This window comes from Papio anubis, chromosome 3, assembly GCF_008728515.1.
Source record: "Papio anubis isolate 15944 chromosome 3, Panubis1.0, whole genome shotgun sequence".
Classification (NCBI taxonomy): Eukaryota; Metazoa; Chordata; class Mammalia; order Primates; family Cercopithecidae; genus Papio; species Papio anubis.
Window position 1 is genome coordinate 48,686,136 of NC_044978.1, and position 72,089 is coordinate 48,758,224.

Genomic DNA, 72,089 nt, shown 5'->3' on the forward strand with positions numbered 1-72,089 from the left:
GTATGTGCATGGTCTGTGTGGCATGTGCACACGATGTGTCTGTGTAGCATGTGTGTACATATGTGTGATCTATGGTATCTATATGTACATGGTCTGTGTGGCAGGTGCACATGGTATGTGTGTAGCGTGTGTGTACATATGTGTGGTATATGGTATATGTATATGCATGGTCTGTGTGGCGTGTGCACATGATGCGTGTATGTAGTAGGTGTTACTGGTGTGTGTGTGGTCTTCCAGCTGGGTAGTCAGGAAGCCCTCTGGGGGAAGCTAGTATCTCTTCTTTCTCTCACTTCCCTCCCAAAGTACCTCTGTACTCAGCAAGATCTTGAGAGTATTGCCTGATGAGAGTCCATTTCCCAAGTAGCTTAGAGGCTGCGTGACTCCCACAGTCGTCCTTGACAGCGGCTCCAGCACCCCGCCTCCTGCACACACTACACCGCCCAGTATTGCGCCAGAAGCTAACCAACCGTGATATTGGCAGTCATGCTCTCGCGCTCAAGCCACCCGTGTGCACGTGAGGAACGGCGCGGGCGCACGGCTGCACATGCCGCCCAGTCTGGGCTCCAAACAGCACTGCATTCTAAATGAGCGGGCTGGCTCATTAGAGGGAAAAGCAGTCTATAATTTCATGTTACATCGCCTTTTGGCTCTGCTTTGTCTTTGCAGACACCAGATCTCATCTGTTGGAAGCTGCATATGGCTTGTTAAAAGGACAGAGTTTGGGAGGGGCAACAGTGGGTCTCGCAGGCCAGATGCCACCACCCTATCCCTCCCTCTGTTTTTTTCTTTTCTTTTTTTTTTTTTTTTTTTTTTCAGCCTTTAACATTTTTCCCTTCCTTGGCTTAGCCTTCTTTCACCTACCCGGTAAAAACGGTGGGCTGGTAATAACTACCATTTATCAAGTACCTACTCTATGCCAGCCACAATTGTATGTGATCTCTGATCCTCACAACAAGCCAGCAAGGTAAGCATTCTTTTTTTTTTTTTTTTTTTTTTTTGAGACAGAGTCTCGCTCTGTCACCCAGGCTGGAGTGCAGTGACTCAATCTCGGCTCACTGCAACCTCCACCTCCCAGGTTCAAGCAGTTCTCCTGTCTCAGCCCCCGAGCACCTGGAATTACAGGTGCCCACCACATCCGGCTAATTTTTGTATTTTTAGTAGAGATGGGGTTTCGCCTTGTTGACCAGGCTGGTCTCAAACTGCTGACCTCAGGTGATCTGCAGCCTCGGCCACCCAAAGTGCTGGGATTACAGACGAAAGCCACCACGCCCAGCCCAGCAGTGTAAGCATTCTAACACCATGCTGCAGATAAGGAAACTGAGTCTGGGAGATTGGAGGATATGCCTGCATAGAGATGCACAGATGCAAACCAAGTCTGTCCGGCTCTTCCCTCTGTGTCAGTTAAACACATGGCCACTGTACTAACTGCTTAGCAATGTCTTGGTTCATTGAAAATGGGAAGAGATTTCTAACCTACCTAACCTTTATTACAAGAGAAATGCTGCATTCTCACTTAAGTATCTCCTGAAATTGTGAAAAGCCCTATTTCTGTACTGCTTCTCTTGGCATCTCCATAATCCAAAAGACAAAAGTTATAATCTAGAGATGCTTACAAAGTGTCCTAGCTTTTTACCACCCCATCCTAGAATACAGTGAACAAAAGCTCCTGTCCTGCCAACTTTGTCACTGGTCTTTGTCTTTGAGGTACTGGTCCCTTGGCCATTGCTGGTTTTCTATAGCAGTAAACCATACCCCACATCAAATAAGTACACTCTCTCCCATTTATTTTAGTTCAGTCATCTGATATTTTCAAAGGCTTGTTTGTGACAAAGATGTGCTCTGCCACAATTTTCCTCCTATCATCTAAATTATCTCTTCTCTCTTTTGGCTCCTTAAGAAAAACCTGCTCCTGATTACAAGGATATGTCGATTGCAGGGAGGCAGAGGAAGAAATACAACATGATGGCTATTGAACACAATTCTGGAGTAAGACCTTGGGACCCAACTCCTGTTTACTTGATATACAAACTGAGACGTGATGAGTTTGCCTCGATTCTCTGAGCCTCAGTTTCCTCATCTGTTGTTGTGAGGAAAATAATGCATGGAAAGCTCTTGACACAATGGCTGGCACACAGTGACAGTGCAAGACGTTAACTATTATCATTAGAGTTTTCAATTGGAATGAATAGGAGACTTAAATTTGCATGATTGTACTTTACAGTAAGCCATTAATGATGCATTCATTTAGTTTTCTACTCCCAAAGAACATAGATTTGATTAATTATAACAAGAATTTAAAAATATTTCCATTATTCAGAAATAACCTACAGAGTCTAAGCCTGTCCTTTCCTTCCTCCCTTTTTCCCAATCTTTTTTTTTTTTTTTGAAAGAAATAGCAATTATGTAGTCAGGTTCACTGGCTCTTTCTTCTTCTCCCTGGTAACAGGCTAAGTCTTAACCTTGATTAGGCAGCATCACATCTGATCTAAGTTCTCCCCAGCTTTCAGCCCAGCCCCTGCTTCCCCAGGCTTCAGAGCGCAGCTCTGCACCACCCTCTCCACCCCTGCTTAACATCAGAACATTGCCAAAGCTAAGCATCTATAAAATGTTTCTTTTGAATAGTTGTCTACCTACTTGGATTATCTTTTTCCTTCCCCCAGAGGCAAAAATTGGACCACTTAATCTATACTGTAGGACAGTCTTGCCCCTCAGAAAATACTTGAGCATATTAAGTTGTTTTGAAATGGATCTGAGAAGCGGAGTTCTGAACCATGCCCACAAACTTCCTAGCCTCATCACACTGGCATTCTTTCATAGCCCCAAAATACTTCCCACTTGCCTTTCCTATGAATGCAAGTAAAGCAAAACCTCTTGACAAAGGAAATTAAGAGTGATCAATTTTTTTTTTCCTGTGAAATGCAAAACCTATTTCTCAACTGTAAAGTACAAAAAGAGAGCGAGCAAGTTGACATTTAGGAAAATTGAACATTGATAAGTAAATTGCCTTCACTCAGTCTCTTAGGTTCTCTCTTCTTTCCCCCTACCCCACCACACCCCATGGCCCCGCTCTCTCTCTCATACACACAGCTGAAGGTATCTTTAAAGGGTACCTATTTCCTGCAGATCATGCTTATGTTAATCTCACTTCAAGTACAGATGCACCGAGGACATTACAGGGTCAGTCATTCTTGTCCACAAAGCTTTAGATTCCACTACATTATTCAAAGTGGACAAATGGACAATGGACTTTTGTGCCCAGACCTGCTCACTAATAGAGTGACCTCCTTGTTATGGGTGAGCATATATTTGATGCTAAAACTGCTGCAAATTTTTATCAGCATTTAATCTTGAGACTGTGAATTACTACATCCTGCATGTGTTGGTACCTTACTTTGATTAAAAATGGGATAAATCAGTGAGAGAGTCTTTTTATCCAAGGCCATGTTCCTTTCACATGAAGGTCATATACGGGCTAATTGGACAAAATATAAATCATGTTTCTTTCCACATTCAGTTTTAGATCCTGACCTGTTTTGTGTCAAGAAATCACAGGGAGCCCAACCTGTATCATCAAGATTGTTTTGATTCACAGATGATTTCCTTAAATCATAGTGTGATGACATTCAATGCAATTCCAAAATTTAAAATGGAGCGTTCAGAAGGACATTTAAAAAAAATGCTTGTAGTGTTATAGGAAAAAGTAATCAGAACTTTGACTCCATTTGCTTTCCTGTGTCATAGAAATGTTGAGGACAGGAGAAAAATATAACTCCCACCGGTAACACCAGTCATGCCCTCGCTGGGAGAGGTGATGTAGAAGAACTTCTATCATTTTGATCAATTGAGCAGTTGGTCTCTTCTTGCTTTAGGGTTCATTGGTCTGCTCTCCAATTTTTATAAGGTATAGAAAATTTGGCCTTTAGTAAAATGGGCAGATCTCATTTATTTTTTTCATGTTAAATATTTATTTTGAAGATTTCAATGAAAATTGTGCTAGGATAGTTTTCATTCCAAGACATCCATTCTCTAAACTTAAAAATAAGATGGACATGCTTACAGAGAAAGAAAATATATAAACCTGTTTCTTGAATGCTAGATCCAATCTTGATGGCAATAAAAAGAAACAAACTTCTTCTACCTCAGCCTTCTATCTCCCAAATGCAGGTGACCCCAGGTAGGGTTGCTAGATAAAATATAAGATGCCCAGTTAAATGTGACTACAAAGAGCAAATTTTATTTTTGTATAAGCATGTCACAAATATCGCATATCCTTTGCTGAAGTTGGCCACCCAACTCCAAAGCCTTTAAGCAAATGTTCCACAGCTGTCCTGGGAGTCGGAGCTTAAGAGATTGATAATCCCACAGAATCAAGAGCAGGGAGGTGCCTGAATGTCATTAAATCAACCTTTCATTTTATAGATGATCAAACAGAGGTTAAAGAGATAAAAGCCATTTTCTAAGAACACACAGCTGACGATGAAGAATCAGGTGGAGCTGCATCCTCTAAGGAGCATCACCTCCTTATACTGTTACTTGAGGAGTTAGACTTTGACTTTAGAATTAGCACATGGGCAAGCATGTTCTGTGTCTCTGCTCATCTGTCTAATAAAGCAATAGGAACATAGCACAAGTAAATTCTATCACCTCCATGGGAAGGGAAACAGAACTGGCTACCTTCATGGGGGATGGGGGTGGGACAGGGGAGGTAAATTACAGAGAACAAAGCACAGATTAGTATCTCAATAAATTATCCTGCCACATAGGCTTTCACATGTCAGGTTTTCTTAAAGTAGGGCACATTCATGTTAGCAATTCATGATTACTGTGGTTCATTATGGAATCTTCCCCTGGAGACCTTTCAGAATCAGATAGAAGGCCATTTGTCTTTGTTAGCCAAGTTGCAGCCCTACCAAGAGACCTGCAGGAGGATGAATTTAAATGACTTCCCAGAACTCTTCTGAACCATGGATGCTATGAAAATTTAAACAACTAATAATGTTCAAACCTAAGACTAAAATAAATGCAAAAGTAGCTTGGTGTTATAACAGAGCTTCAATATTACTCAAGGATTTACAGAATCATGGAAAATCCCTCCAAAGGCCATGGGAATGCCCGGGTTGCTTTCCTGAAACATCATAAGGGAGCAGTGTAGCCTATTTGGTCGATGATGATTAAGGGTGTTATTTATATGTATATAGGATACCCAATTTCCTCACTTTTTACATGAGATGCATTCTAGAGAGCTCTTAGAACAGGAAAATGCATTTTCACTGAGATACTAATGTCCCCCTTTGCCCCTTGAGTTCCCCAGAGGCTCTTCCGTTGCTCACTGGCTGCATTTCCAGCTCCCATTTCCCATTTCTCTTGCTTTTCCTAAGTAAGCTGGTGAGGTAGCAGGGAGAAGGCTAAAGTGAAACTCCACACGCCCCCTGCCCCAGGTGGTCCTGAGTTGGAGATATAGGGGAGGCCACCTGCTCCCCAGCACCTGCTCCCAGCTGGGACCTAGGATGACAAAGACTGAAGCCACAAAGCAGGAAATACAGCACTGCCTAAGTATGCTTCCCATATAACCCAAACTATCAAAACTGTAAGCCATGAGTATTAGGACTGGAAATGTTTCCCATATGTGGAGGCTGGGGAAGGCTTTGGAGCTTATTTCATCTAACCTGTTCATTTTTCTGTGGACAAATGAGGGACTCATTACCAGAAATCAGTCTTTCCATCTTCACTGTTAAGGGAGAACCCTTCTGCTCCACACCTGATGTGTCCCTCCAGGTGGAAGGAGTCTCATTAACATAAAACTCCTGGCCTCTCTCCCCACACCTCTCCCTCATTTAAGGGAAGAAAGAGTAACCTAATACGATGGGGACTTCTGGGGGAAAAACCTGGGTGAGTGCCACCTCGCCTCTTCCTCCTCTTCTTTTCTTCTGTGGGGAACAAGTTGCCCAGAGGGACACGCTCTGCTTGCCTGCTCCAGGACAGACTCTGTCTCCTGTAGAGAGAGGATGAGATGGGATGCCCAGACCGCGTGCTGTGGAGTGAGTAAATGTGCATAAATCTAGTATTCAATATCAGGAAGACCACTTCTCAAAACATATAAGCCACATTTCTTGAGTAGCAACTTTTGTAGCAATATAGATGAAATTTGGCCTCCATCTGCCTCGGTCTTTCGCCTTATTTGTCCATTCTGAATTTCTGCAAATGTATTGGGAGCCCTCAAATCTCCATATCCATGTCAGGGGTTCTTAAACATTTTCAGGTCACAAATTACTTTGAAAAATCTCATGAAGCGTCTCCTCAGAAAAACACATTTCCTAAAGCCCATATGTGGATCTCAGTTAAAATCTGTCCGATGTGTTTTCATGATGAATTTTATAAGGTGATACATAGAGAGCAAATCAAAAAGACTTAATTAGCTCTTTTTAGGAGTTCATGAAAACACAGGCATTTGACAAACATCTGCCTTACCAACATTTAGTTATTCTAGACACACACCAAGTTTGATTTACTTCATTAAATAAGCAGTGACTGAGGGACTGCTCTGTAGCAGGCTCTCAGGTAGACACTAAAGGGAGAGAGAAGCATAAAGAGGAACAAGACAATACTGTTGACCTCAAGAAACCCAGTCTAATGGGAAAACACAGTGGTCAGTAAAAAAATCACAACATGACCAGGCGCGGTGGCTCCCATCTGTAACCCCAGCACTTTGGGAGGCCAAGGTGGGTGAATCCCTCGAGCCCAGGAGTTCAAGACCAGCTGGGACAACATAGTAAAACCCTGTCTCTACAAAAAAAAAATGCAAATACAAATACAAAAATTAGCAGGGCATGCTAGCGTATGCTTGTAATCCAGCTACTTGGGAGGCTGAGGTGGGGGGATCACTTGAACCCAGGAGTTTGAGGCTGCAGTGAGCTGAGATCATCCCACTGCACTCCAGCCTGAGCAACAAAGCTAGACCCTGTCTGAAAACAAACTAACAAAAAAATCACAACACAATGTACTTTGCAGCTCCCTGTAGCCATATGATTCAGCTCTTGCCAATGGAGTGAAAGTGGAAGTAGTATGTGCAACTTCCAGTTCACGTCTTTAAAGGGAAATAAACAACCTTCCCCTTCCATTTTCTCCCTTCCCAATAACTCAAATGTATTTGCTACGTTGAAAGCTAGAGCATCCGTCTTGGGCCCATGAGAGAAGCCACATATTGAGGATGGCAGAGCAAGAAGATACAAGAAGCCTGGGTTGCTGACATCACTGAGTCAATACACCTACCCTGGAATACTGGCCTGGGAGAGAGAAAAATGGGAGAGAGAGAAAAATAAAGTTCTGTCTTGTTTAAGCCCTGCATTTTTAGTTCTCTTTGTTACAGCACCTAAGGTTTAAACTAATACACTGTGAAATGCACTGAATCACGGGAGAACAGCATATTTGATGGAATGAGGCTGGTGGCAGCAGACCTTTTTATTCTTAGGTTATAGACATAGAAACAAAGGCAAATAAGTTACATCTTCCAGAAAGTCACAAGAATAGAATCAAAGCTCAAATTTTCCTCTTATGCTCCAAGTCTAGTACTTATTATTTAGCATGTTCACTATACAAGGATAGTCCTTGAAACTAATTCTTTTAAAAAATTCCAAGCGGTTGACTAGTGGCTGCCATGTGCCAATCACTTCAATGAGCACTGAGGATGAAATACAAAGCAGAAACAAAGTCCCTGCTTTCACGGCCCTTGTAGTTGGTGATAGAGTTTGCTTAATCACAAAAAAATGAGTATACTATTACATATCCATGCGAGTTCTCTTGATGGAACAAACATGGACTTAGGAGAATATGTCACAAAGGAATCTGACCTGGATGGGTCTCTGCAAAGGCTTTCCTGAGCTCATGTGCTTGAACTGCACCCTAAAGGAATAAAAGAACGAAACAAAGTGGAGAATGAGAGAGAATATTCTCCAGGTGGCAACAACAGCATGTGCAAAGGCCCTGTGGTGAGAAGCAGCATGAAAAGTGTAAGGAACTGGATGAGGCTGGGTGAAGTGCAGAGGAACAGGGAGAGATTGGTGCAAGATGAGGTGGAAAGGTAAGTAGGGCCAAACTACACAGGATCTTGAGGAGCATATTAAGGATCTTGGTCTTTAACCTCAGAGTACTTCACCCCTGGAGAAGGAGAAGGAGAGGAAAGGGGAGGACGACATGATTGGTTCTGTTTGTACTACAAAGAACAGATGGGGTAGGGGGTGCAAAGTGAATACGGGGGAGTGATTGCAGCTGCCTAGGCAAAACATCATGATCATTTGGACCGACAGTATGACAGGGAGTGGAGATAGTTGTCAACTGGAGGCCAATGTCCTGGCATAAAAGGGAATCTCGCCTGCTATGATTTGAATATATGTGTCCCTCCAAAATGTATACATTGAAACCTAATCAACACAGTGCTAGTATTAGAAGGTAGGGCCTCTGGAACGTGACTAAGTCATGAAGGCTCCACCCTTGTGAAGGATAAATTCCCTTATAAAAAAGGCTTCAGAGGCCAGGCGCAGTGGCTCACGCCTGTAATCCCAGCACTTTAGGAGGCCGAGACAGGTGGATCACGAGGTCAGGAGATCGAGACCATCCTGGCTAACACGGTGAAACCCTGTCTCTACTAAAAAGTACAAAAAAACTAGCCGGGCGAGGTGGCGGGCGCCTGTAGTCCCAGCTACTCGGGAGGCTGAGGCAGGAGAATGGCATAAACCCAGGAGGCAGAGCTTGCAGTGAGCTGAGATCCGGCCACTGCACTCCAGCCTGGGCGACAGAGCGAGACTCCGTCTCGGAAAAAAAAAAAAAAAAAAAAAAATGGCTTCAGAGAGCTGCCTCCCTCTTCCACTTTTCCACTGAGAGGACACAGCAAGAAGGCATCATCTTGGAAGAGGAGTGTGAGCCTATGCTAGACACCAAGTCCTTGATCTTGTGTTTCCCAGCCTCCAGAACTGTGATAAATAAATTTCTGTTGTTTATAAATTATCCAGTCTGTGGTACTTTGTTATAGCAACAGGAGCGACTAAGACAACACCTTTAGCCAACTATACTTAGTTCACCTAGATAACTCAGAAGCAGCAAATATACATAGAATTATATGAACTGTGTGAATTGCAAATGTTTCAAGCTTCCAGAATCCACTATGGCAAAGATTTGCTTTTGCTAGAAGTTTTGCCACCTTTGCTTTCCTATTTTTGCATTTGTTTTACCTTCTTCTTCTTCCTCTCCTTGGTAGTGAAAGAGCCAACAAATCTCTAATCATATAAGTTACATCCAGGATAATTTCCATTTGGACCTTTCCCTAGACACAAACATGCATCCTCTGTGTGTGTATTTGTTAAGTGACTAATACGAAATCAATGGCCATCACATTCTCTGGGCATGCCCCTATTGTTTTGTTTTGTTTCAGACTTTGTTTGTTTTTATTCTGCTTTTTACTAAAAATTGGAAAATAATACTCTCTTTGTCTGTCTAAAAATATCTCTTTGTACATATTCTTCAAAAGCTTATAAGCTACTTAAGAGAACCTTTTTTCCCTCCCTTTTCCACCAAAAGTACAGAGATAAGTTACTCCTTGATGAAATTATTGACTATACATCCCACAAGACTTCCTTCAATAGCAAGTAAATATTCCCTCCATAACAATGGACGTGGAATGGAATAAAGATGGAATAGCATGGAGAATAGGAAAATTCTTAGAGTTTTAATAAAAGATTTCTGAGAGGACCCAAGGAAGCTGGTTTTACACAAAAGAGACTTGGTGATTCACAACAGCTCCCCCTACCCCCAACTCACAGAGTGGGGGAAGGGGGTTCTGCAGCCTAGTTGTGGGTGGCCTCTACCTGAAAGTGATAGGCTTACCCTATTCCCTCTTGGCCTGTAGGTCATAGGCTTGAGTCTTTGTTGAGCTCTGTCTCTTTAAGCTCACAAAAGAGAAATCCCACTCTGAGAAGTGAAATCCAGTTGCATTTCAAACTCTTACTAATTTTTACTAGGGGAAATAACAATATACTTTTTTGAAATTAAATTCTGAAGAGCTTAAAATTCAGACTGATTCACAAGAACTTTCTTTTAGTCCCTATCAAATATACAGAAATTCAGTTTAAGTTTGCAAAAGTGATCCTTAAAAGACCTCCATGAGGAGAGAGGGTAATATTAGCATTTACATTGTTGGTATGTGCATGAGACTTCTTGATCTGCAGTCCAATACTCTGCCTCTGAGCTATGGCCCCTCCTCATATGTCTGTGAGACTTCTAACTAAGCTGACCAACTATCCTAGTTTGCCTGGGACTGAGGGGACTCCCAGACATGGTTCTTTTTGCTTTAAAACTAGGAAAGTGGCTGGGCGAGGTGGCTCACGCCTGTAATCCCAGCACTTTGGGAGGCTGAGACAGGTGGATTACCTGAGGCCAGGAGTTCAAGACCAGCCTCCCCAACATGGTGAAACCCCGTCTCTACTAAAAACGCAAAAAATTAGCCGGGCGCAGTGGCAGGCAACTGTAATCCCAGCTAGTCAGGGGCCTGAGGTAGGGAGAACTGCTTGAACCCTGGAGGCAGGGGTTGCAGTGAGCCAAGTCTGTGCCACAGCACTGAGCCTGGGCAACAGAGACTCTGTCTCAAACAAACAAAACAAACAAACAAAAACCTAGGAGAGTTTGGCCAGGCAGACTGGCTCACACCTGTAATCCCAGCACTTTAGGAGGCCAAGGCGAGCGAATCACTTGAGGTCAGGAGTTCGAGACCAGCCTGGCCAACATGGTGAAACCCCGTCTCTACTAAAAGATACAAAAATTAGGCCAGGCAAGATGGCTTACACCTATAATCCCAGCACTTTGGGAGGCTGAGGCGGGCGGATCACGAGGTCAGGAGATCAAGACCATGATGGCTAACATGGTGAAACTCCATCTCTACTAAAAATACAAAAAATTAGATGGGTGTGGTGGTGGGTGCCTGTAGTCCCAGCTACTCAGGAGGCTGAGGCAGGAGAATGGGGTGAACCCAGGAGGCGGAGCTTGCAGTGAGCTGAGATTGCACCACTGCACTCCAGCTTGGGCAACAGAGCGAGACTCTGTCTCAACAACAACAAAAAAATACAAAAATTAGCCAGGCACGGTGGCACCTGTAGTCCCAACTACTCAGGAGGCTGAGTCAGAAGAATCGCCTGAACCTGGGAGGCATAGGTTGCAGTGAGCCGAGATCATGCCACTGCACTCCAGCCTGGGAGACAGAACAAGATTCCTTCTCAAAAAAAAAAAAAAAAAAAAAAAAAGGAAGAAAAACCTGAGAGAGTTCAGGGGAAACTGAGATAAGTTGGTTACCCTCCCTAATATATGCAGTTCATTAATTTTCTGAAGGAATTTAGACATCAATCCCTCAATACGTATTTATTAAGGACTTACGTCTGCTCAGTGCTCTGCTAGGCACTGTGAAAGATAAAAAGAGTATATAACTCGTGAGCTCCATCCCTTGTCTGAAATTCTGTGACTCCCTGATTGCTTCCCAGAAGTTCATAATCTAATTTTTCAAAATATGCAACGACCGCTTACTAAACATTACTTGTCAGGCACTGTGGTTGGCACTTAGGATGCAAACATAAATGAAAGACCAAATTTGGCTGCAAAGAACTTACTGATTTAGGGGGAGATGGATGATACAGGTAATATGTAATACAATACAACTTGGTAAAGGCTGTCATACATCTATGGCAAAGCCCCAGGCACAAACAGCATAGCAGGATGTGACTAACTGGTTGCAGCTATGTGCAAAGACAGTGATGGTACCAGGCAGCATGTGATACGTTTCATGCAAGTGGTTGTCTACAAACTGCACAATAAACATTGTAATAGTTCAGAGACAGAAAGAGCCCTCCTAACAGGGTCATTATATCGGTGTATACAGGGAAAGACCTTATTGAAATGAGAGGATTTAAGGTAGACTGGAGTAAAAATTTAATATGTATGGATAAATATAAAAGAAGACTTGCACGGACCAATCATACTAGTTTGTTAGGAACCAACAATTGTGTTATATACAGTCCAGTGCATCTGAGGTGCAAAAACCAACCAATCACCACCAACAAAAGATTAATTAGCAGAGATGGGGAAGATAAAATTCCATGTGAATGTACCAGAATCACCAAAGATCAAGACTAGAAGCAAGAAAGATTAACACCCTTTAGCATTAGATAGATTTAACAAAAGAGAAAAGTTTTATGTAGAAGAAAAAGATAAGAAAAAATAGGCTAAGGTCAAATTGTGAAAGATCATGAATTGCCGAGAAGCTTGGAATTCCTTCCTTAGACACCTTGAAGGCTTTTGAGAATGGAAGTGCTAAGGTGAAAGTTGTATTTTAGGAAGCTGAATCTGGAAAAAGTGATAACCCAGGTCTTGCATGAATTAGAGAAGATTCTGAGTTAATTAGTTAAAGCCAAGGAATTTTTATCATGCATGGAAGGGAATATTAAATACAGTTCTCCCTTTTTGCAGCAGAATACAGCTGCTGGCTGAAGGGAGGGAGAGGTTCTTGGCATCTCTCTAAGAGGTTGGGAAGCTGATGCACCTGCCGAGAGAGAAACTGGCACCTCTTCTACATAGAGAAGCATGGCAGCCATGAGTGAACCTTTTGCCTTCATCAGGAGCCCCCTCATAATTGGAGAAGGTCATCTCCAAGAAGAAGTCAAAGAAACAAGACCTTCCAGCTCCAGTTTCGAAATAAAAAACCACCTAGAAAATGGTTGCACCTATATATGGCTAGATTGAACTAAAACAAAAGTAAAGAGAAAGTCTTCCATATCGTTCCATATTGTAAACACTTTCAAATTCCTTTCCATAATCTATGTCTATTTCTAATTCTACCTGTACAAAATATAATCATGCCTGCTTGTAATTACTTATGCATACATGAATGCTAGTAAGTTAAACTTGTTCATCTATTTACAAAGACAGTGTGATACATAGTAGCTTAGGAATTGCTTCTTTTCCCTATGATTTTAAATGTACAACGAGTTTCTTTCTAAAACACATATTTGCAGATGTCACTTTAAACACTATTTTCTGAGATTATATTTTCCATAGAAAACAGATGTCTGCAATTATCCCTTTTTTGACCTCTGAGACTTATCAAAGTCAAATAGGTAATCATCCAATCAGACGGGCTATCATTATCAGAAGAAAAGTAATTATAATCTGAATATGTTTGAACATGATTATTATAAGCTTTAAACTGTTACACTTTTGATTGGGGCAGAATTGGAAGACATTATCACTTCATAATTCAAATGATGTAACTTCACTTGTTTTTGTCATTTAGAATCTGGAGAGCTAAATTTATTTAACAATATAATTCTTTAAACATGAACAAATTATGCAATAATCTCTTTAAAACCATGAGAATGCTTCTCAAAATCTTGACAGTGAAATTAGGGGAATTTTTTTTTTTTTTTTCACCAGAGCAAATCAGAGCTCGGCACTGAGCCCCGTCAGAGTGGGAAGCTTGAGGCAGACATGTTCATTTCACAGACATTTTGTGATCTGCTTGGTTCTTTTAAAGAGACCAGCTGCTTTCCTGTCTACCTGTTACGGCCCACACACTGCTGGTCCAAAGCAAAAGGAGAAAATTAGGCCAAATACAGAAATGATCAGAAAGAAAAAAAAGATGTGTAAAAAAAAAAAAATCTTTCCAAAGAAGATGTATAAACAGAGAAATGAATTAGAACTAACGATATGAATGCAGGGGGAAAAGAGTGTTGAAAACTAAATGCCTCATGGATATAGAGTAAAACATCATTTTCTACTGAAAATAATTTTATAAAACCTGATTACACAGCCCTTCAGTCCAGACGTTTGTTTAACTTGGTGAGGGGTCCTGATTTTTCTCCTTCATCTTTTCCGAGATCTGTTCCCTTTGTATTCTATTGTGCTTTCCAGCCGACCTGCTCATCTCCTCAGGAAGGAGCTACGGGGATGCCAGGGCATTCCTGCGCTGTTGCTGGGGCCTGAATTAACAGTGAACTGGGGAACGTCGATAAAAATGAGCACGTGGGCCCGTCGGAGAATTCCTGTACCTCAGAAGTGCTGGGTGTTTGTTTTCTCTGAACATGGCGGAAGGTTAGAAACAGTAAGAAAAGAGGGGCCTTCGGAGAATTTGAAAGGCACTGAATGGATGTTTTTTCATAATCAGAACATTTCTTAGAACAATGGTTTAGGAGGCATCATTCAACTTATAATTTTAGTTCAGAGGAGTGAAGACCTGAGGCTTCCCCTCTGCCCCTTTCTCCCCCACCCAAATATAGCAGACCTTTGGAAAAGCCAAATTTGCATTTAATATCTTTCCACTTCCCATATTAAAAGTACCCCTTTCTTCTTGTTGACACATCTTTTTGACTTAATTTTTTCCCCTCCCCTGCACCCTCCACACCTATGTTTCAATATGCTTCATTCAACAAAGAGCTACTAAGTGTCTAATATGCCAGGCACTGTGGACATACCGGTGAACAAAACGGACAAATACTTCTGCCCTTCTGAAGCTTATATTCTAGTTAAATTTTTATCAATGCCAGCTGCTCTGTTATTAATTGATAACAAAAATATTAAAGGTGTTATTGAGGATTTAAGGTGGTATTCTTTTATCATTCAGGGAACCAGCATCTTTGGTGAGGGGCAGGACCCAGTAATGTGCATTATTAAACTCCCTTGGTGATCTGGACCCTACTAAAGTATGAAAGTGATGACACAGGCTAGGCGCAGTGGCTCACGCCTGTAATCCCAACAGTTTGAAAGTCCAAATTGGGAGAATCCCTTGAGCGTTAAGAGTTTGGGACCACCCTAGGTAGCATAGTAAGACCTGGTCTATAAAAAAAAAAATTTAAAGGTAGTTGGGCATGGTGGTGAGCACCTGTAGTCCCAGTTACTTGTGGGGGTTGAGGTGGAAGAAGGTCAAGGTTGCAATGAGCCATGATCACACCACTGCACTTTAGCCTGGGCGACAGAGCAAGACCCTGTCTCAAAAAAAAAAAAAAAAAAAAAGAGAGAAGTGATGATAGAAAGTGAACTCCTGCCACAGAAGTGGGAGACTTGCAAGCTAAGCCATAGGAGGGTTGACCTTGTGCTGCCAGGATCTTTGTGGGTGCCTCCTGGAATTTCACCACATGGACAGGCGCTCTCTCTAGTGTGCAGAGATTGTGAGCTCACTACTTTGTTAGTCCCTCAGTGGCAGAGAACCTGTTTGATTAGGATGACTAATGATGTATAACTCCCTATCTCCTAGCACAGTGCCTGGGACAGTGTGAGTGCTCAGAAACATCTAAACAAAAGCATGGCTGTCAATTTCACTTCCTAAAAGCTTTGGCACTCTTTTTAGTCCACATGGAAAGATCTTTCGTTGTCTGTGTGCTCCCTGTTGGTCACAGATTCCCAGCCTAAGGTATTATCTCACAAGATGTCGAACTGGAAATTCCCAGCTAGATTCTTACTCTACATTTTATCCAGCTCAGGCACCTAGATTATGGCACTACTTTTAGATGGAGATACTTTTTTGATATTTAGACCACAATGCCAAACTTTTGCACATCCATGCACTGCTTCTGATGCATTTAGCTCATTAAAGTAGGCGGCATCCAGCTGCATCCACCATCTCTCTCCTCCTAATCTACTTTCAAATAACCAAGGCAGCCTATTAACACGTGGTGTTTTCATCAGACTTTGCACACTACTGCCTTTAAGCCTTGTGATCACATCATTTCCCATCTTTTCAGAATGTCCTTTCTCTCTGGTTTTACCCGGACCCATTCTATCCAACTTTCAAGACCCACCCAGCAAACACAATGCCCATCATCCATCGTCTCTGAGTGGGGACAGCAGCAGTCCGACTGACCCTTTTCCACAAGCCTTCTGTGACCACTACAAGCAATCCCTCCTCCTTCTCATTGCTTCGCGCAATTATTTTCTGTAGAAATTACTCAGCATCCTCATTTGCTCTGTAAATTATCTTTTTATACAATTATAGATGCCCACATGTATGCTTAATTAGCTCAATGAGAAGCAGAATAGCACGTTGGTAAGAGCATGGTTTGGGGGCGTCCAGCAGACTCAGGTTTAAATCTAGGTCTTCCCCTTGGTGAAGATATGACTTACAACAGGTTACTTCTTGGGATTTCAGCTTTGCCATCTGAAATATAGGGTAAGTGTATCTACCTGTATTAAACAGGTCTTTTATTCTAATTCTCTGATGTGTGGGACCTTGCTGACCCTGGAGAGATTGCTGCTCCCAAAACTGGCCAATTCCTAGAGATAGCAACCAACTGATCTGTGAATGTGCCTTTCTATGCAAACCAACCAATCTAAAGCCCATACCCACACATTACCTCCTTTCTCTGGGCTCTCATCACATTTGGGTCACTAGTCCTGTGTCCTTGTCACTGCCAGGGCCAGGTAGCAGGCCAATGAGGGGTAGACCCTATGCCTCAGAGCCTGCTAAAATTATTCAAACTATCCAATCCCAAGACTAACCTGGACAACATAGTGAGACCCCCATCTCTAGAAAATAAAAAATAAAAAATTAGCCAGGCACGGTGGCATGTGCCTGCAGTCCCAGTTACTAGGGAGGCTAAGGTGGGAGGATCCCTTGAGCTTGGAAGGTTGAGGCGGCAGTGAGCTATGTTTGTGTCACTGCATTCTAGCCTGGGTGACAGAGCAAGACCCTGTCTCTAAAAAAATAATAATCATAAATTGAAAATAAATAACCCTAACAAATTCCAAGGTGATGCTGATGTATTGTTTAGGTACCACACTTTGCGAATCATTAGCCTAATCATAGTAATCCTTCAATAAATGGTATCCCATAATTATTATTTTATCAGTTCCTTTAGGTCAGAAACTAAACCTTATACCTTGTATCCCCCATATCAAAGAGGCTCGCAGCAGGCACTCAATACAAGATGCTGAAGGCTATTTGACATTAAAGCTTACTAAATAGTGAACTCTACCTATTAAGATACGTTTGTGACTAGTCTAGGCATGGTGGTTCATGGCTGTAATCCCAGAACTTTGGGAGACCAAGACAGGAGGATAAATTGAGGCCAGGAGTTGGGGACCAGCCCGGGCAAGCTAGCAAGACCTTGTCTCTACAAAAAAAATTTAAAAATTAGCCAGGTGTTGTGGTTATGCACCTGTAGTCCTAGCTACTTGGGAGGCTGAGGTGGGAGACTCGCTTGAGCCCAGGAGGTCAAGGTTACAGTGAGTTATGATGGTGCCACTGCACTCCACCCTGGGTGAGAGAGCAAGACCCTGTCTCTAAAAAAAAGAAAAAAGGTATCTTTGTGAATAGACTAGGAACTTGTCTAGTTAGGAATATGATCTAGTTAGCCATTGCTGCATAACCATAACAAATCACCCCAATGCTTAGTGGCTTAAAATAACAACCATTTTACTATATCTCATGATTTTTTGAGTCAGGAATTTGGGCAAGGCTTGCCTGATCAATCTTCCGTTTCATGAGGCATTGATGGAAGTCGTGCAAAGATACCCAACTGGCAGCTGGGCTGAATCATTTATATGGCTGATACCTTGCAGGGATGGCTCGAAGCTGGGCTCCATGGAGACTGTCAGCTGGAGCTCCTCCACTTGACCTTTCCAATGTAGTGGCTTCAAGGTAGTCAGATGCCTTACATGGCAGCTTAGGGCTCTATGAAAGAGTGTTTCAGTTAGTAAGGTGAAAGCTACATGGCCTTTTATGATCCAGCCCCAGAAATCCCATTTGGTCAGTTTCACTGTACGCTATTGGTCGTCAAAACACTCACAAGCTTCCCCCATCCTCTCCCCAGATTCAAGAGCAGGAGATATGAATCCCTCATTTCACAGGAGGAGTATCAAAGAATTTGTGGGCCACATTTCTAAACTATCCCATAATGTGTGGTTGCAGCACTGTGTCTAGTGAAGGGAATAAAACAAATAAGCAAATGACCTAGGGCTTTATAATTGTACTCTGCTGTTCTCCGTTCTGAACTTTTGATATTGAATCCTCTTCCCCAATATTTCACTGGAAACCAGGCAGCTTCCCCATGACCATCTTCATCTTATGACTGTAAGTTGGAATGAGTATCCATATACCTGTCAGAATTGCCTAGTGCAGTAAAACCCACAATGAAATGCTCTTCCCTACTGCAGGTTCATTATACAGCATGAAAAATCGCATCCCCCAAGGACACAGTCCCGGTTGGCATTTCTCTCTCCCACTGTAATCTACAATGCCTGGGATACAGGTGTGCTCCTCATTCGTGTCTCCAGTGTTGGGATGGGAGCCTGAACAGCCAGATACAAACCCAATGCTCCTGTTGTCTCCGAGGGAAGCACCAGCAGTCTGAATGACGCCTTCTCTCATGTCTCCAGAGCTGTACTCCCTTTGAGATGCTGTGCTCTCTGACCAGCACAACATGTCAGCAGGAACTAAATGATGACCTCAGCAGCAGTCCAAGATTATTTTGGTTACATTACTCTCTGTGATTATCCAAAAGGGAAAACAAAAAGTCATTTAAACATGCAGCTCGTGCTCTTCCTGCACAACAAAGGATCTCCTGAAAATCTTTTATTTTTTAAAATGACATTATAATGTTATGCTTTGTTTTCATCACTTTTATCATCATTTCTTAGCAGAAGCCCAAGTGGCTCGGCTAGGGTAAAAGGGGAAAAAATCATAATGATTCATTTGTATACATTTGTCCTAGTGGGAATTTGATGTGATGGAAATATAAGAATATTAAATTAGAGGCACTCACTCCATTATTCTCTGTTCTATTTGAACCAGACACAAGATACAAACATTATATGAAGCCCAAGAATGCCACAGTAATTCAGTGACACATGAGCCCCCACCAGAACACTTGGTTATTTCTAAACTGAGTGGACATGAGCTTTCTCTGCTCTCTGGTGTCATTGATGCCTCTGTTTTAGTGACTCCTTCACCCCATCCCAAATCAATTCCTTCAGTAAAGTCCCTCCCTTAAGATAACAGCTTATGTAGTTCTGGAGAGAATGGGGTCAAGTAAGGAACACACTGAGCTGTCCTGAAGTCAGCTTGTTTCCCTACAAACCTCTTTCAGCAAGGCCTCCCCAGGCCAGTCCTCAGCAGCTCTCTTCCAGGTATCAGAGCTGACCAGCTACCGAGGCCAGTGTATCAGTCGGGATCTAACCAGGAAACAGAAACCACCAGAGAATTCCAAACAGGACTTTGATGCAGGGATCAATTACACAAGGGATGGAAGAGCTGAGAGGCCAGCCAGGGTGGGGTGAGGAATCCAGACTGCAAAGACAGGAAGCTGACACCACTGCAGGGCAGAGGAAAGGGAGGACGGAGTTCCCGGAGCTCAGGGTGCCTTGTGGAGTCTCTGTGTCACTGAGTGGAGGCTGGAACCATAGTGGACCTGTCTGGCAACAATGGAGTGGGAGAGGTATGCAGCTGGCAAGGAGGGGAGAAGGCCTCGTTTCTCCCTCTCTACCTCCACCATCCAGTGCTTCCTATCATCCTCTGATCTTAGAAAAGCAACCTACAAGGGTCAGGCCCCTTTGATTTAGAACAGGGTAGAGGAAGGGCAAGAAACAGATCTCAGGAAAACAAAGCCAGAATGTGCACTGCCAGTAACCCCGCAAAGCTGGTCTCACTCAGATCTCTGCAGTCTCTCCAGGCCCCTGCACACACCCACCCCTAGCTCAGGTTCAAAGGTCTCAAGCCACTGATGATGCAACCTTGTGGGATACCAGCCTTCCTCATGAAGGCTCCACTCCCATCAAATCTCCAGCCTCGGTCATCCCGCTCCTTCGGCCTCCCACCCAGTGCTACCTTTAGCTCACTGTGGTTCCCGCTGACTCACCAGTGTCTTTACGGATTTGACTTGATCTTAGATCCATTTCTGTAAGCTGAACTCCAGCTCTAGTGGGTGTGGTCTGGGTTTGGTATCAAATAACCTTCTTTCTCACCACAGAAATATTCTATCCTTTTCTCTTTTCCAGCAGAAGATAGTGTTTGGCTCTCATGATAGGCCCCATTCAAGAGGGAAGGGAGGGAGACTCCACCTCTTTGCAGAAGAGCTTGAAGGGTAAGAGAAATTGCTGTGGACAAATTTGAAAATACAACTAGTCCCATTCAGAGACTTTATAGATCTCCTCAATACTAATCAATAGTTTTTCTCAAAGATTTCCTCCCTCCCTTACTTTTTCTCTTTCTCCCTTCCTCCCTTTTTATTTTCTTTTAGTACCTAGAAAAGTACAGGAAAACTTAATCTTTGGGAACCAGCACATTTCTGAATATAGCTTAATTACAGATTAAATCTTAAAAGATTTAATAGCTCTTTATTTTGTCTTGATTTTGTCAGTCTAGACTCTAACACCTTTACCACTAATATATTCTAATATATGAATAGAAGGAAACTGAACTCAGGCCCTATCCCCATGTTAGAGACTGACTGTGCCCTCTCGAATTTAATGTTGAGGTTCTTTCTAATCCCCAATGTGACGGCATTAGGAAATGGAGCCTTTGGGAGATAATTAGGTAACAAAGGTGTAGCACCTCACTCTCTGGGGTGCCCTTATAAAAAGGAGACTCCTGAGAGCTCTTAGCCCTCTTTTTAGCTACCAACACAGAAAAGGGCCTTCACCAGAACCTGACCATACTAGCACCCTGATCTGCTACTTCGAGCCGCCAGGCCTGTGAGAAATAAATTTCTGTTGTTTATAAGCCACCCAGTCTATGATATTTTTGCTACAGCAGCCCAAACTGACTCACACCCTCAAGAAAGCTGACTCTACTTGCCATCTTCCCCATGGCTGTCAGGCAACACAATCATCTTCTAGATATGACATTCTTACCCATAAAGTTTTTCTGCAACTTCTCCATTTCCCTGTGTGGCCATGTCAGGGAGTAAACAGATGCTCTCCCTCCCCAAACAACAGGACTTAACAGGAATCAAATCAAAGATTGGGCCTCAGAATTAATTGTACCAGGCCTACTCAGCAGAGAGCAGGACCCCTTGAGACCATGGTTCAGCTCGGGAGACAGCCCTGGACAGAGCAAAGGGCACCTTTGCCAAAGTAGGTCCTCCAGCCCTGGCTGCCTCAGTCTTTCCACCAAGCCCTGGAAAAGAGGCTTTTCTGGTGTGATCTAGCTCCCACAGTGGGAGAGAGAAGAGTTCACATGCACAAAAGATGGTCTTTCCTCTTGAAGTTAAGTGTGCTACAGAGACACTTAGCACACTTGTGTCTAGATGGCCACATCTTAATCAGAATGGGACAGATGGCCACATCTTAATCAGAAACTAGACTTCAAGATCATTGAGGGTAGTGTTAAATCAAGTTTAACCTAAAGCTAAAGGTTTCTCTGTACATCGTGAACTATAGCCTACATGGAAGTGTAAACAAACTGTAGTCTACTGTTGTGCCAATCACCAAGTTTTGATCAATCAAATGTGGCCAAACGTTTAAACCATGTTCAAATAAGGTAAATGCTGAGCTATAACCAATCCAGCTGTTTCTGGACCTCGCTTCCATTTTCTGTAAGTCACTTTCCCTTTTCTGTCCATAAATCCTCTTCCACCACGTGGCTGCGCTGAAGTCTCAGAGCCTATTGTGGCTCAGGAGGCTGCCCGATTTGCAAATTGTTCATTGTTCAATTAAACTATTCTAATTTTAGTGCAGCTGAAGTTTTTCTTTTAACAGAAGATACAAGCAATATACCAAAATGCTCTGACCACCACATAAGCATTTAAATACCCAGTTAAAAGAAAACAGAGGCAAACTGAGAGCAAGTGAAATACCCTTTCTTTGGGTTCTGATTTCCTTGACCCAGGGACCAACTTTTGGGAGCTACAACCATTATGATTACGCTGAGCTTAGCTCCAAAAATCTATCAGAGCTAACACCTCCTTTTTATAAAGGCTTTTTAATATCCTCAATAAAATTAATATGCATAACTCATCCTCACACATTTCAAAAAGAAATCAACACAATGCCCTAACTGATATAAAAGAGACACAACAATATTTATAATAAAATAATGCGCATTTCAATATATATATATATGCCCAGGCAGAGCTACGCTAGAAGTCACAATCAAGTCACGAGGCCTCACAGATGCGTAGAGGCCCTAGGAACATAATAGTTACAAATGCAGCTCTGACAGGTCATTGTTTTTGTCATCAGTGAGGTGATTTTCTGAAATAGGGAACCACTCCTGACAGCACTCTAAACAAAGCAGAGTATAATCTTCTTCTTGATTGGTATGATCATGCAAAATTCAGTGTATGTGAAAACAATGCAGAAAGAACTCATGGAATTTTTAAAAACTGAGTTAGATTCTAAGTTCCAATAATATTAGGTTTTTCACCTATTGGGATGTGTACATCCCAGATGAGAACACTCAAAAGTCATGTGGGATACAGGATGAGTTGTTTTTGTTGGCCTCCACCCAGTAAATGATAGTAGTACCCCTATCCTTGTAACAACCAAAAGAAGTCCCTGCAAATGTCCAAAATGACCTCAAAGGCATCGAAACCATGCTCTCAAGTGTTTCTCAGCTAGTCTTTTTGAATGTATTCTAACTGCGAGGAACTTAAGAGTGCTAGGAACTAAGAGCTTTGTATGTATGAAGGTCCAGGTTCAATTATTATTTCCTTGTCACACATAAGAAAACCAAGGCACAAAGTGGCAAGGTAACTTCCTAAGGTCACAGAACAAGGTTGCAGGTTGGGGTGGGAGGCAAAAGTAAGCAGTCCAGAACCCACATCAACCACCACTTCCTTCCAGTCGTGGTGGCAGGCACCTGCAATTCCCAACAACTCAGGAGACTGAGAAGGGATGATCATTGGAAGCTGGAAGTTCAAGACCAGCCAGAGCAACATGGCGAGACCCCATCTCTAAAAAAATGTTTTTAAAATTAGCTGGGCATGGTGGTGCATGCCTATAGCCCCAGCTGCTCATGAGGCTGAGGCAGGAGAATTGCCTGAGCCCAGGAGTTCCAGGCTTCAGTGAACAGTGATTGTACCACTACACTCAAGCCTGGGCAACAGCAAGAGACCCTGTCTCTTAAAAAACAAAACAATTACCACTCCCTTGCTTTGTTTGCCTCTGCATTTGTGAGACTTTTCAACCTGTTTCCTACTGATAGGTCTAGGTTCTGACAACATGAAAAAGACCTCCAGACAATCACAGAAGACTCTGTTGACTTATTCTGTCCTGTTTCTCTTTCTAAGCATGAAAATCCAGCAACACCGTGTCCACGGACTCCGGAAAGTGTCCTCAGAGCTCGGTTCTTAGCTCACCTCTGTGACCCTTCCTGAGTTTGCTTTCATCCATGGGTTGCTGACCTATTTCACCCATTCGGGTAATATGATAACTAAGCCAAGTAAAAGGGGCATAATTTACTGCCTGCCCCTGCTTTTTCCAATCATCCCATTTGAGCCTCGCTAATCTTTTCCTCACCTCTCTCACCTCTCCTCACCTCACCGAGCTCTTCCGTTTGCTCTGTCAGACCACTGGGTACAACGATGATAACCTGCCTTCACTCCCGGCATCATCTCAAACAAAGGTCTGCTTCACCAAATGGGGTGTTTCAGCAGCGAGCAGCTCACCTCTCACCCACAGCTGCTCTATGCATGGCTCAGGAAGAGTCTCTGAGCACAGATCTGGAATGCAGAACCCCCAGCCTCATGCTCACCTTTCTTTTAGCTGTACATCAGCAGCAAATTCTAGTTGGCTTACCTGTGCAAGCTGGTTGGAGCCTCTGTAACACTGATGGTCCTAAATTGCTCTGTGGAAGACAAGGTCTCATGCTCCTTGCAGGAATATCATTGTCAAGCAAGTAAACATAAGTCACAAGGTCTTTGAAAATTTGCTAGGTACTCTGGCCATGAGCTCCACTAGCTCTCCTCCAAGGATAACATCCAGCTGTATGAGATAGTTTAAAGAGACGCAAATGCACCCAAACAGGATTATGCACAGGATTTTAATTTGCCTGTGCCTAAACAGTTACTCTAAGAAAATTTTCAAATCAACACTTTGGTGTTATTCTCTGATATGGTTTGGCTCTGTGTCCCCACCCAAATCTCATCTCAAGTTGTGATCCTCAGTGTTGGAGGAGGGGCCTGGCGGGAGGTGATTGGATCATGGGGTGGTTTCTAATGGCTTAGCACTATCTCCCCAATGCTGTCTCCTGATAGAAGTCTCAAAAGATCTGATTGTTTGAAAGTCTGAAGCACCTCCCCCTTCACTCTCTCTCTCTCTCTCCTGCTGCCATGTAGGAGGTTCTTGCTTCCCCTTCACCCCTCCGCCACAATTGTAAGTTTCCTGAGGCCTCCTCGGCCATGCCTCCTGTACAGCATGTGGAACTGTGAGTCAATTAAACCTCTTTTCTTTATAAATAAGCCAGTCTCAGGTAGTTCTTTATAGCTGTGTGAGAATGGTTTGCTCATAGCTATTTCTTCACCAACCTCGCTTTCCTGTGCTCCTATTCAAGGAGCCACTATCATTGAGCCCAACACTCTATAGCAGAAACAAGGAGAGATGACATAGAAAGACAAGCAAAGAGAGAAACCACAGCACAAAAGGACTGTAGGGCAATTTTTTGGAGATTATATTTTTAATCCAATGTACCAAAGATAGGAGTCCTTGAAAGCCCTGAGAGCAAGCCCAGCCTTATAAAGAACGCATTTCACCTCAATCAAGTCACAATCAGAATCCACGATGTTTCTCCTCAATCTTCACCAAACAGAGGTGCCCATAAACAGAGACCTTGTTCTCTTTCTCCTCTTTCCTTTCTTCCATCTGTAGTTCCTTCCATTTTTTCTGAATAAAACAAATACAGAGGCACTAGTCTAGTACAAAAAGCCTTTCTTTCATAGGTCTAGTAGAGACCCTGGAAATATTCAAAGCCCATCACCCAAGAAAAGGCAGGGGAACAATGAAAATATATTTTCTGAGTTACATCAGGAAATAGAATGTTTTAATTCACCTTTCAAACACTGTAAATTCAACCTCTCAGTGATTAAATTGAAGTCTAATAAGAAAAGATGGCATATCTGAGTCACCTCTCTTGTGTTTTAATCTCCTTCTCCTGCCAGCTGCACTCTTTTGACAATAGAATCCAGTCCTGCTTCATATGACACCAGTGTCCCTTGCCTATCCCTCCTTCCAAGCTCTGGTCACACGTTCTCTAAATCCTTGCTGGCCATCTTCACCAGATGTCCTTCAACACCTCCAGCCCGAACTCACCTCCCCTTTGCACAATGCTCCTCACTCCTTATCCCTCCATACCTTCAGCCCCCTTTCCCATTCCTGGCTGGAAGCAACCCCATGGTATGTTTGCTTATATTCTACTTTGTGACTGGTACATGATGCATCTCAGCACTAGACTATAAGTTCCTTAATAGTCAAATCTGTGTTGGATTCATTTTTGTATTCATCACATCATTCAGCAAGTGCCTTGCACACTGGAGTACTCACTAAATATTTCATGAACGCAGAGGGCATTCAGCCTTTTCTGTTGTTGGCAGGGAAATCAAAGGGACCCAAATGAATGGGGAAGGACTGGAGCACTATTGTGGCAAAGTCTGGGGTATGGGAAGGGAGCAACATCCTCTGCAAATGCCTTACAGAGTGCTGGTCATTCCAAATGTTCAGTAAGACATAGTTGACTGACTGACCAATGCTCATTGCTCTTGGAAAGCTGGTGGAATGGTGGGGTGACGACACTTTCTTTTCATTAGCCCTAAAGGCACAGTGTCAGGAGCCAGAGCAAGGGGGCACGTTGCATACTCTTTCTGCCCAGTGCCACAGACAACAAACCCCAAGTCTCTGCTCCTGCCGGACTGCCGCAAACATATATAACGTCTACAAATTTTGGATGAAAGGTAATAGGTCATCACCATCATTATTACAGTTTTCCACTTTCCCACTAAACTATGAGCTTCCTAAGAATGAGGATCAATCTACCTTAGTACTTAACTCATTCATCTTGATAGCTATGATGCCTGGCACATTGGTGCTCAATGAATATGTGTTGAACGTCGAGTTCAACGTAACATAGAGAGATCTTAATACACATGAGGCTAAAAATATGTATGTAAGGAAATGTGATTATTAAGAAAAACTATTAATCAGCTGTTTTTTAATGTTCCTGGCAAATGGTCCTGGAATGAATATGCTTAAACTAAAATTTAAAAAAAAATACATCAGAACAATTTCTTTTCTCTCTCACAGTGTGTTTTACAGACCTGCATCAGAATCACCTGGGATATATTATACATAAAGATAATATACATGTTTCAGATTCATGTGTCCCTACTGCAGAATGAGTGAATGTTATTCTTTGGAGTGGGCCTGGAAGCCTACATTTTAAACATATACTGTAGGAGTTCAGCAAATGAGTACACTAAAATTTCAGGACATTGGCCTGGAGTGACCAGTGAGAGAATTGTTATGGGGAGAGTAGGAGTTCAGCAAATGAGTACACTAAAATTTCAGGACATTGGCCTGGAGTGACCAGTGAGAGAATTGTTATGGGGAGAGTTGATACACCCTGAGACTCAAGTATCCAAAATACCTGAGGAATTTTCTCTCTAGGTTCTTCGAGCATACGATAGATCTCTTTTTGTCTCTGATGACTTAGAGCCAGGAAACTGGTCAAGGTGACCTCACAAGATTCTTTCCAGATATGTAATGCTATGAAAAACACACTCGCCATCATTTCAACACATGGAAGTTCAATGTGCACAGGAACGAAACTCTGGACCTGTCATTTCTTTGCTGGTGATGAAAATGGCTTTGCTAGTTTGTCTTCCTTTTCAGTTGCTTTCTCTTCTGTTAATGAAGTCCAATATTATTGAATGCCTTCTTGGTGCAAGCCTCATGCTAGAAGCTTTGGAAGGAAGTTAGAATATGAATCAACCATCCATGAGGAGCTCACCACTCAGGACATATGATGAGAGGTATGCATATGGAAGTTAAGTAGCAACTCAAAACACTAGGGAAAATGTCATGGGACAGTGTTTGCTGAGTGCTCAAAATTAATTATATTAAAAATAATGTCTCAGGGTATTCTGAGGAGAGTGATCATTTCAAGCTGGGAGTATTGATTTGACCCAGCCTCAAGGAATGGGGGAGGATTTGGAAAGGCAGAAAGGAAAAGGAAGGGTGTATCCAGGAACTGGAGTGGCATGAGCAAATTTTAGATGAGGAGAGGTAAACCCACTTGACACGAGTGGAGGTTTAATAAAGAATGGCGGGAAATAGATGAGTAAACTGGAGAGCTGCTTCATGGAGGGTTCTAATGCTATACAATGAGAATTGTGTACATCTTCTTAGAGGGAAATTAGAGGATTACCGGTAAAACTTTTGAGAAAACATTATTTATTTAACTAGTTAGTTTTTGGAGACATGGTCTCACTCTATCACCCAGGCTGGGATGCAGTGGTGTGATCATAGCTCATTGCAGCCTGGAACTCCCAGGCTCAAGCCATCCTTCCACCTCAGCCTCCTGAATAACTGGGACTACACTACCATGCCTGGATAACTTTTTGTTTTCTTTTTAGAGATGGGATCACTATGTTTCCCAGGCTGGTCTCGAACTTCTGCCTTGACTGCGCTCCCAAAGCACTGAGATTACAGGTGCAAGCCACCATGCCCAGCCGAAAAGTAGTACTTTTACAAGATTAATCCAATGGCAGTTGTAGGGTGATTTTTGAAGAGAAAATATGTACAGTAGGTAGACAATTAGAAAGCTATTGCAATGGACCACATATGAGATAAAAAGACTCTAACCAGGGTTGGAGCACAGTATGAACGAAAAGCAAGAAAGAAATGCAAGAGATGTTATGAAGTGAAGAAAGGACAACGAAACTCAGTGACCAACTGTACATGGGGTTGCAAAAGAGAGAGGAATCAAAGATGGGCATCCTTTTTCATCTCGTAAGTGTTGATCACCGCTTAGCCATACCCAACCTTTTGTAGACAAAGGTGTTTCCTCTGTTTCTGAGCCTTGCCTATGCATTTTTCCCTTGACTCATATCCACTTCAGTAATAACCCTGTCTGTGCATTTCTAGGCATTTCTGTATCGCGTGCTGCTACGAAAGAGATGTCCAACTCCACTTGTTGAGAGCAAACAGAAACTGGCGAAAACCAGGTCATTGTTCAGAGGTAAGTCATATCTTGGCACGTCTGCTTTTTAGTGAAAGTACTCTGGCTCAGATGTAAGTGTGTAGCCAGCAAGAAGTCATTGATGGATGATAGTTCCATTGACAGACACATGGTGGGAGAACAATGATAAGGAAGAAATGTTAGCACATATGGTATGCCATCATTTCAAAAAACGGAACTGTAATTTCTACACTAGGTTTGTTTCCTAGGGGAAGAAAATGCAAGCTATTCTTGGGGCTTACTCAACAACTCAGAAAGAGAAGAGAAAGCAGACCCTGAAGCCCTGGAGGAAGATTCACTGTGCTCCAACTCAGACACAATCTAAAGCACTTCTTGAGCTTCTACAATGAATGAATCTCTGGTAAAGTTTGCAAATAAGGAACTTGAAGCAGTGAGGTCAGATGAGAGAGAGATTGGCATGGCATTCACCTTCCATCCCAGAGAGAAGGGCAAGTGCTTTGGTTAAGGATGGCCTGATTATATGGAGTGTGTCTTATCTGGAGGAGGGTAGAAAATGTCTTAAGACATCTCAATCAAAAAATCCAATGTTTGATGGAGATAGGAATAGAGATGTCTCCTACACATTTGGAAACAGGAGCTGGCTTCAAGGAGAACCAAGGAACACTGCAGAAAGTGGTAGATGAGGTTGTACTTCTGGAAAACGGGACAAGATGAATCCTCCAATTAGATATGGGTAAAATCTGGGGAGAAAGAACTGCCTAATAAACATCTCATCACAGCTAGAAAATGGGGGTTATTCCCACCCTGGGTCTGGGCCCTCTAGAGCTGTGTGGGCAGAAAGACTCAACGGAGCTTGCGTGCTTGGCGGAGGGTGGAAAGAGCACCTCCGCAGACTGCTTTGGCAACAGTCCACTATGCTGTGCAGGTGTGGCAGGCTGAGAGTGGGAGCAGACAGACGACCTATGTGAGAAACAGCAGTCAGCAGTGGAAAGAAGAGGCAAGAACCGTCTGAGGACCCCATTCATGCCTGGGATTGAAGTTTCTGCCAGCTTGTCACCAATTCTGCCTGTGCTTTGGTCCTTGCCCAAGAGGCAGAGACTGATGCGAAGATTCATGGCACTGTAGCCAGAGGTGCAGCGACATCTATGGTGCATGGATTCCCCTAGCAGTTCTACAGACCTGGCAGGGCAAAAGGCTGCCACATGGAAACGGGAGGATAGAAACAGCCATGATTCTGATGCTGGCTGGCACCGAAAAGTGCTTATTATACTCCAGGCACTGTGCTGAGCTCTTCACACGTTCCAATGCTTTCAATCTTCACAATGAACTTACAAGAGCTATTACTATCCCCTAAGAAGACTGAGGCACAGCCAGGTTAAATAACTGACCTATATTTATACAACCCAGGTTCCTCACCACCATGAGAGAGCTCAGATGACTCGCCCTCAGTTTGGAGTCTGAGAAAGAAACTTTGAAGAAGAACAGAGACACAGATTGCTGGGCTCTCCCCTAGGCCAAAAACTCTCCCTTAAACACTGGCTCTCACAAGCAGATGCCTTGAACAAAGCCGGTGCCCAGCTAAGTGAAAATCTTTCACCTACCTTCCAGAGGTCACCCTGATGCAGACAAACAGAAAAGATAAATTTGCTCAGCTTCAGATGTAGCCATCGTTTCTATCACAGGCAAGAGCATCTTCGGAGTGATGAAAAGCTCTATAATTTTAAATGTGTTATTGGTCTAAGCACAATTTACACTAGGGATGAAAAAAAGGAAGAGATTTATGAGATGTAAGATAGAAAGATAAACTCTTGTCCCTTAGTGGCTATTAGAAACACTGCTAACATACCATAAATGTGTGAAAGATGACACGATTATTTTGCATTTCCACTGGGCATTTCATATGTTGCAAGAATTTACAGGGACCAAAGTCCCCAGTAAAGATGGTAGAGTCTGGGGAGGAGGGTAGAGAAGGCCCCACTGACCAAGCCCCCATCTGGGATGGGTATAGGGCAGGTGGCTTTAGGCAGAGACAGCATACTCCATTGCCTAAGATGCAACACCTACCAGTATCCTCTTTATTTCCTGCCTCTGGCCACCTGCTCTGGGGGCAGGTTCGGTGGCCAGGCACTGCCCCATGTTTCATAGGGCTTTGGTATCAGATTCTGGGTCTAAGTCTTCCAGTCCATCACAAAATCTGAAACAAGAGAGGGCAGCCAGGACAGGAGAACTGGCAAGGTTCATCTACCTACCCCCAAAAACCTCATAAACATAAGCATCCAGTGAATTAGTGCCACCAACCTGGCCCCAAGAGTCACAGGAGATTTTATCAAAGAGAAAGGGATTGGTGAGCAGAAAGTAATTTACCTGAAACCCACCTGAAATTATTCTCATAGCTGGCCAATCTGGACCGGTTTTCCTGGCAGGGACATCATCAGCATCAACATCTGAAAGCCCAGTCACAGGAAGTTAGTCACAGCGCAGGCTGCTGAGTCAGGGCTGGGATGCAGGTTGCATAGAGTCCTGGGGTTAAACCGGGTGATGTGTCCAAAGCTCCCCTGGCCCAGCAGCAGCCAGTGCCTTGAGCAGGAGGTAAACCCAGCTCTGATCCCTGGAGAAACGCGAGAGCAGGCTGGGGCTTTTAATTAATTTACTCATTTGTAGAAATGGGGTCTCACTATTTTGCCCAGACTGGTCTCAAACTCCTGGCCTCAAGGGATACTCCTGCCTTGGCCTCCCCACGCTCTAAGATTACAGGTGTGAGCCACCATGTCCAACTTTTGGTTTTGGTGGGACAGGACAACAACTATTGGGAAATTAGGGTTCTAAGATTTGCCCATTTTTTGGTGTCATTGGTCATTTCTTGTGGAGCCAAGTACAGGGTACATGTCCCATGGCCTATAATAGAGAAGGCAGACGACTGGGTGAGGTTTCACTTTCTGCAAGTTGGATATCTTTCCAATGGACCCACTACTCTCAAATACAAATGTTAAAAGAATTAGCAATAGAACATCTACAAGTCAATTGAGGTGTCCTAAGGGGAAGTGCTATGGAAAAGGTCTCATGAAGCACTTGTGAAGTTAGTGATATGGAGTCCTTAAATGGATGGAAATGAGGGCCACATGTCAGAAGTCCTGGATTTCACTATCGTGACTCCTGTATCTGACCAGGAGAGTACTTTAGTGGCTGTATCCTATATTTAAATTTAGGCTGCAAATGGAAAAACAGTTTTTACAACTCTAAATACACTTTCTACTACAGAGAATGGTGACTGAAGCAAAAGTAAAAATAGCTGCTCGCACCACGGTTTGAGAAAATCTAAATCTGAAAATGATCATTTTTATTTGCATGCTACCAAATAAGGACATTGGGGAAGCAATGAGTCACCAGTATGTTAGCATTTACCAGATTCCAACATGATGTGAAGATATTCTTTAAGATGAGATTTGAATACGCTCTAATCTACCTTAAGCTTTACCCTTGAAGTGTAACCCTAAGTTCCTACCTGAAAAATGGGCCATCCTTGGGAGACTCAAGTGGGAGGATCGCTTGAGCCTGGGAGGTAAAGGTTGCAGTGAACTGAGATTGTGTCACTGCACTTCAGCCTGGGCAACACAGTGAGTCCCTGTCAAAAAAAAAAAAAAAAAAAAAAAGGCCAAATCACAGCTCTACAGCAGTTACAGCAGTGCTCCAATTAATAATTTCAATGCCTTCAAACACTCGAATACGAGGGAGTAAGACCTCACATCTGAAGAGTACCTTAGGCTTTTAAAAGTACTTTCACCTACATTATCTCATTTGATCACATTTGATTCTCACAAAATCCTTGAGGCAAGGTGTTTGTAAGTGTGTGGTTGTCATATTAAAATATCATTGAACTGTGGATCTTTCTGTGGAGACAGGATGAATCACTACCCTGTAGGAAAAAAAAAAAAGGAACAAACAAAGGAAAACTAGGAGGTTTAGAGATCTAAGCTCCCTGTTAACAGGCCCCTGTCACATGGCCCCTGTATAAACCAGTTCTCTTAAAGTGCCAAAACCCAGCAGAAAGCTTTAGAAATTGTTTACAATCCAAGTGTGTTTTCTTCTTTTCTATGCTTTTAGAAGACAGTTTAAAGAGAGTTAGGGAATGCTCTGGTCTTTTGTTTTGAAATTTTCTTTGCTTGTTGTCTGGTTGTCTGCAGACTGTGAGATTGGTCTATTTGCTTTAAACAGACTGAACAACTTTTAAAACAAGCAGGCTGTTATGATGGGTTGACTCATTTTGGATGTGCAAAGATGTTTACTGAGCTTCTCATTTAAAACTTGAAAATTCTTCTGTCTCAGTGTGACATAGTAATAGTTTAAAGGGGAGCGCCGTCTGTTGTAGTGTTTTGGAAGGTGGCATAAGAAAAATGTCTCTGTTCTACAGCATAATCAGCTATCTGCCTCTTCTCAAGGATTCTTCATGAGCCTTGGAAAGAAATCCATATCATTTAAGTTCCCAAGGGCAAACCACCTTTGCCAAGAGACCACTGAGTACAATTTCCAAAGATGGAACACATTTCTTGTTATGCTTCTGGTTTAGCCCAGTATCAGAGGTGGCGTCAGTCCCTGCATCCCAGGGGAGAATGTTTTCTGGAGAGTTGGGGACAACTGCAATAGGTTTTACATATTATCACAGCAAAATAATGAAATCAATAAACGAAGATGACATCCACACTACTGCCCTTCTTCACGCTACAGAGGTGGTGGGGTGAAAAGGTTGGGGGAGGGGGTGGTGAAAGGGATTACCAACAAGCCAGGAAGCTTACACTTCTGTCCCCTTGGCCTGAGTTAGCACCCATCTTTGTGGAACACAACTCGCTGTGTAGGGGGTTTCTCCTGCCAGAAAGGAGGCCATGGAGTGAGCAAGTCCGGGAGTGCTGGGCATTAGGACATCAAACAGCAGGTCGTAGGGACCAGGGATTAGGAAACAAGAGGTCTGGTCCTGCCTCCCTCTCTAATTATTTGTGTGACTTTAGACTAGGCATTCTACCTCTTTCATCTGTAAAATGAGAGGGTTGGACTACGTATTCTCCAAGGTCCCTAACAGCTTCTAAAAAAGAAACATGTAGGGAAGTTGTGAAGCAAAACATGATGATCCCTGTTATCTGTAAAAAGAATAGACCTTGGAGGTGGTGCAAAAATAATCCGCAAGGATTCCTTGCGGTGGGTTGGAAAACTATAAGGAAATGTAGAATTGTGCGTCGTGTATAACATGAGTGGAGATATATGAGACAATCTAAAATGGGGCACATGCAAGCTCACATCTTAAAGCAGAAAAGTCAGGCTTTTGAACCGAGGCTGGCCCTATTCTTTTCTACAATCTCTCCCCATGATAATGTAGCACCTTGTGCACACAATTAAATGTCAGCCACAGAAAACATTTCCCTTGGCTTTGTTGTTCCAGAACGGGATTCTTTTGTCCTCAATATAATGGATATGCAGAAACAATGATAGAACAGAGATTTTTTTTCTAAAGCGATGACAAACACACTGCTGCTTCCTCCCTCTCTCCCTCCTTCCTCCTTATTCCCACCCCCCAAAATAAATCATTGTTCCAAAAAAAAAAAAAAATCTCATTGTCTATTGTCCACGGAGATCAAGATCTGCCTAGGAACAGCTCTGGCGGGCGCCACAGCAGCCCCGAGCAGCCGGTAGGTGGCGCACGAAGGCAGCGCAGGCGGAGCGCGGGGCCGAGCCCAGAGCGGGGGTCTCGCCGCCCCCACCCCTGCCGCCGCCGCCGCCTTCCACCCCCTCTTCGCGTGCTAATTGCTGGATACTCTACTGGGACTTCGGTCAGGGAAAAAGAAAGCGGGAATGGGAGGCGGGGAAGGGAGGTGGAGAATCCGGTTCCGAATACACAAAGCCTCCGGGGCTGCGGCGTCCCAGGAGCAGGGCGCCCCCGGCTTCTTCCCCTCCTCCTCCCTCCCTGGGCGCGGGGCTGCGGCCAGCCGGCCTCGGCTTCCGCCCGAGGGGCACACAGACCAGCGGGAGGAAAATGGGGACCGCGTGCGCAGCCCCACGCGCCGCGGCGCCTGACGCCGGTCCGAGCCTGGGCGCTTCCCTCCCCAGCTCACCCATCCCGGCCGCGGAGCCCGGACCCACCACGGGCGCAGGCCCGCCTGGCGGGAGTCGCCCTCCTCTCGAGGAATGCCGAGGCCCGCAGGAGGATTCCTTGACCTGACCTCGGGCCTCTGAGCAGCGGGCTCTGGCTGCGCCCGAGAACAGGAGGCTCCCCCAGGGGGTGCCTGGGCCGGCGGGCGAGCCCCCTTCCCGGAGGAACCGCGGGGCCCATGCCCTCTGTGTCGGGGCTAAAGCTGTCAGCTCCTGCAAAGATGAACGACCCATGTGGTCGCCTGACCCCCCAACCTCTGCTTGGTGGAACATGATGTTAAAGAGTTCTGCTGGCCCTAAAGTCAGAAGCCTGGATTGAAACGTGAGCATTGACACCTTGGGGCTCTGTGACCTTGAGGATGTTCCTAAACTTCCCAACTCCGCACCTCCCCAGCTATCAAATGCAGGGAATAATACTAGGAATGTTGTGAGGATTTTTAAAAAGTGCGTCTTAACTTAGCAGGAAGCCTGGCAGAGAGTAACTATCATTATGAACAACCCGACTCTCCTTGTAGGAGGAGGGAGAGGCACAGTTTGCCGCCCTTGAGACAGACCTGGCATCGCTGTTGCAGAGACTCAGGAGTAAGGGTTCCCAGCCGAGGAAACGTGGCTCCTAACAGGAGCTCCCATCTGTTCTCCGCTGTCCCCAACCCCCATCCTCCTCCTGCCCTGCTGCTGTGACTGTGTGGGGCACTCCCCCTCTCCCTCCGCTCCCTGGATAGACCTGTGATTTATGCCCCTTCTCTTTTGGAGAGTTCTGACAGAGTTGTATCACCCGGGCTTGGGAGGCAGACACACGGGGTGGAACCCCGGCTCCCCCATTTGCTAGCTGGGAATTTAACCTCTGGGGCTTCAGTTCACTCCTCTATAAAATGGTGGGCCTGATACCTACTACGGAGACAGGTTTTTTTGTGATGATTAAGGGAAATACTGTGTATAACTGCTGGCATGTACTGTCTCTTCAGTAAATTTGAAAATTTAAATTTTACAGTTGAAATTAGGTTAGATTATCTTGCAGAAAATGATGGTGGTTGACTGGAATTTCCAGATTTCCACCGAAGGTGAACCCAGCAACTGCTAACAACTTCTTACTCCCATCTGAGTCAGCAAGGTTATTTCCCTCCAGGAAAAGAGCAGAAATCCAGTGAGGCCGCATTCTCCCCAGAGCCTCACAGGTGTAACTCAGACACTTACTTAGGTTTAGATGGCCATTTTAGAGCTGGAAGAGTCTCTGGGGGTGGGCCTGGCTTTAAAGTCGCATTCTGAGCCATTTGTGTGTCTGGCTCATCAGGGCCTCCTTCCTAGCCATCCCCGCATGTACACTGCCACCCAAGCAGAGGTGTGGTGGCTGGGGCAAGGGACTGAGCCAGCATCCACCTGAGGCAGGTAGGTCAGGAGCTGTGGACCCTTCTCTAAAAGGATACTGGAAAATTTCCATGAGCATCGAATTTGTATAGCTGTTAGAAGTCCAGGCATTGGGCAGACTGATTCCCAGAGGCGGTGACAGGACCAACAGGCAGCTGTGGTTGCCAGCCTCCCAGATGCCCTCCAGTGACCCTTGCCTCCTGGTATTTATGTTCTTATATATTCTCCTCCCCTATGAAGCAGGGCTAACCTGTGTGATCAAGTGAATATTGCAAAATGACAGTGTGACTTTCAAGCCCATAAAAGGCATTGTGGCTTCCACCTTGCTGTCTTTTGTATCACTCATTCTGAGGAAAACTAGGCACCATGTCATGAGAACACTCAAGTAGTTGCTTGGAGTGGCCATGTTTCAAGGAACTGAGGCCTCCACCATCAGCCAGCAGCAACTCACCAGCCATGTGAGTCAGCCATCTAGGAAGAGGATTCTCTAATGCTAATCACACCTTCAGATGACAGCAGCCCTGGCCAAGAGCTTGGCCTGGTAAGAGACTCTGGGCCAAAATCATGCAGCTAAGCTATCCCTGAATTCCTGACTCACAAAAAAACTGTAAGATAAAAATATTTCAGCCTATTTGAGGTGCATAGATGCTGTATAGATGAACAAAACGGCAACATAGTCCCAGGCTTCCATTGGCCAATGCGGGGCTAATAAGGGTTCTGTCCCCCACTTAATCAGCTCTGCTAGTTTCATATATGTCGGGGGTCTAAAAACTTTTTTTTGACCTCACCTGAGGCCCCACCTTCCAAGGATCTAGGGGGAAAAAAACAAAAAACAAAACAAAACAAAACTCAAACCAGAATCTCTTAGTAGCACCAAGTTAATAGTAACCCTAACCTGTGTTTTCAAAAAAGTGTTGAGAGTAGGGTGTCCCCTCCCTCCCTGCACCTCCTCCCCACAGTCGGTTCTGGCACCTGGCCTAGGTGTAAAATTGTCAGCACTGTCACTGCTTTTTGGTCTTATTATGAGTGTGTCTGCTCTGATGTGTTGGTTCCGGCATGTCATGGGGGAAGTGTGAGCACAGAAGAGGAGGCTGTGTCAGATCTGTCTGTGTTGGCAGCCTGCCTCTAAAAAGGCTGCAGGTGAATGGGAGGAGACAGGTTATGATGACCTGAAGGGTACAGAGCCAGGCTGCTCCACGGATCAGGTGTGAATGCTAAAGTCGTCAGGTCACTTTGCTTCTTTCTGAAGCTTCCTGGGTCAGTTGTAGGACGGGTTACCTGTAGATAGAGACATGAGGCTGAGTCCATGACCCTAGCAGTGGCAAACTCTTGTGCACCACTATCTAGTAGAAGTCTTCCAAATTTTCACCATTGCTCACACTTAAGAATCATGTTTTTGGCTGGGCACAGTGGCTCACGCCTGTAATCCCAGCACTTTGGGAGGCTGAGACAGGTGGATCACCTGAGGTCAGGAGTTCAAGACCAGCCTGACCAACATGGTGAAACTCTGTCTCTACTAAAAATACAAAAAATTAGCTGGGCGCCTGTAATCCCAGCTACTCGGAAGGCTAAGGCAGGAGAATCACTTGAACCCAGGACGCAGAGGTTGCAGTGAGCTGAGATAGTGCCATTGCATGCCAGCCTGGGCAACAGAGCAAGACTCATCTGGAAAAAAAAAAAAAAACAGTTTTTAATTCAAGCAAAGCTAATTAAAATAAATCACTAGATAATAATCTTGGGCTGACCAAATGCTACTTGAAATCTGTACTTTGATGAAATATCTGCCAATGAGCATAGTTAACTCATATTTTTAAGTATAAACGAATCTAAGATATCTGAGTGGGTGTTTATCCTGTTCTGCTAGAGTTCTAGGCTGGTTATTTGGTGTGGACTTTGGATCCCCTAGATAGCGGCCTGTAATGGGGTTGGTTTGTCAGAAAACATCAACCTCTTGAAAACCATCCTGATCCCCTAAAATCCATTTCTTATTTTTGATGTGACACTGTTTCAGCTTTTTATTTTTTTCAGAAAGTTTTATTTCTGCTATATTTTTAGATTCAAAAGTATTTATTTAAGGTGAACAAATGATACAGCATACACAACTGCTGGAACTGCTTTTTTCATTGAGAACAAAAAGGGAATACCTAGGACAAGAATATGCAATTACCACATTTATTGTTTTCAGTGAATTTTTGTCAAGTTTATCTTATTGTTAATGTGATGATACAGCAAGCCTTGGAAAAGAATAACACTTGCGTTAAAGAACAAATCTAGATAAAAATGGAAAACTGAGTTAGCCACAACCCACAAGGCCTTCTTTGGGAAGAACTCTTGAAGAAAAACCGACTCACACTTCACAGAAGAATATGGCACTGTCATTTTTCCCTTTATAGTGCCGGAGTGTTCCTGAACAAAGGCCTCAAGGCATTATCAACTCGTCATCTATTTTGTGATGTGCTTTCTATTTTCAGGAACCTGCCCGCCTCCCTCTTTGTTGCTGATGCATCTGGTCATTGGTGCCTACTACTTTGGTCCCACACACACTCAGTGTGGCCAGCCCCCACCTGGAGAGTTCACCATGGTGCTCAAGAGCCAGACAGGCAAGGTCATTGTCCACCCACGGGACCAGAGGAAGACCTCAGGCCCCACCCACTCCCCACAGACAAGCTGGAGCTGTATGAAGTCTGAAGGAAGATAAATTATTCCAAATGATCTGGAAAGAAAGTGATAGACGACAAATACATTTCCAAGCCCTGGATATTGTATAAAAAGCAAACAAAACAAAACAAAACTTCTCTTTTCTCTCGCTGGGATTTCTGATGGTGCAGTAAACAAGTCCCAACAGGTGACCTAATCAAAAATAGCTATTATATAGCACTTAGAAATGTATATAGCTCAACCATCAACCTTGCAGAGTAAGGAAAGAAGAAATTGAAGTATTTATACTTCACTGGCAAACAATGGAATAGATTGTCTCTAAATATGTCTTCCAGCTAAAAAATTCTGCAGCGTAGTTTCTATAAATGACTTTAATCTGATTTTAATATTCATTCAGCCAGATATTTGAAAATTATTTAAGTGCCTGTTATATACTAAATACAGATATACATTAATGAATAAAATAGACACAGGTCTCTCCTACGGGCTACAGCCAACCAACTGACAAACAGTTACAGGTATACTTACAAACTGCGTACATCTGGGGGGACAATTAGATTCAGAGATAGAGAATAACATAATGTATCTATATAGACAGACAGATTAGAAATGGCCTCTCTAAGCAGAAAACATTTAACATTTGAACAATTAAAAAAAGTCTACACTAGCCATGTACAGGACTCGGATGTATTGATGTTCCAGGAAAATTTAAAAACACATACACATGCACACAGCCTAGGGAAAGACCCTGAGAAGGAAAGGCATGGTCTATTTAAAGAGTAGAACATTATGGATACAGACATTTGCAGACTGGAGAACAAGCTAGAATCAAAGCCTGTCAGGGTTTGATTGGGTAATCTAATTTGGCCGTCTGACCAGTTCTTAAATCCCCATCATAGAATGCCTTCTAAATAGCCAACCAGTACTAGGAGAGGGAGATGGAAAAATAATAAATAAAAATAAACAACTAGCCAACCAGTTTGTGTTCAAGTCTCTCCAATGAGAGGGAATGTACTACCTCTTGAAGTATCCATGTCAATTTGGTTTTAAAATATGAATGTGTTCCACCTTAAGGAAGCTGGAACTGGAATCATGAGTTGTAAGTCCCAGTCCTGCACCTGAGAAAATTTTTTAGTTGAAACAGAAGACGCTAGTTAGATAGCCATATCTCCGACTCATTATATGGGGTGCCAAGAACAGGCAGCCAGACTTCAAGTTCATCATCTTTTTTGAAGGAGAAAAAAAATTGAGAATGATAAGACAGCTCTCACAAGCTTTCTACACTTTTCTGTTGTAGCAAAATTCAGGTCAGCATCCTGGCAAGCCAATGATTGCACAATAAGGTCAGTTGCACTGCAGTGGGGAGGTGGGAGTGACTTTCCTGTGGTCCTTGTGGCACGTCACATGGAGGAAGTGCATTGTACCCTCCAAGTTGACAAAGCCTTTGATAGCATGAGTTGGCTTCCACATGGCCAGTTACTGACCTCACTAAAGAAGCTCTATAGGAACCCAGGAAGATCCTGCCAGTTATTTGCTGGTATTGCCCACAGCCAGCACATACCACCAATAGTTTGAGGCTGGTTTGAGTATTTATTTGTTCCAGAGTACCTAAAGAAACTTAAGTTTCCCGGTCTTAGGAGAGGCACTTCCAACTTTACAGTTCACAGACCATCTTCTCTTAAAGTCATCTATGAATTTTCATATGGTGACTGTTGACCCAGCCTCATTGAAGCAGCCTTCAAAGGATTTTGGCTTGTCTTTCAGACAGGCTAAGTGTGTGAAGGCCAGGCGCAGTGGCTCACGCCTATAATCCCAGCACTTTGGGAGGCCAAGGCAGGCGGATCATGAGGTTAGGAGATGGAGACCATCTTGGCCAATACGGTGAAACCCCATCTTTACTAAAATACAAAAACTTGCCGGATGTGGTGGCACATGCCTGTGATCCCAGCTACTTGGGGAATCACTTGAACCTGGGAGGCGGAGGTTGCAGTGAGCTGAGATCGCACCACTGCACTCCAGTCTGGCGACAGAGCAAGGTTCCATCTCAAAAAAAAAAAAAAAAGTGTGAAAAGTCAAAACGTTGACCAAGACAAAATAGGAACCCGTGCAAGGAACCCATGCAAGGAAATCCTATTGGGAACCAAAGAATTTCACCACTGAAACACAATTGAAAATCACCACAGCATTTCAATTCTTAGATAGAAGTAATGCTCTAAAAATATCAAAGCGATGGAAAAATAGAGAAAAAAAAATCAGAATATCCTGATGAGCCTGGCACATGGAATATGGTGTCCATATGCCTCCTGGTTTTAGACCAAACTAAATAAAAATCCACAGACCAATGCCGCAAACATCACCGCCAACTTTTTGAGCCAAGCACGAGCCTATTAGACTGCTTCCCATTAAAGGATATGCTAGATTCACCAACATGCCCTGGAATGCAGCCAGCCCACCAGGACTGAAGGGATGTCTTCTGGGCTGGCCAAATGTTAAGAAAGAATGTCAACAGGACGCTCTTAAAGTTGCCCTGTGGTGAGCTGCGGTGGGACAACTTGAAGGAGCAGGAAAAAGGACCCATGTTAAGACTTATTCAGACGCTGCGTTTTGTGATGACTTCTAGCAGTAACAGCTTTACAGAGAGAGCAACAGACCTTGCTGGCCAGCTGCAGGGAGAAGCAGAGCAGATCCTTCTGACCAGAGGCATTTGAGGACTGGCCCCGCGAGGGAGCCCACCTGGAAAGAGCAACCGGCCCTGTGAACAAAGATTGGAACCGTAAGCCACAGGTCAGTCCTTGACTTTCATACAACCCAGATGCAACCACCAATTGTTCCTCAGTGGAGTGTGGCAGTTTGGAACTCAGGTTATACAGTCAGATGGCCTGGGTTCAAATCTCGACTCTATTGTTTAGTAGCTCAATGATCACAAGAGTTCTCAACTTCCCTAAGCTCATTTCTTCACCTATAAAATTAGAATAATCATCATACCTACCTTATAGAGGAGTCTATGAATACGTATGCTACCTGTTAGAACAGTGCCTGGCACATAGTAGCTGCTCAATAAATGTTTGCCAGATTGTTATCAGTCTTTATGACTCCTCACAGAGAAATGGAGGTCATATTATAGTTTGCCATCGACAGGCCTGTGTTCATATTTCTGCCATTTACTATCAAACACTGAGGGCAAATTATTAAGAATTTTACAGGTCAGTTTCTTCCTCTGGCAAATACAAATAATAATACATCATGGCTTTTACAGAGATTAATTAGATAATAGGCATTAAACACAAGTGACAGGGTGTGGTATACTATTGGGGCTCAGTATATGGTAATTATTATTATTTGGTCCTGATGCCCAAAGGTCTAGAAGTTTCTGCCATGACAGCAGTGTTCCATATCTATGCTGTGTAGTATGGTGGCCATATTATACACTTCTGGCTCCCGAACACTTGAAAGGTGGTTCGTACAACTAAGGAACTAAACGTTTAATTTTAACTTAAATATGCGCATGTGGCTTGTAGCTCATTCACTGAACAGCACAAACTGGGTTGCTCAGGCCTTATCCTGTCGTCTCCGTATTCTTTCTATGCACATGTCATGTACATCTCATTGACTTCTAGTATCTATAACAGGGGTTTGGAAAAGAGCAGAGGGTGTAAACATATATTTTGGTAGGTTCATAAGTATTATGGCATCATCGAAAGAAGAAAAGGCAGTGAGTCTAGGGAGAGCATTCCATTCCCAGCTGTGTGTAATATCCTTGGGCAGGTCATTTAGCTTCATCTTCAGAAGGGAGGTTTGATACTGACATGATTTCAAAGTTCCCACTTATATCACTATGGGAAGAGGATAAGAAATACTACACAAGAAATACTACACAAACTTAGATTGTTTTTCAGGTTCTATGAGTTGCATTTAGCTATATTCAGTGTCTCCCAGATTTAAAGATGAGTTATGTGAGTGTTGATATACAAACTAATATAAATGAATAGGCACAGATAAAAAAGAAATTGAGGCCAAACAGAAATTAACCTCAGAGCAAAGAAAGGGATATTGATGAAAAAACACGTGTGTTCTGTTGGAGCTGAGTGCTCCTGCCATATCTTTTTGCAGAGATGTGGCCTTGCGACAGTGTGGACCAGCGCGGAGAGCACTGGGGAACATTTGACTAGTGAAGACTTTGGATATATAAACCCGTAACATGATGTATTGTCTCCAGCTGAGTACAAAACCTAAAGGAAATTCTGCAAAACAGATTTCAAATCCACACTGAGGAGAAAGAGCACAGGATAAGGAACCTGGAGGCCAAGATTCCATTCCTGGATCTCTGACCAACCAGCTGGGTGACCCACCCTTCATCTTGCTAACTTCTTGGAGCCACAATTTAATCATCTATGTGGTGAGTTGGTTGGGCCCTATTCCTGCCAGCTTGAAAAATCTGTGATTATGCTTAGAACCCTAGAAATTTCAAAGATGCTTTTCTCTGCCAGAAACCTAAAGTGTGAGAAATTACAGGAGCTAAACCTGGTAACAATTCCCACACGCACACACACACACGCACACACGTGCACACATTTTCTGTTAATCCTACTGAAGAGTGAGGCCATGCCTTATCTAATATGACCCCGCAGTCCCTATCTGAAGCAACATATGGACCATAGGTGATGGTACCCGCTTGGTTATAAGCATAATTGTGATGATTAGCCTTGATGGTACCCAAGGAGTATTTTTAGATTATTTAAAGAGACAGAGCAAAGCAATTCTTTGCATTATCAGGTTGTTATTGGTGATGGTGGTGATGTGTGTGTGTCTGTGTTATGGCAAAACGGGAAAGCTCACCACCTGCTTCTATGAATGTTGAAATCTAGTGAACACTGTTCTCACTGGGGATGTGCTGGTTCATAGCAGGAAAAAACAACTGTGATGTTCAGAAAAGGAAAACCAATGGCTAATGAAAACCATCCAGATAATTGAGTTTATTAACCTATTTGGCTTTAAATCATCTTTGTCCACCATTTCATAGTCTCTAAGTTCACAAGTTGTTTTGAAGCTCAGCTCCCTCTCTAATTCTCTCAAGGCAGCTGTGCAATAAATAACACTCCTTGCCCTCTCCCCAAACAAGAGAAAGTGTTGGTTTTGGAGAACACCTGGGGAATGATTCCCCAGACATGCACACACCATTTTCAGACCGGGAAGTCCCTTTGAGGCGGTACTCACTGGACCCTGAACCCCAATCATCTCAGGAAGGAAATTAAGAAACTGCAATGTTAGCGGAGTCCACTGCCCATGTTCACTCTGTGCTGCTTCTCGGCCCTGCTGCCCCTCCAGCACCCAGACTGGCTACACGCTACACAAGAGCAGTCTCCCCTGCAGCCTTTACTTCCTGGTGACAGCCTGACTGCCCTAGTAGGAGGGGATTTTGCTCCTTTGTTGGAGCCCCTACAACTAAATTTATGACTCTTTTATTAGTGTGGCAGGTGCTTTAAGGGAGGGAGGAAAGAAGTGGCATAGCTTGCAATGTAGTTTCCGTTTGGAAAACGAGGAAATAGAAGTATTTATCCACAGTCATTTTCTGCTAAAAGCTTGCAAAAGTTTTCAGGTATCATTAAGAAGGGGCCTTCTCCCTGCTTCAAGCCTAGGTTTCTGGAACACGAAGGCTAGAGGGAGTCTCTAAGATCATGAAAACTTCTGCTGGCAGGAAAGGGGCCTAGACAGAGAAGTTAAATAACATGCCTAAGATCCCACATTGCACAGTGAGTGAGAGCTCCAACACTAATGCCTGGATCAACTCATTTCCCTGCATCTCACCACAACCGCGACCCACTTCCTCTTTATCTCAATTTCTCTCTCTTTTCCTCCCTCCTCTCTATCACCTTCAAAAGGAACGTTTTTCAGTGGGCCTAGGAAGAAACAGTAAATCTCTAGAAGAGACAAAGAAGGTTGCCAGCCTATTTTCTTGCCTGCCTTCCTCTCTCCAATCTTTCCTTCCTGCGCTTCCCTTCTTCCCCATTCTTCCTTTCTTGATATTCACTGTTGTGTCTTTGCCCAGGAAATAAAACTGTGTTTTAAAGAAAAGTACTTGTGCATGTGTGTATATGTGAGTGTGTGTGTGTATGATGTGTGAAGTGTGTGTGTATGATGTGTGAAAAGTACATATGTGTAGTGTGTGTAGTGTGTGTGTGTGTAACCACGACTATTTATCTTTCTGGAATAAGCCAAAAAAAAAAAAAAAAAAAGTAAATGGACTTCCAAGCAAGTGGAACATATAAAATGATAGTTTTGTTTGACTATTCCTTGAAAAGCCTAAAAATCAGTGTGTGGACAAATGATTCATACACCACAGACCCTGGGTTGCTGCCCTTCCTTTTGTTTTTCGAGATCATCCCATTTCCTTTGGGCTTTTCCCGACTCTCCTCCAATCCACTCCTACCCTTGCCAAGTTGTCTCTTCCATTATTAGTCATCCTAATAAACACTCCTAATAAATGCAGACCCTATAAACCAATCCAGCATGCTGCTTTTGGCTCCTCTGCTGCCTTAGGAAAGACTGATACCTGCATTAACTTTGTCATCTGTCCTGGAGAAACCCAGCTGAGATCTCTAACATATTCTGCTGCAAGCTGCAATATAATGGACATATTTAGTGTACATTCTGTTGTTAAATGGAATCTGCATTTCTAAGTGAACTAAAAATGCTTAATTATTAATAAGCTCCCCAGGGATTGGTGACATTTGGGATGATTTTATCATGCTGTAGATATTTAACAACACAATATGTATGGTGGTATCTAATTCAACCTCTTTTGTTTAAAAGAACATTCCTCCCAAAGTCATTTGGACTCATACACTATGTAGACTAGTCTCTGAGCATCCAGAACCAGGTAGAGGTAGAGGGAAGTTACTGAAGAATGGGATGGAATTTAAGCTGGGGCAACAGCGAGGGGAGAGGTGAAAAGAGGCACCAAGGAGCCACGTCCTGGGAGCTGGAATTGGTTTGGGGTGGGCTACAACAGGAGCTTTCATTGAGGCGGAGGCAATGGTGGCAATAAAAAGTTAATGGAAAGATCACAGGACTAGGAATTAGGGTGCCAGGCTTCTAGTTCTGCACCAATTTGCAGCGTGACTCTGAGCAAATTACTTTACCTCTCAGAGACGGAGTTTCCTTCTATATGTGAAAGGCATAATCGCACCTTCCTTAGCTACCTTACAGAATTGTGAGCAAGGTATATGAAAGTTTACTTTGGCTCCAAAAACTCAAGCATTTCGTAACAAACATATTCAAAGGTGGGGTGGAAGGAAATCGTATTCACTAAGCACTGTCTACCCGCCAGGGGTTGTTTCCAATACCTATACAAACATGAAGTCAATTGGCCTTTGCAAAAAATCTGAGACAAACCTGACTGCTCCCATTTGCAGAGTAGGAGATTGAGGTTCAGGGCCTTTGCCGAAGGTCACAAAGCCACTGGCTGAGTTGGGCTGAAAACCTAAAGGGAACAGGTACATATTTGAGCAGACAATATGTGAAGGAAAATGGGTCACAACTTTAATTTTTAAATAGGAATGTTCCATCAACCTAAGCATTTGGTTGACTTATACTTGGTGATATGCATTACCACAACATATGAACATTAACATGACATTTTAATTATTTTGCCATCCATCTAATTATTGGCTCAGTTCTGATATTAGGGAAGGAAAATCTCTTAGTGTCAAAAATATATTTTTAAATAAAGCAAATGTGGCTGGGTGTGGTGCAGTGGCTCATGCCTGTAATCCCAGCACTTTGGGAGGCTGAGGTGGGTGGATGACATGGTCAGGAGTTTGAGAACAGCCTGGTCAACATAATGAAATCGTCTCTACTAAAAATACAAAAATTAGCCAGGTGTGGTGATATATGCCTGTAGTACCAGCTACTTGGGAGTCTGAGGCAGGAGAATCGCTTGAACCCAGGAGGTAGAAGTTGCAGTGAGCCGAGACCACGCCATTGCACTCCAGCCTGGGGGGAAGAGTGAGACTCCATCTCAAAAAATATATATAAAAAATAAAGTAAATGTTTAGGAAATCCTGCCATTAGGTTTATAGGATCGTGATTTGTTAGTAGTGGATAGACTGATGATATTACATTTAACACTCATTACTTCCTCATTTCTGGAATTTCACTGTGAAACTGGGTTTGGATGGCATTTTAGACTCCAGTAGTAACAATTATTTCTCTTTCCTCCATTCCTGTTCAGCACCCCGTGTACTCCTCAGGATGGTGGAGAGCTCATTTGCATACAAATGCTCAGCACATTGTGGGTCCTGGTTGGCAGTGTTCAGCCTGGAAATAAAGTTATTGATGGCTGTTTATAAGAGAGACAAATTGGAGCAGGGTTTGGAGCAAGAGACCAGAAGCCAGTCCATCACCTGCTCCCTCGGTGACCTCATGTCACCTCTTCATGCTTCAGTTTCTCCATCTGTTGGTGGAAAGGGTGATACATGATACCTTGCTCTCAGACTGTCAGGAACATCTTTGGAAAGCACTAGGAGATGCTGGAAGAGGCCCGAAAGCCTTCATAGTTTCCTTTATGTGGTAAAATAAAACCTCATCTGATGGTTTTTAAATTACAGAAAATATGATTTTTTTTTTCTCTCAAAATAAGAAGATGAAAAAGTACTTATATTTCTTCATTCATTGGTCAACAGTATTTCATTAAATCCACTTCCATGGCTGGACCTGATGATTCATTTAAATATAAACAGATAACCTATAGAAGGTGCAGAAGTAGATGCTATTATTACCGATAGTTAACTTTGCTACTGCGAAATGCATTTCTACACTACTTTTAACATTTTTAGCATGCTTCCTCTCTCGCCTTCACTGCACACACACACACACACACACACACACACACACACACACACTTCCCCATGGTAGAATGGCAGAGAAATATCTCCTCTATTTTACAAATGAGAAAACCTAAACTAGAAGAAACCAGTAAACTGTCAAGTCCATGCAGATAATTACGGACAGTTAGAATAATGTAAGCCTTTGAAACCCAGTGCTTATCCTTCTCAACTTCATTTTCTATAACCCTGAAGACTGGCTTTTTTCTCTCTCTCTTTCTGTTTTTGTACATCTTTTTTTTCCCCTCCACTTACTGATCTCACAGGGCTACAGGTGTCTTCTCCATATTTCTTCTCTAGGAAAGCTTCTAAAGCAACACTCATTTCTGAGGTTCTCAAGAAAAGTTTACAGGAAAGTGAGAGCTCAGATATGACTGTTTGCTTGTTAAGCTTGTTCCTCGTAAGCCTGAAGAAAAACCTGCTGAAAATCATATTACTGCGCAACCGGGCCCTCCAGACTGCTCTAAGTGGAGGATCCAGTCATGCTGCACAAGTCATCTGCAGGCTGAAATAGCTGTGTCGTGATGCTATTACGGACATGAGCTTGTTTTGTATGAGCTTCTAAAGTGTAGCCAGGCTTAAGAATCAGAAGGGAAAGCATGGGATGAACACCAAAAGAGCACCTTAAACTGATACTTTTTTCCTGTCAGGAATTAAATTGCAAGCTTATTAGAAACTGATGAAGAGACACAGAAAAGCTATAGCTGACAAGGTACCAACCCCATTGCTCACACATATCCGACAACGACTTAATTCTCTGCATCCCATTTGCCAACCCTGTCTGCTATTATTCCTTCCCAGCAAGTACCCCCAAGTACCTGCCCAGTACCAATCAGCCAGAAAAGTTTCCTGAGATTTTAAAATACTGAAACAAAGAGGGCTGCCAATGGGAAACCCAATATAATAGACAGCTGGCGGCTGCTGGCCATGGATGGCATGGCTGCCCAAGCTGACGGAAAGAACGAACCCTCTCAAAGATGCTCCTGTCTGCCCCACTTGAGCCACTACTGCCGGGGCAGGCATCCCTGGGAAATTGCCCTGTAAAATGAGCAGCTCCTATTCAACAGCAGACTCCCAGCTGCTTCCCACCTCAGAGGCTGCTATTGGGCATCACAGGGCAGTCCTCCTGGCCTGGCTCGCTCTCACCGGGACTATTAGGAGCCTAGGCTGGGAGGCACAGGTGGGTGGGGGCAATGCGGCAGCCCAGGTGGCACACCTGCCCCTTGCAGGGCCCTCTCCAGCTTTAGATAGACGGGGCTGGTGATTCTAGGGTTGGGTGCCCTTTCCAAGTGTATTGATCTTCCCTCCTCTTCCCAAATTGCACTATGCACCTTCACCCACGCTAAACCCCTGCCTGGAAACAGAACACTGTGGCCAGCCCTTCCCCCAAGAGCCAGAAGGGCCAGCTCTGGCCCACAGCCAGGCTCTAAAGAAACAGCATAGGGCAGAGAGAGGCGGTGGGTGGGGCTGAGAGCCTTGTGTTACACATTCAAAGCCTAATTTTGGATCAGAGTCATCCTTGTAGCCAAGCCTGAAAGATCACTGAGGCCCCAAAATGAACCCGCAGCTCTGAGGCGGGGCCTGGACGAACCCACAGCTTTCTTGCCCACATGCTACTCTCCTAACTGAAGTTAAATTAGGCTTGTTTGGATTTTCACTGGTATTTTTTTAAGCAACATCAGTTGTCTTTTAGCCTCATGCTAGCTGAGGGCAGTGCACGTTTCCTACCCCTATCTTTCTGTACACATTCACAAAATGCCTCAGCTGAGACGCTGACCAGAAGCCAGGGCTCCTAATGCTACTGCCTAAGACATGCCATTCTGCTGGTGGTCACACCAGTCAGACAATAGGCCAGTCAGACGACGGCAGCTGCAGGTGAAAGCAGGCACCTTCCCACTAACAATAGAACCAACTCTCTCTGACATGGAAGAGTCTCTTGCAAGAGGAGAAACCGACCCGAACCAGCGCTGGCCTCTGGAAGCCACAGGAGAGACAGAAGGGCTGCTCCCTCTTCTTACAAGGGTGTGGGCACTTCCTTCAGAGTATTTGTTGCTGCCAAGATCAGGCTCTTGCCTCCCTGGAACTCGAGGTATCGGGACGCTTGTTTGCAGAGCTGGCCAGCAAGCAGCCCAGAGCAGCTGGTTGTAATTATGCGTTGCAGCTTCAGAGGAAGTTGCTGGCTGCGGAGCGTGTGCTGGGCCTGGCTGCACATTGGCTGCTGGGCTTAAGGGAACAATGGAGATAGAAACCAGTGGCAGCAGGGGAAGGGGAGGAGCGGGATGAGGGTGAAGACAGGCAGAAAGAAAGGGCAAGAGCTGCTCCCAGCGCTGCATATGGAAGAACCCACATCTGCACTCCAAGGATCCGTCTCTTGTTCCCAGACTTAAAACAAAGTGCGTGCCCCTCTGTGAACAGCCCCCTGACTTTTCTTTTCAAGCTGTACCTGCTGCACACTGTATTTAGAGAAGTGTGCCTGGCTGACATATTGAATAGCACTTCTCAGCCTGTTTAATCTAAATTGACTGCATCTTTGTAGCAGCTGGCCACAGGGAAAAACAAAAGAATTCATGATGAAAAAGGCAAATCTCTCTTGACGAGAAAGTACCGCAGCAGTGGTAGCAGCAGTTAAACATTTCAGTACCTTGCTAAATGCTCTGCCCAGATGCGTACATCAGGAGGAAAAGAAAAAAAAAGACAACTTTATAGAAGTGAAATGTGCGTTAATTAACAAGTTTTTTTGTTGTTGTTGTTTTTTTTTCCCTGGATGGAGAAAAGCTTATTAATGTCTGGTTCTTTATACTTTTCAAGATTTCTTCAGTGTTTCCTAATTAGAACGTAGCAGGAAAACGAACAGAGGGAAACCGGTGAGTTGTCGGGGGTCGGAGGGCTTTCTTCCTGCTGCCTGTGCTTGGAGCACCTCCGGCCCCGCCCACCGCCAACTTCAAACCAGCAAGGATCTTCTATCACATATTTATGGACAGTCACATCTACTTAGTCTTTCTGTGGTGCGTTCCTCCTTTCAGCTGGGAGCTTGCTGATGGCATTCACACAGCTCGGAGTTTCCAAGAAAGTATGCAGAATCCCATGTTTCTGCCAGCTCACGGAATAAGTTGAAGGCCCCAAATCAGACAGTGCACAGGCCTGAGAGTCCTGTGGCCTCTTGGTGACCCCTCTCTACTCGTACAACTCCTGATTTATGTTGTTTTAAAAGGGCGGGTGTCCTACCTGCTATTGGGCACCCTTGATGTATAAAACTGACAGCCACGCACAATGACACATTATTGGCTTGGGTTGGTAAATGAGGAGGCAATTTCATTACCTTTTCCCCTCATCCATTGCCTAGCACAATATTACTTGAAATGCTATCAATCAGTAGGGATGAATGCAGGGAAGTGCCCAGCTTGTGTGTGGGCATGGCAGCCTTGTGCCCTAATGATTACAGAAAATAAATGATGATGCTATTGTCTTTAGGACTGATTGCAGGATCTCCTTATTGCCTGAGTGAAGAGATTATGGTGACAGGTTAGAAGGATTTTTCCAGTAAGTTCTGAGTAGGTACTATTTTTTCTTCTTTTTCCTTCCTTCTCTTTCCTCCCACTTTGGTCCTAGTTTTTTTGAAGTTTTTTTGTTTTGTTTTGTTTTGTTTTTGTTTTTGTTTTTTTCTTGACAGGGTCTCTGCTGCACATGCTGGAGTGCAGTGGCATGATCATAGCTACTATAGCCTTGAACTCCTGGACTCAAGGAAGCCTCCCATTTCAGCCTTCCAAGCCTCCCATTTCAGCCTTCCAAGCATGTAGGGCTACAGGCACATGCCACCAAGCCCAGTTAATTTTTTAGTAAACGTGGTTTCACTTGTTGCCCAGGCCGGCCCTAGATTTTCTAAACACACATATACACGTACACATACACAGTTAGTTTTCTAGAGCTGGGATGTTCAATACAGTAGCCACTTATGGGAATTTAAATGAATTAAAATTAAATAAAATGTAAAACTCAGTCTTACAGTCACACTGGCCACATTTCAACTGCTCAGTAGCCACCTGTGGCAGTGGCTCCCATGTTGGACAGCACAGAATTAGAGACCACATCCATCATTGCAAAGTTCTACTACACAACCCAACCAAGAGCATCTATTTGCTCTTCTATCTCAGGACTCCTGTTCCTTTTATAATCTTTTAGCTATAATTTATATAAAGGTGAAACTGTTTTTTAAATCACAACTTAAATCAAAACTAATTAGCTTCCTCCCAGCTCCTAGGGGAAAGCTGTCCAACTACTCTGCTGATAGATCTTCTAGAATAGTTAGTTTGGCAGAGTGTGGCAGAGTAGACACTGGAAGGGCATAAAGTCAGCTAAACTAGTTTCAGGCTGTCTGACCCTAACCTATTTCTTTAGATAATTTTCCTAGATAATTCTTAATAATAGCTAGAAGGAGCCACTCTGAGGCTAAGTGGTGTGTCAAGAAAGATACCGGGGTATCTCCATAAAAATTTGCACAATAAATAGAATGTAATAGCTCCTTTAGAACTACATGGTACACACTGCACTACAAATTCCTGCAGTGAGGCTTTGAAGTTGGGCGGAGATGCGCAGAGCAATGAAGCACTTTGATGCAGCTAGAAGCATCTTCAAAGCTTCCAGAGGGAAAGATTAAAACAACTACCTGTAACCAATTGTTCAGGTCTTTTGTGTGTGTGTTGGTGGGGGTAGGGGCTGGACCACACAAAAATTAAACAAATAAACCAAAAACTGCATGGGAGCACTGTACCCAAACTAACTACAACAAAATGAAACAAAAGATAGGCTATTTAATTTAACACTTTTGCTGGGAAATAAACTGCACCAAAATTTTTATTTTATTTTTTATTTTTGAGCTTAAAATAGAACCTTGTTCGCATATGGCACATACTTTTAATATTTTTAAATTTGTCATTGCAAGTTCCTTTTGCAAGTCTTCCAACTCTGCTTTGTTCTCATCTTTCCTAGTGATAAGATAAACTATGTATCTTATTAACAAGTTAGACAACATGAATACAAAGTTTATCCTGAGGCTCCCACAATTTAATTTAAGATGAAAGTGTTCAAAGTGCAGGCCCTATGAGTATGTTATTATTCACAAATTCTTATGAACTTTTATTCCACTCTATTGTGGTGAGGGTATGGGTGGGTAACGGTGCGTTCATGGAAGCACATAAACAGGATATTGCCAAAGTCGCTTTTTTAGTCAAAGCTACTTTATCACAAAGCACCCATTATATGTTACTGCCACAACCCTGGGCGATCAACTGGCCTGATTTTCCCAATTTTCAAGGCATACATGTGAATTTGGCCTTGTTAGACAGTGAGGCTGAAACAGGGAGGAAGAGCAGAAAAGAGACAGGACCAGTCAAGTCCAGCTTGGGAAGTTCCTAGGGAAGGAGTTAGCAACTTTTAGAGTTCAAGATCTCAGCCTCTTCTTTTCTGACCCCTGCTGGGGAGACTGGGATGAAGATGTGGGGAGGGCTGTTGAATGTTCCCTGTGGACCATTTCAGAAAAGCAACTGGAGATGTTGTCCTACTCAGTGAGTCAGGGAGACAATCTGTCAGAAGCTACTAGCCTGGGTGTCCATAAAACTTCACCTCTTTTTAACCATTTTCCCCATGCCTTGGGCTGCAGACCAAACTTTGAAGTAAGCAGTTCCAGGCCCAAGCAATGGCTCTGATAGTCAGTTTGTCAGGTTTCATCGTCACTAAACCTCCTGTGGCAGGTGAAAGCCGCAGATCTTTGTTTATGACTATCTGTTCTCTTCTTAAACTGAAGGTTCCCTGCTTGATGCTGGAAATAGGGCAAATGAGGAGGAGGGAGGCAGGACGGTGCCCTCTGGCCGATTGCTGGCCGAGGCAGGCTCACTGTTTCACTCAGAGAGTAAGCAAGAAAGGACCAAATGGTACCATGATCCTTGATGAACAAATCCTCTGAAAACAAAGCCCCTTCATAATGAAGCGGGCTGTTTTCTTTTTCTTTAAGTCTTCATAAATCATATGCAGTAGTGTTGGCATGAGTCATATGGCTCGACAGCAAAGCTCCTGCTAAGCCACACAGCTGCACGGGACAAAAATACCTCGGTGAATAGAGCATGTTTGTCCTGCATGGTTTATGGTATAAATAAGAAATCAGTGAAATTTAGGGTTTCCCCAGCCTCTCATTTCTGAGTCTCATAATTCCTGGCTGCCTCCTCTGTCCCTTCAGCTGCCCAGTGTCAACCCATATCCCAGCATCCTTGCTTCTGTCCAGAAAGCCAAGGATCTGATCAGGGTCATCTTCATGTACTGACTGTCTCATTCATTAATGACCTACACTTTAGTCCCAATGAGACTTAGTCAACGTGGAACCCCAGCCAGGTAAAGGTACTTGGTCCTTTAATTCTACAGACTAATGAAGGATGGCCCCTTATTAAAGGACTTTTTTTTTTTTTTTTTTTTTTTTTTAGACAGAGTCTTGCTCTGTTGCCAGGCTAGAGTGCTGTGGCGCGATCTCAGCTCACTGCAACCTCCAACTCCCTGGTTCAAGTGATTCTCCTGCCTCAGCCTCCCAAGTAGCTGGGACTACAGGTACATGCCATCATGCCCAGATAAAATTTTTTTTTTTTTTTTTTTTGTATTTTTAGTAGAGACGGGGTTTCACTATGTTGGCCAGGATTGTCCCAATCTCCTGACCTCATGATCCCCCCACCTCGGCCTCCCAAAGTGCTGGGATTACAGGCTTGAGCCACCATGCCGGGCCTAAAGGACTCTTAATGGATGGGGCAATATGGAGCACAACGAGATTGCATATGTGGAACTCCTACCCTGATTTTGTCCTTGGTGGGTTTGGGGGCCTCTTGTGAAAGGTGCTGGGGGCAAGGGCGGGGGCACTCAGAGGTGCCATCTCTCCTCTCCAGATAGTTTGTGTCCTTGCAGAGATGTGTCTGGGCCAGACCCAGCTCCCTTCTCGAAGTCTGTTCTGGGCTGTGGGGGTGACCAAATAGGGCTGAGTTTATTCTGCTGTAATCCAGACTAGTCTAGTCTAGTCTAGCGCACAGTCTTCTTTTTCAACCTTTTCTCTGCTTCCCCGGAGGGTCACAGGTTAGCCCTTTGATTCCAGCTTCTTTTTAATTCTCTGTCCCTATCCTAGAACTTCAAAATACTTGTTTTCTGGCCCTGTTTGGTGTAATTTTATTTAATATTAAATAATGTCATACTGTACCCACTTCTTTTCTGTCTTCCTTGGATGGGTCCTTATGGCTTCCAAGGAAGTGGAAGTGGAGTTTTTGCTTCATCAGGCAGTGAAGTTTCTGACACTAAAGTGTGCTGCTAGAATGAATTTGCCTCATTAACGGAGGTATTACCATGTATGTGGGTCACTGAGTATCTCTTAGGTGGCATATCTCATTTACCTTCAGATTAGGGTATCGTTTAACATGTATTTAGGGCCTTGGTTTTAAGAGATGTATTTCTTTAATTAAACACATATTTTGAGTCCTGACACTTGACATGTTTTGCTTATATATAAAATGTTTATATAATTTGCCTATTTAAGTTCAGCGAAGTATAAAATACACTAATGAATGATAGTAAATCATTCTACAAATATAAGCCTAAATTTGTGTGGCTGGACTAGAAATAGCCTAAGACTTTTTGAACATTCTGGGCACTGTTGCTTTTGGATTTATTTTCTTCAATGCAGAGGATAGATTCTTGCTGCAATGATACTTTAGAACAGTTTTCCAGCCACATTCTGTTTGGGGATTTGGGATGTGGAAAACAAGGAGAAAGGTAGAGGACAACATGTTTTCAGTAATTGTCTTTTCTCTTTGAACTTTCTGTTTACTTCCCTGATCCTTCTTAACGTGGAGAGACAAAATGAACTTCAATGTCAGAAGAAACTAGATTTGAATCTATTAGCTTATAACCTTGAACAAGTTGCTCAAGCTTTCTCAGCCTTGTTATCCTCATCTCTAAAAGTGGGTGATGATGTGCTTTTCTTAGGTGGATTGTGAGTTAAGGGTGCTTAGCCCAATCCCTATCTATAATGGAATTCAATAAATGCCAACTTTTTTCCTATCTCTATCTTCCCTTAGATATCAGTATCAGATAACCATATTTAGAAGATAATACGAGAAGGTGTTTTAGATTTGTCCCCATCATCTTATAAGGTAATTAAGCTACATTGTCAAATAGAATGTGCATCTAGAAAGTTCCATTGGTCTCACAGAATATGGAAGTCAAAGCATCAAGCCCCAAGGCTCTTTTGAATGTTCATCACATGGAATCAATCTTGTGGGAAACTCGGCAACCAAGAGTCCCAGCCGGGCTCTAGGCTGGAGGAGGACCCAGTGAGGTGCATACCTACCAGCCGCCATCAGCTCCTTTCTAGATGTGATTTGAAGACCACAGAGTATGGCCTGCTGCCACCCCTCTTCCATCAAATCTCTGCTTTCCTTTCGTTTAAGAGCTTGTCAGTGACAAACACATAACTCAAACCTAGCTTTAAAAAAAAGTTGGGGGATTGTGAAGTGGGGATCTTAGTAGTTCACATAACTTGAAAGCGTAAAAAAGTGACACTGACTTCAAGTAATCTGGAAAACATGTTCACCCACTAAACTAACCCCCTTGGTTGGGACAGGCAATTATTTCATTGGTTAGACTTGAGTCACAAGCCTACCCCTGGAGCAAGGGGTAGAATCAGTCCTATCTAAACTATGTGGACAAAGAGTGAGTATGGGGTAGCTTTCAAAAATAAAAATATTGGTTTCGGCACATACAAATGCAATAGATACAGACTGCAAGCTACTCATAGAGGAGAAAATGTTGTGGGAGTGTTAACACATGAATCCAGATTGTCAGCTGGTATCAGTCAGGGTTCAACCCAAAGGCAGAAACTAACCCTGTTATTTTAACAGAAAGAAATATGGTCTAAGGGATTCAAAACTAAGCAAAACATTGTTAACTAAGCAACTGTGGTGGCTAATTTTATGTGTCAACTTGACAAGGCTAAGGGATGCCTAGATAGCTGGTAAAACATTATTTCTGAGTGTGTCTGTGAAGGTGTTTCCAGAAGAGATTAGCATTTGAATCAGTAGACTGAGTAAAGAAGATTGTCCTTACCAAAGTGAGCGACCAGCATCCAATCCATTCACGGGACTGAATAGAACAAAAAGGAGGAGAAAGGGCGAATTTACTGTCTCTGCTGAAGCTGGGACATCCGTCTTCTCCTGACTTTGGACATTGGTGCTGCTGGTTCTTGCGGTTTTGGACTCAGACTGAACTAGACCACTGACTCTCCTGGGCCTCCAGCTTAGAGATGGCCACTTGTGTGACTTCTCAGCCTCTGTGATTGCATAAGCTGATCCTCCATAAAAAATCTCTTTTTACATATCTACATAAACCCTATTGGTTCTATTTCTCTGGAGAACCCTGACTAATATAGTAACTAAAAGTATAAAAAGAAGATATTAAGATACCCTAGAGGTCACAGCTACAGGAAGCAGCTTTAACTATTAGGCTTGAGGAAGAAGGGAAAAGGATGGAATCATTAAAACCTAGAAGCTTGAAGGAGATGCCCTGCAGACCTAAAACTCGGCTCTCTGAGAAGAGGCACTGCTCAACAGATGCCAGTGACCAAGGGAACACAACACAGCTGGTCCTGCAAGCGTTGGACAAAATTAACACTGGGTTCACTTACTGCTGTGAAAAAGAACTGCTGCTTCTCAGTGAAGGAGCATAGCTGTGGGCTGCCCACAGCCATGGCAAGCACACATCAAGCCAAGAGGAAGCAAACAGGAAGGAGATGGTCCCTTTGCCTCTTCCAACCTTGCAGGCTTCCTCTAATACCCTCTATTTTCAGAGCCTACCACAGACCTGCTGATGGAGGAGAAATGTGGTTTGTAGAGTCTCCACCCCAGAATCATAAATCCACGTGTACAAGGGTGGGTGTGGAACCCAGAGACAATATCTTCATGGACGGCAGGTGATCACACTTTCGTGTACGTTTGGTACTTCTTTAAAGACTAGCAGACAGTAAGTGTGCTAAAGAAATGGAAATTTGCATATACACCATGGAATACTATGCAGCCATAAAAAAGAATGAGATCATGTCCTTTGCAGGGACATGGATGAAGCTGAAAACCATCATCCTCAGCAAACTGACACAGGAACAGAAAACCAAACACCACATTTTCTCACTCATAAGTGGGAGTTGAACAATGAAAACACATGGCCACAAGGAGGGGAACAACACATACCAGGGCCTTTTGGTGAGGGGAGGAAGCCTAGTTGACGGGTTAACAGGTGCAGCAAACCACCATGGCACACGTATACCTATGTAACAAACTTGCACATTCTGCACATGCGTCCCGGAACTTAACTTAAAAAAAAAAAAGAAAGAAAGAAAGAAAGAAATGGAAGTTTGTACAGCATTGAATAATGCATGAAGAGCTCAATAATGTTTCTCTGCTGCTTTCCAAGTCAAGGTCCTTCCTGGGGCAGAGCAGACCTGAAATCAGAGGGGCTATACTAGGTGTGGCCATGAAATAAAGAGACGGCGTTCCAAGGAAAGCATCTCATCACCCTGAGTGATCCTTTTGGGTGTCCATGCTACAAGTAGGTCAAGCTTTCCCTTTTCGATCCAGGCTGTAGGTAGTCAATGTCTTGGTAATTACTGAGCCATGTTGACCAAAGTTCATCGGAAACTTTCCAATGACTAAGCATAAACAACCTTGCCAGAGGAAGGAGACAGCTTATTTACACAAAATGTTTGTGCTTTTCTAAGGTAAGGTTCTTCTCTTGGTCAAAATTTTTCAATAACTCTGTTACTTGAGATTAGCTCTTGAAGCCCTGAATTTCAAGGTTTCAGAAAAATCTAATTTCTCTGGTTGTTCTAACCATACTAGTATGGGCGCTCCGATATCCAAGCAAACTGTGTGTGTGTGTGTGTGTGTGTTTAATAAGGCCAGGTGGAAAACACATATTCTGTAAGCAATAAATGTCAGAACATCAAGTACAATTTGGTGAACTTTAGTAGAACCATTATTAAGCAATACAGCCCTTCTCCTTGCTGCAACAAATTGTGAGGGCTCAACTTTTCAAAAAAGGAGAAAAGCTAAACAGTGCTATAAAACCAGGGTTCCATTTTTGGCTTATTGCTAGCAAGCGTTGTCATAAAAACTAATGTCATGTCTGTGAATAAACAGTAATAAATAACAATTGTTTCAAGTTAGGATAAACTTTTAGGAAAAAAATATGGATCTAGAAATCAGTCTTCATAAGTGACTTTGAGCATAATAAAAATCATAAAATACTCTAATGTATTTAAGCTAAGTGCTTTACAGTTTTCAAAACAGGTTCATTATCTATCTTTCCATTCAATCCTCACAGGAATTGTGTGAGGTAGGAAGATTTAGTGTTCAACTTTGTATACACACACACACATACACACACACACACACCCTGATGCTCAGATAAATGGAGGAGCTAGGGTCAAGAACCAAGTTTTTTGAATTTTACCTTGGGCCTCTTTTCATTGTTGCTCCTTTATAAACTCCATGGCCAAATTTCGTAAAATGTATAAAAGTAAAAGATCACAGTCTGCTATTTCTTACATACACAAAAGTAGTATATCTATCATTTTAGATACTACACCTGAAATATAACTTACAAATAATTGGGAAGCAAGATTAGGAACCAGAAGGAGGAGGAGGAGGAGGAGGAGGAGGAGGAGGAGGAAGAGGAGGAGAATGGCAAACATGTACTGATGGTAGCTACTTGCCAATTTTTCTACTTATTGTCTTTCCATTTGTGTTGCTATAAAGGAATACCAAGGCTGGGTAATTTATAGAGAAAAGAGGTTTGTTTGGCTCACAGTTCTGCAGGCTCTATGAGAAGCAGATACTGATCTGCTCAGCTTCTGATGAGGGCTTCAGGCTCCTCTCATTTATGGTGGAAGGCATAGGGGAGTTGGCTTGTGCAGAGATCACAATGTGAGAGCAAAAGTGGGAGAGAAAGGTGGGAGGATGCCAGGCTCTTTTTAACAATCAGTTGTCCTGGGAACTAATAGTGCGAGAACTCACTCATTACCCAAGCACGGCACCAAGCCATTCATGAGGGATCTGCCCCCATGACCCAAGCACCTCCCACTAGACCCACCTCCAACATTGAGGATCAAATTTTAACTTGAGATTTGGAGGGGACAAATATCCAAACAAATAGCATTTATGTTGCCCCTAAAACTACCTATGAGGTATATATTTCTTTTAACCTCATTTTGCAGACGAATAAACCAATGCTCAGGTCACCTTCCAAAGTCATTTAGCCAGTAAGTTGCAGAACAAGGATCAAGTCAAGATTTGTCTGATCTAGAGCACACACTCTTCTCTGCTCTTCCTTGAAGCCTCAACCAGTGGCAAAGCTGTTTTAAATGCTAATCCATCCCATTATCTCAGACCTGCCCAAACACAGAGTAAATAAATAGCATGAGGCCACAGCCTGACGCATTGCAAATACAGCCTCCCTTCCGGCTTTGATTTGCCGTATGGTCTTGGGTAAGGCTCTCCTTCATGTTCTTCCTCTGCTGACAGGGAATGGCAATATCAGGGCTATCTCACTGGCTATTTGCCTCTGATTTAGCACCATTACACCTGGCCACCAAAAGGGCAGACCACGGACCAGAAAAGTAGAACTTTCCCTCTGACTTTGTTTAATAGCTTATGATGAAAGATGACATGTAAACCTCCGTTATTACCTAATTAACTGTAATGAATAATATTTTTCATATTGTAGGCCTGAAGGCAGAAACTGAAATTCAGTGCTGGTATAAGCAGTGGTGTTTTTTGAAATATTCATTCACAATATAGCATATTTCCCCGCAAGTAGTTTAGTGGTTCGTACAAGCTTTGTGTTGTCTTCATAACATACCAGAGGCATTAATCCATATTATGGACTTGGAACTTTCCTTTTCTCTGCTTAAAGTCTAAGCAATTTTCAACTTACAAAACTTAAAAGTGCCTGAAACCACAAAACTTTTTTCAGTGCCCATAACTGAAAAAGAGCTGACTTTTCCCCCCTCCCCGCCGAGATTTTTATAAGAGCTTTGCTCATAGGCTGATGCTTATTAACTGCAGTTCTTTATCCTGACCAACTTTTAATTTCCTGAAAATTGGGGCTTATAATGCAGAGAAGACGCAAACAAATCCTAATCTGGGATGATGAGCTGAATGGGTAGATAAGTAGATGACTGCTACCCGAAGATTATAATGTCCACAGGTTTTTTTTTTTTTCTTCCAATTAAGTGTAGATGTGATTATATGAAGATGCAGATGTATTCCTTTAGTAATTGTGCTAGACTAACAATCTAAATTTATTTTATATAATATTCTTTTTAATAACAATGTCTATTAAAGACATCTGTCGAAAGTCTGTAATGCTTATTTCATGGGTAGGCAGCATAAAAGTGTCCTTTAAGAATTCTGTTTTCAGTTTAATGTTATAGGCTGTTAAGGAGAAGGTTTATGGGTGTAACATTATTAGTTGGAATTTGACTCAAATTGAAATCAGGCCCAAGAATTTACTTATCCATAATATTATGAAGGGCTTTTTAAAACATTAAAAAGTTTAACTAAACAAGAATATTAGTACAATTTAATGTTTTACCTGCAGTTCTCAAGGCCATTCAAAACACTTTCTAATCACCAGATTTCAAATTCATATGTTAGCCCGTCTCTCATACTACAAGCCTTTTAAAACTCAGAGATTTATTGTATCTGGCCAATACTTTAACTGTGACACAAAAGGGAATATATATTTGCTGAATTATGGGACTATAAATGAAAAGGGAAAAAATCCCATATGTCATGCACCCTTTGTTAGGATTTGAGGCAGCAGCTGATCCATGCGGATGGTGCTAGAATGGGGAGCCACGGGGCACCAACCCAGGCTTGGCCTGGACAGAAGCCACCATCCCTAACACCATTGCCAACTAGAAATTAATCACCCTAATCATCCTACCCATTAGCTAGGCTTAGCATTCCTTTAATTTTATTTTAAAACCTCAATGATCGAGATTAAAAGAAAGCGATAAAACATCAAATTTTTACTAGTACAGTTTGAAGAGCTCCCCATTCTCCACGTCTGTGGCCTTGATGCTTCTTTTGGCATTGCTAATAGTGACATGAGGAATAATTCACCACTGTCAGGGAATGTGGCTGTTTCATCACCTACATAAGAGACCTGCATAACTCCATGGTGATTGCTGTCTAGATGAATTATGTGTCTCCTTCATGCACTTTTTGATTGAACAGTGATAACAAATAATGCATTATCCTGTGCCACTCTCAAAAACGAACCTGCTATTTTTTCTTACCGAGCAGTCAAAGAAAGACCTTATAGAGGCATTTAAAATGACATCATGATGCCAATCCCAATTTATTACAATCAGTAAGAAGCAATTGCCAGACCAGATTAAATATAATAAAGCTAAATCTCAGTGACAACACGTTCTATTGTTTAGAGCTGGTGTTAATTGGTCATCAATTACTTAGAAAAGCACAGATTAAACAATGCCCAAACTGTTCCTGATGAAATTTATATTATAATTTCATATTCACACCTGCCAGTGGGGATCTACTGGCTTTGCCTTTCATTTATTCATTCATTCAACACATATTGTCACACACCCACTAGATGCCTGAGCTGGGCACTAGTGATCCAGCAATAAACCAGAAAAATAGGGTCGTTGCTCTCCAATGGCTTATAGGCAGTTGGGAAGACAGAGTTTGAGTACAGTTGACTCCTGAACAATATGGGTTTGAATCTGCACAGGTCCACTTAAACATGGACTTTCTTCTGCCTCTGCCACCCCAGAGACAGCAAAACCAACTCCTCTTCTTCCTCCTCCTCCTCTTCAGGCTACTGGGCATGAAGACGACAAGGAAGAAGACATTTAGGATGATCCACTTCCGCTTAATGAATAGTAAATATATTTTCTCTTCCTGATGATTTCCTAATAAGATTTTCTTTCTCTAGCTTACTTTATTGTAAGAATACAGTATATAATACACATAACATACAAGGTATGTGTAAGTTGACTATGTTATCAGTAAGACTTCTAGTCAACAGTAGGCTATTAATAGTTAAGTTTTGGGGGAGTCAAAAGTTATACATGGATTTTCAACTGTGCAAGGGTGATGGTGTCCCTAACCCCTGCGTTGATCAAGGGTCTACGGTATTTACAAGTGTGAAGAATATTGGGAAGAGACAGGCAGGATACGCTAGAAGCATGTCGCAGGAAAACCTAACCCAGTCAGAGTCAGAAAGGTTTCATAAAAGAAATGTTTAAACTGAGATCTAAAGGACAAGACAGACTGGGTGCCGTAGCTCACACCTGTAATCACAGCACTTTGGGAGGCCAAGGCTGGCAGATCACTTGAGGCCAGGAGTTCGAGACCATCCTGGCCAACATGGCAAAACCCTGTCTCTACTAATAATACAAAAATTAGCCAAGCATGGTGGCGTGTGCCTGTAATCCCAACTACTGGGGAGGCCGAGGTGGGAGAATCGCTTGAACCCAGGAGGTAGAATTTGCGGTGAGCTGAGACTGTGCCGCTGCACTCCAGCCTGGGTGACAGAGCAAGACTCTGTATTAAAAAAAAAAAAAATGGACATGAGACTGGAGAGGGAGCACCTTCAGGCAGAGGGAAGGACAAGCACAAAGACCCTCAGACAGACAGGAGACACAGGGCAAACCTGAGAAACAGAAAAGTCCACTGTGGGTGTGACATAGACAGGGAGGGGGAAGCTGGCCTTACATGAAGTTTACTGATGCTCCAAACTGAGCCGTGAACAACCAACTAAGAGGAAAAAAAGAATTATTATATCAATAAGACTTTATTATAGTATTATTACAGAAGCATGGAGAGTCTTAAAACTTTTCTTTAATGAAGTATATTGTATATACCAAGGAACACACACACGCACATGCACATACACACACTTACATACACACAGTATGCACTGCATAATAACAGTTCAGGGTTCGGTCAATGACAGACCACATATACAACAGTGGTCCCATAAGATTATAATGGAGCAGAAAAATTCTTATCGCCTAGTGTCATAGCCATCATAATGTCATAGGGCAACATGTTATTCACGAGTTTGTGGTGATGCTGGTGTAAACAAACCTACTGAGCTGACAGTTATATAAAAATGTTGCACATACAATTATGTACAGTACATAATACTTGATAATGATAATAAATGTGTTACTAGTTTATGTATTTACTATACTTTTTATTATTATTTTAGGTTATACTCCTTCTACTTATTAAAAAAAAAAAGTTGGCTGGGTGCGGTGGCTCAAGCCTGTAATCTCAGCACTTTGAGAGTCCAAGGCGGGTGGATTGCGAGGTCAGGAGTTCAAGACCAGCCTGGCCAAAATGGTGAAACCCCATCTCTATTAAAAATACAAAAATTAGCTGGGCGTGGTTGTGGGCACTTGTAATCCCAGCTACTCAGGAGACTGCGGCAGATAATTTCTTGAACCCGTGAGGCAGAAGTTGCAGTGAGCCGAAATCTCCCCTCTGCACTCCAGCCTGGGTGACAGAGCGAGACTCCGTCTCAAAAAAAAAAAAAAGTTAACTGCAAAACAGCCTCAGACATATCCTTCAGGAAGTATTCCAGAAGAAGGCATTGTTATCATAGGAGATGACGTGTGTTATTGCCCCTGAAGACCTTTCAGAGGGACATGATATGGAGGAGGAAGACAGTGATGTTGATGATTCTGACCCTGTGTAGGCCTAGGTTAATGTGTGTTTGTGTCTTCAGTTTTGTTGTTGTTGTTTGAGACAGAGTCTTGCTCTGTTGCCCAGGCTGGAGTACAGTGGCACCATCACAGCTCACTGCAACTTCAACCCCCTGGGCTCAAGCCATCCTCCCACCTCAGCCTCCCAAAGTGCTGGGATTACAGGTATGGGCCATTGTACCCAGCCTGTATCTTATTTTTTAACAAAAGTTTTAAAAGTTAAAGGAAATTACACAGAATTAAAGCTTATAAGGATAAAAAGAAAGAAAAAAAAAATATATATATATATATATATATATATATATTTAATTTTAGGAACAGGGTCTTGCCCTATCACCCAGGCTAGAGTGCAGTGGCATGACCTTGGCTCACTGCAGCCTCAAATTCCTGACCTCAAAAGATCCTCCCACCTCAGCCTCCAGAGTAAGTAGGACTACAGACGCACAACACCTTGCCTGACTAATTTTTTTTTTTTCTTAGACTGTCCCTCACTGTGTTGTCCAGGCCAGTCTTGAACTCCCGGCCTTAAGCAATTCTCCCACCTTGGCCTCCTAAAGTGCTGCAATTACAGGGGTGAGCCATCATGCTAGACCTGATCTAAAGAAAGAAAATCTTTTTGTACAGAGGTAGGATGTGTTTGTGTTTTAAGCTAAGTGTTGTTATAAAAGAGTCAAAAAGCTTTTTTAAAAGTTTGTAAGTGGAAAAGTTACATAAGCTAAAGTTAATTTATTATTGAAGAAAGGAAATTTTAAAAAATGAATTTAGTGTAGCTCAAGTATCCAATGTTTATCAAGTCTACAGCAATGTACAGTAATGTCCTAGGCCTTCACATTCACTCACCACTCACTCACTGACTCACTCAGAGCAACTTCCTGTCCAGGAAGCTCCATTCACATAAGTGTCCTATGCAGGTGTACCGTTTTTTAATCTTTTATACTGCATTTTTACTATGCCTTTTCTATGTTTAGATATGTTAAGATACACAAATACTTACCATTGTATTACAATTGCCTACAGTATCATGCTGTACAGGTTTGCAGTCCAGGAGCAATAGGCTATACCTAGGTGTGTAGTAGGTTACACCATGTAGGTTTGTGTAAGTACACTCTATGTTGTTCACACAATGACAAATCACCTAAGAGACACATGATTGTATATACAGTGTGTGTGTATATAATATATATTAAATGTAAATATATAAACATACTATATATTAAATGTATAGGCATATATATAAACTATATAGGTATATATAGTTGAAATAACTTATTGAACTACTCTTAAACTATTTATCAAATTATAAGTTAAATAAAAATAATAAAATGGTTATTTTATATCATGTCATGCCATCAACCAACTTAAGAAATACATCACTGTAATTCTGAAATCACTCTTTATACCCTCTTCAACATATTTCCTCTCTCTCTCATTTTTATTTATTTTACACATAAATGTATATTATTAACAGTTTATTGGTTGTGTATTTCTCTGAATTTATATAAACTGAATTATATTCTATATATTTTTTGAGACTTTCTTTTAGGCACAAAATATGTTGAGATTCATCCACGTTGATGTATAAACACTACCTTTCATGGCAATAGAACAGAACTTCAATATACAGCTAAGCTTCAATTTGTGGTGAAAGAAGCTATGTACTACGAATTTTGAAAATCTAGAGACAATCCTCAAATTTCTTTTTATTCATTAATATCTCCGGCCTTTGTCACCCATCTTTATTCCAAGTAGCAATGGAGCTGAAAATGAACAATAACTTTGCCAGATAATACCTGATAATTGCAAAAGACTTACTACTTTCTGCAAGGTGACCATTTAAGCCTCACCACAAATGTAGGAAGTAGGCATACCCCAAGTTTTCAGTCCGATAGGTGAGAGAATTGAGGCCTCAAGATATTTGGTGACTTTACTAGGAAACCCTTGATGTAGCAGAGAGATACAAAAATCCACTGCTTTTCTCTCTCTCCACTGCATGCCCGTGGATCGATGGGAAATAAGAACAAGAAGGAATTATAGGCTTGAATGACTTGAAAATGTTGTGGCCAGAGACGGTGGCTCACGCCTGTAATCTCAGCACTTTGGGAGGCCGAGGTGGGTGGATCACCTGAGGTCAGGAGTTCGAAACCAGCCTGGCCAACATGGTGAAACCCCATCTCTACTAAAAATACAAAAACTAACTGGGCATAGTGGTGGGCACCTGTTATCCCAGTTACTCAAGAGGCTGAGAATCTCCTGAACCCAGGAGGCAAATGTTGCAGTGAGCCAAGATCGTGCCATTGTACTCCAGCCTGGGCGACAAGAGTGAAACTCCATCTCAAAAAAAAAAAAAGAAAGAAAATGTTGTGAACAGTTTTTCCTGATATTTCATAATCTCATTTTAACCTTTGGGTGTAAGTCTGAAGAAAAACCCATTCTGATGTAATCCCCACAACTGAAATTCAGCCTTGCTTTTGGCCTTCTAATGCTTCAGAGAAAAGTGGTATCACACATTGGTGCACTGGCCATGTGAAATCTGCATTCAGAACCTCTTTTCTATAACTTTATAGTGCAGAAGAATGTTTAGTGATGAGATTTGCCCCAAATATCTTGCATTTTAAGTTCTTTCACATACTTGGTTTTCATTTATTTCTCACAACTCAGTAGCCTTCACAGGCAGCACTGGCTCCAGGGTGAACCTGGATTTGGCAGGAGTTAAGTAACTGTTTAGAAAGGGGAGGCTGTCAGGAGCAAAGTCCTGATCAGGACAATGATCTCCTTATCCCGGATCTAGTCTTGTCCCCTAGAGCATACTCTGTCTACAGCTGAGAGTATTTTCAGTTATGGTGCTGGCAAAGATTGTCTCTGAGGTCCTGAATCTAAGCGGACCACTAAGCTCACCCTTGAGCTGGTCTCATGGCAGAAACAGTTTGCAGTGGGCTCCTTTGTGTAGAAGCTCAACTTCCCTGCTGGATCTGCAGTCCCAGGGCTGTGTCATAACTGGATGGGTTTAGGGACCTTGGAGATGATGTGAAACATCAAGCTGAAGATAGTGTCCAACTTTCTTGCCAACTTCTAAATTTACATTTGTATTTTATCATTATCCTTTTACTCCATTTTCTATATTTTGAAATATTTTTATTTATAAAACAAATCACTTTCAAAATATATAGGTCTTATGACCTTATCTTGCATTAATAAATGCCCTGTTAAGCATATTGCTATAGTTCTTGGGCCTCCATCCTATGTCCAAGGACTGTTAGTGTCTGCAACACAGGTTCCCTGAGGTCCACAGTGGTCCCTGGGCATGTGGGGAGTAGGATTCGCTGCTTGAATTACTTGGGAGACCCAGGGGACTCCTGACCTGTACTGAGTTGTAACTTAGCTAAGTTTGATTAAGATGAACTGCAAGGCTAGACGAATGCTTTTCTAACTCCTGAATGAACCTAGTTAACTGCTCATGATCTGAGTCTTGGAGCAGTTCATTGTTCTCTTTTCATTCTTGAACACAAATTATGGGAGACATTATACACTAAAGTGATATTTGCCTATTGAGGATTTACAAAGGTCTTGGGTGTCCTTCTCAAATGCCAGGCATTTGCTCTAGTGATGTACAGCATTCTTTATTAGGCTGACTGAATAATGCAGAATACAATATAATATATGTATGTGTGTGTGTATATTATACATGTGTATACATGTATACATATATATACATATATATACACACACAAACACACACATACATATGTACAACATATGAAAAAGATGGCAACAGACTATTTGCACATGAAGGAAATTGGCTCAGCGCGGTGGCTCACACCCGTAATCGCAGCGCTTTGGAAAGCTGAGGCAGGAGGATTGCTTGAGTCCAGGAGTTCGAGGCTACAGTGAGCCAAGATTGTGCCACTGTACTCCAGCCTGAGCAACAAAGTGAGACCCTGAGGAAGGAAGGAAAGAAGGAGGGAGGGAAGGAGAGAAGGAAGAAGGAGAGAGAGGGAGGGAGGGAGGGAGGGAATCAACAGTGCCCAGGACCACCTTGAGGACAAATAATTTTCCGGTATAAAAATGTCAGTAGTGCCAAGGTTGAGAAATCCAGAATTAGAGTGACAGTCTGTCTATTCCAAAATCTTATGACATTTTCTTGATGTATATATTGTTACATAATGCCATTGTATTGTGTGTGTTTTCTTCAGTAAATTTTGTCATCCTAAAATCAAGCCATTATCATCCTTAATTACTAGACAATTTCCTTTATGATTAAACTAACATCCTCTGCTTTCCTCATGGAAAAGCCAAATATGAACACTCTACGTTTTTGGTAAATCTACAGTTGAGGACAGAATTCATGATGTTACTAAATTCACCATATATAAAATGCTACCAAAATCAATTTATCTTAGGTTTCAGGACCAAAAAAAGCTCACCTATCTTGGTGAATTGATGTGTGTGTGTGTGTGTGTGTGTGTATTTTTTCCTTCCTTCATTACTTTCTTTCTTTCTTTCCTTCTTTCTTTCTTTCTTTCTTTCTTTCTTTCCTTCCTTCTTCCTTCCTTCCTTTCTCTCTTTCTTTCCTTCCTTCTTTCCTTCCTTCCTTCCTTCCTTCCTTCCTTTTTCTTTTCCTTTTGGGTGATAAGTACAGTGTGCTTCTTTCTTTGCTTTGGGAAACTCAATGCTAAGTTTTTCTCTTCATTGTCCTCATCCACTCACTCACTTTACTTTTTTATTCTTATCTTCTTATGTCTTGATCATTTGTCTATGGTGCCTTTTCAACTAAATAATTAATTAACTAAAAATGTTCTTTCCTCCTGTCTCCATTTCCTTCCCTCCAATTAATTCTTTGTGTGTTCCCCTATAGATTTCTTTATTTCCTTACTGTCTATCTCATATCTTATTTCTTTCATTTTTAAATGTAATTTAAAATTTTCATTTTACAACTTTAAATATTGCTAATTTATTGTCTCTTTCAGATTGTGCATTATCGCATGTACTGTTTGATGTTTCTCCTCCTGACCTCACAATGATGGCTGCCTTGTGTGATTTTTAATTTTTGTGTGTGAGCTTATCTTCAATAGAGATTATCGTTTGTTTGTTGTTGTTGTCACTGTTGTTGTTTTTCCTTAATGGAATCCATACATCCTTGTTAGTTGAGGAATTAGTATATGTATTCTTTTTGGAAAAGTTAATATTTTCAAAATATACATATAAGCTATATTTCACAGTAAAACGTAATACAATGGCAGTATTAAAAATTATTTGAAATTTTTTATTACTTCATTACGTAAATAGTAATGGAATAAACATACCCTCACATACCTGAGCATTGTTAAATAAGAACATGTATAGCATTAAAATATGAAAGAAAAATCTATGATTTAAAAACAAATTCCTGGCTGGGCGCATGGTGGCTCATGCTTGTAATCCCAGCACTTTGGTAGGCCGAGGTATGTGGATCACTTGCAGAAAGGAGTTCGAGACCAGCCTGGCCAACATGGTGAAACCCCATCTCTACTAAAAATACAAAAATTAGCCAAGTATGGTGGCGCACACCTGTAATCCCAACTACTCAGGAGGCTGAGATAGGAGGATTGTTTGATCCCAGGGGCGGAGGTTGTGGTGAGCTGAGATTGTGCCACTGCACTCCAGCTTGGGCAACAGAGTGTGACTCTGTCTCAAAAAATAATAATAAAAGAAATCAAAACATATTCCTGGCCTGGAAGTAACGTATATCACTTTTCTTTATATTCCTGTGGCAGTCATTCTGATGGCCATACTTAGATGCAAAGGGAACCATAGTCCTTAGCTAAACAGTTGCTTCTCACTATGAGAAGAGTGTGCATTTTGGTGGTCAGCTAGCCATCTCTGCTACAGCGGACATGATCCTAAAGGGATCTCTTCTCTTCTCTTCTCTTGCCTTGTCTCCCCAAGCCTAAGCCTTTAATATGCTGTGGTGCCTCCCCTGTCACAGCTCTCACTCCACACTCACTGCTTCTCTAAAGATGTCATCAGGGGCTGGGAGAAAGACCTGTGTGCCCACCCAAGTGTTAATGGAGTCATTCCTTCAACATGGAGAAGTAGTGGCAAGCTATGTGCTCTCCACACAAGTCCACAAGAAAGTTAACTCTGTGAAGACAAGCACTCTCCCTGTCTTGTTCACCACTGTATCATCGGCACCTAAAAAGTGCCTGGCACATAGTAGGTGCTCATGAAAATTTGCTAAATGAAAGACTAAATAAATAAATGTTTCTTTTCCTCCCCTCCCATTTAGAAGAAATAGAATATCTCTCTGATCCTTTCATCTGTTCCTCCCAGCCTTTATGTCTCATTGGACACCTGCCTGTCCCATCTACAATTATGCCAACATTTTCTATTTTTCCATTGATCACCCCACTCTATTGAACTCTCCTGTTTCCGCTGCGCTGTGCTCCTCTTGTCTCCCATTGTTCCAGAGGATAGGAGACAAGAGGGGCAAAACCTCAGCTGGTTTGTTGTGCTCATCAATGTCCAGACCCTCTTCCTTTCATCGCAGCCTTTTTTATTTCACCTTAGTGATGCTTAATTAAAGTATAAATTAATGTCTTACAGAATATCCTGCCAATGTCCATTTGCATCCTCTGATTTGTGTGATATCTCAAGGAGCCTGCAGTGGGAAAGCAGCCCTTGACTCCTCCCACGACTGGATGATCTTCTTTCTGCTTGACGGGACAGCACAGGTTGAGCCAGGCAACTTGGAGTGGCAACAATGCTTGCCCTTCCCCAAAGACAGCTGCTTCACACCCCCACGCACCGTCTCCTGCTGCTCCTCCTTTGCACAGAATCCATGACCTCTGTCCTTTATTTATTCCTAAGTATTTTCTTCTTTTTGCTGCTATTGTAAATGAGACTGTTTTCTTAACTTCCTTTTGGAGAGCTCATTGTTTTTTGTGTAGAAACACCACTTATTTTGTATGTTGATTTTGTATTGTGTAAGTTTACTAAATTCATTTGTTCTAACGGATTTTTGTGGTGAATCTTTAAGGTTTTCTGCATATATGATCATGTCCTCTGCAAACAGAGATCATTTTGCTTCTTCCTTTCCAATTTGGATGGCTTTATTTCTTTCCTGGCCTCCATCCTCTATGCCTGGCCTGTTCTCTGGAGAGTAGAGTGCAGCCATTCCTGAAAGTTGCCTCTCATTCCTTAAAGCCCCCTCCTCACAGCCCAACTGTTTTGTATGAAAGAAGGCAAGGGACTGCCAGCTGCCCTATGTGTGTGTTTGTTTATTCGTCGTTTGTTCGTTTGTTTGTTTGTTTTGAGACGCAGTCTCATTCTGTTGCCCAGGCTGGAGTGCAGTGCCACAATCACAGCTCACTGCAGCCTCGACCTCTTGGGCTCAAGCAATCCTCCCACCTCAGCCCCTCGAGGAGCTGGGACTATAGGTGCGTCCCACCAAGCCTGGCTAATTTTTGTGTTTTTTGTAGAGACGAGGTCTTGCCATGTTCCCCAGGCTGGTCTCAACCTCCTGGGCTCAAGCAATCGGCCTGCCTCAGCCTCCCAAAGTTCCGGAATTACAGGCGTGAGCCACTGCGCCCTGCTGCCCTATTTTAACACCTCCAAAGTATACTATGTAGGACTCACAAATCCAATTTAAAGTACTTTAATCGAAAAAGAGAACTTTGTGGGAAGGGTGCTGTGAAACCTCTTGAGAGTCAAGGAAGAGGCCCCAGGAGAAACAGCATTCTGGAGCACTGCAGGGGTTCTGTCTCTCCTCTCTACTTCTTTGGCATTTCCCTCATGCTGCAAACAGGTGTCCTTTGCTCCTTGGTCCACAAGGCAGCAAACCTTCTGGAGAATATTACCAGTTACCACCAGTTCAGCCACCTAGATTATGGCTAGCTCAACTGTCTGTCAATCTCAACTCAAAATTATTAGGGAAGAGACTCCTTGGCTTAGCTTGGATCAGAAAATTATCCTTAGATCAGTTAAATCTGTTCAGGGTACAGTGTCCAAGTATAAAAGTGATGCTGCTACTGTAGTCATTCATTCATTCACTTCAGTATTCTTAGCTTCTACTTACATACAGACAGCATTGTGCTAGGCAGTGAGGATACCA

The 72,089-nt window shown here is 42.8% G+C and overlaps 1 long non-coding RNA gene across 1 annotated transcript; it reads right to left on the bottom strand.

Annotated features, from left to right (window-relative positions):
* Positions 1 to 1,180: 1,180 nt before the first annotated feature.
* LOC110743336 lies at positions 1,181 to 22,863 on the bottom strand. Its single transcript, XR_002522224.2, has 3 exons — positions 18,333 to 22,863; positions 17,577 to 17,695; positions 1,181 to 5,992 (listed from the first exon to the last, which is right to left on the bottom strand). It is a non-coding gene; the product is annotated as an uncharacterized LOC110743336 (long non-coding RNA).
* Between the last annotated feature and the right edge of the window lie 49,226 nt (positions 22,864 to 72,089).